The 55,263-nt window shown below is 46.6% G+C and overlaps 1 protein-coding gene across 1 annotated transcript; it reads right to left on the bottom strand.

Moving 5' to 3' along the window:
* Positions 1-14,626: 14,626 nt before the first annotated feature.
* On the bottom strand, positions 14,627-32,334 carry LOC143940569 (phosphatidylethanolamine-binding protein 1-like). The gene is made up of 4 exons (XM_077462064.1): positions 32,121-32,334; positions 20,424-20,533; positions 20,187-20,287; positions 14,627-15,341 (listed from the first exon to the last, which is right to left on the bottom strand). Exons 1-4 carry the CDS (start codon positions 32,253-32,255, stop codon positions 15,127-15,129), a joined length of 561 nt encoding a protein of 186 aa, XP_077318190.1. The 5' UTR covers positions 32,256-32,334; the 3' UTR covers positions 14,627-15,126.
* Between the last annotated feature and the right edge of the window lie 22,929 nt (positions 32,335-55,263).

Raw genomic sequence — 55,263 nt, 5'->3', positions numbered from 1 at the left:
AAAAACAAACACGACCCATCAAAGTAACCAATGCCATATGGCAGTGATGGCGAACCTTGGCACTCCAGATGTTTTGGAACTACATTTCCCATGATGCTCAACTACACTACAGAGTGCATAAGCATCATGGGTAATGTAGTTCCAAAACATCTGTAGTGCCAAGGTTCGCCATCACTGCCATATGGGATCCTATGTGGTGTGGAACCCAGTCAGCCACTATTCTGGACTTCTTACATCATCATTCACCCCCGTAGGAGCCTGTCATTCTCATGCATAGTTGAAATGTTCTTTACATATGCAGTCTTTGTTATTCCATTTTGTAATAAAAAATAAAAGCAAGTTTAGTTTATTTACTGAATAAGCTGTACTTTTATTTCAAGCATAATACTTTTATATATACACTGCTTTTCACCATCCCAGTCTAATGAAATGTAGCTCAATTTGTAAAACTACTCCACAGCAAAAAAATTGTTAATTTTCCCAAAACATTTTCGTTTTTTTTTTCTGTGGGAAAAAAAAAACATTTTTTTTTTCTCATGGCTTTAAAATTTCTGGAAATTTAAAATCTCTAGTGCAAACACATCTCCGGCAGAGGGTAGTGAAGCAGAATGGGTCCTCTGTATGCTATCACCCCATTCAAGTCATCAGAAGAGTATTAGTGGTGTATGTGCTCTCTGCCCTTGTAATATGTCTTGTGGTGCTTAGTGTGCCCAAAAGGGGATAATCATAACTTTCACAAGTGCTGAGAGGAATGGGAAAACTTTCTGAGCTAGGCACTGTAGAATGCTGGTACCTCAGGGGCCATCCAAAGATCACTCTGTACTGTTCGTGTGATACCATGAAAAAAAAAAAACAAGCCCAGAGGAAGCTCAAAATGGTGCATGAATGTGCAGTATGCCTGGGAATCTGAAACCTTGCAGGTGCGCTATTGGCGTGCGCTATTGTCTTGTGCGTGTCCAAAAATGGTGCCAACTGGCTCCCCCGCTCCATGGCTGCAACTGCATCCTGGTTTTGTGCTCCTGGATGGGCATACACCTGAAGAGATTTTCAGAGATGGACCACAGCTTTAGACCTGTAAAGCCGCAGCTAACACAATGTGATGCACATTGTGCAAAGGTGAGTGCTCTTGCAGGATCCATTGCCTAAAGTGACATTATAGGTCAGCCCTGCATCTTCTGCTAGGTGGGCTGAGTATGCCCCCCTCAAGGCTCAGCCAAGGAGTCAATTGATCAGAAAGCTGCAGTGGCTTGATAGAAGAAGGTTGCAGAACAAAACCCCAAGTTCACTCAGGGCAGAGAGCATTCATCACCTAAGGACAATAGCAAAATATCAAGGCTTGCTTGGAGTGAGAGGGGTTATAAAGGGGATGTGACTGCAGTTTTTTATTTTTTTTTACAACATCCATTTACCTGTGACCTTTAGTTATAGACTCTAATTAGGACTACAAATTCCTTGTCCTGTGCATCTAAGATTATTTAAATTAAGAGCAAAATGAAATGAATACAAATGGCTAGAAATGAAATGCTGACAGTGAAAATTGTAGTGTTCCCTTCAATTGGCAGTGAGTCTAGGGTCACATCTATGCGGCTGCGCCGGATGTGTTTTTCAGGCACATGTTGCAGTGTATTTTACCTTTTTGAACCTTTTTTTTTTTTTTTTTTTTGCATGCAGTTTTCAAACATTTTACATTTTTTTTTTCTTTAACCAATGCAGGGCACCCCCCCCCCCCCCCCTTCTGCCCAGGAAAGTTTTCAGCTTTCACAATTTGAATGACAATTGAGCAGTCCTACAACACTGTACCCAAACTAAATTTTTATAATTTTCCTCCGACAAATAAAGCTTTCTTTTGGTGGTATTTGATTACCACTGGGGTTTTCATTTTTTGCTAAACAAACTAAAAAAGACCAGTTAGTTTCTGTTATAAAATTTTGTGTTCTTCTTCACTGACAGGCACTGATGAGGCTGCACTAAAGGGCACGGATAAGGTGGCACTGATGAGGAGGCACTAATATGTAGAATTAATGGGCACTGATAGGTGGCACTAATAGATGGCACTGTTGAAAAGGTACTGACAGGCATTCCTGATGGGCATCTGTGAAGGGCACTAATAGGTGTTACTGATGGGCACTGATTGGCACTTTGGGCACTGATTGGCAGTGATTGGCACCTCTGATGGGGGCTGCACTAATAATCAATGTTATGATTACACTCCCCTCTGACAGGAGAGCCACTGATTGGCTTTCCCTGTCAGCGCCACAGTACACAGTGAAGCATGGTGGCGCAAGCATCATGATATGGGGATATTTATCACATAGGTCAGTCATGTACCGATTCAATGACATACCCTAGGGAAATGATGACCTGAGAAGGAATTAGGTTTGATTTTTTTCCTTGTTCAGAACCCAGCCCAAATTTTCCAAATGGCTCTGCACCCTTTACAAATCCCTGCATAATAGGTCTTTTGAATTGGCAAATAAAAGGAGGTCATCCAGATATGGTACTATCGAGATCCCTTCCAATCTGAGCGGTGCCAATGCTTCTGCCATGATCTTTGTGAAAATTCTTGGGGAAGAGGCAAGACCGAATGGGAGAGCTTTGCAATGAAAGTGTGACACAACTCCCCCTGCTCTGATTGTCAGATGCAGATATCTCTGTGACATTGTTGTTATGGGAACATGCAAGTATGCGTCCCTGAGAGCTATGGAGGTTAAAAAGCACCCCGCGGTAAGAAGTTTCCTCATTAAATAAATTGTGTCCATACTCATTTTTTTTGTAATGAATGGACCTGTTTAAGATCTTTAAATTCAGCATCAACCTGAACTTTCCCAACGGCTTTTATTTTTTACTAGAAAATCATGTGAATAACACCCTAGTCCAGTGATGGGGAACCTCGGCACCTCAGATGTTTTGGAACTACATTTCCCATGATGCTCCACTACATTGCAGAGTTCATGAGCATCATGGTAAATGTAGTTCCAAAACATCTGGGGTGCCAAGGTTCACCATCACTGCCCTAGTTCTTACTCTTCCCGGGGAACTTGGATGATTACTTTCTGTTGAAGGAATTCCTGCAAGAGTGATGTCATCACCAAAGACTTTTCTTGATCTCTGGGGAGCCGCTTCACATAAACTTGAGACTGCAGGCTTTCCCAGAACTCCAGCACGTAGCCCTCTGAGATTACTTTGAGAACAAACACACTGGATGTCGCCACCCTCCCAATGCGGGAAGAAAGACTGGAGCCTTCCTCCCAGTCGGGAGACCGTTACTGGTTCTCTGCGGGTTGGCTGAAAAAAGAGAGGTGTGGTGTCACCAGTAACACACCTCCATCCCTAAAATATGCAACAAAAAGTAGAAATCTCGCCCTGGGACTATACATGAGGTGGGCACCGCTAAGCCAATAAAAGTGACAACAGTAAATACAGTATATATTTATTCAGTAAAAATAATACATGCATTAATATCATCAGAGAAAGACAATTCATTCAGAGTACATATAAATGGGTAGAATAAAAATAATAGTAATAATGGTACATTTGTGTATGAACAATCACATAGCATACAAACATCAGGTGTACCCGACATGTTTCACAAGTCCCAGCTCACTCTTCAGGGGTAGATGTGTATGAATTGTACCTAAGGTGAAAGGATACAGCTCAGGTATATGGCATGATATTGGTAAGGGTAAGAGGGGCCTAATGAGTAAAGGCCCCATACTACACATAGCCAAACCAACGGGTGTGCAGCCTCCAAACAGTGGCAGCAGGTATCTCACCAGGGAGCTGAGGCGGCGGAGCCAGAAGGAACCCCACACAGGGCAGATTGGCGGGAAAGCATCGTATGGATGGAAAATGTATATCCCTATTGGTTTCATTATGTCCAAGGTATGTATTGGCTGTAAACATAAAGGTGTATGTCAGATAATCTGGAGTAGTAGGTAAAATACAAGAGTAATGACATAGACAAATCTATATGTAAATATAAGACTAGAGCCAGGAATGGCATGGGCAAAAGGACTGTAGGGAGATGTGTTAAGGAGATACCAGATTCTAGCATGAGTGAAAATCAAAAGGTGAACAGGAAGAGGGTTCCTTCTGGCTCCGCCTCCTCAGCTCCCTAGCGAGACACCTGCTGCCGCTGTTTGGAGGCTGCCCACCCGTTGGTTTGGCTATGTGTAGTGGTAAGTACAGGGCCTTTACTCATTAGGCCCCTCTTACCCTTCTTAATATTTAGGGTCGTATATGTGGTCTTCAGAAAGTCGTCTACCTCTTCCAAAGACAGTCTATAATGGGAGGAAAATACCTTTTTTTCTTCGCCTTCCCCCTTGTCTGACCCTGAAGACATACTTTTCTCCTCGTCCTCCAACTCACAAACCACTCTCCTGGCTGCAGAGGGAAAGATCTGTCGACTGTGCCACGTTTCTCCAGATAGGAGCAGAAGGACTGAAACGTATTTTCCAATTCCTTCCAGAATGAAGTGAGCACCTCACTAAGTTGGGCAGAGGGTGCTTTAGTGGAAGTCTCCTCTGACCAAGTATGTAATGCAAGACCTGCACAAAGGTTTGGTCCTAGACTCCCTAAGGGAAGCTTTACATGAAGCACACCATTTTTTAGGGGGAGGGGAACATGCTTAGTTTAGTCTGAAATACACCAAGCCAACAACCACATTGTAAATATACTGTACATTGGGGATCTGCTGGTTAAGAGATACCACTGTTGCAAAAAAAACACTCCCCAGAGAAGTCACCTGCGTAGTGAGGCAGGCCCCCCCCCTACAGGGGAGGAAGGGAAGGCCAAAAAAACATACATAGCCCAAGTAATTAACAGAGACCATTGCCTCTCCTACCTGGGCCTGGCTTGTGCTCGTGGCTCCTGCTCCAGCCACCACTGCTGGTTCCTCTGACTCCATTCCCGCAGTGTGCAGCAGCCATCCGGCAGCTTTTATTTCAAATTTTCCCGGTCGATTTGCAAGCTGCTATGCACCGCACCGGAAGTCCCGTCCTGTCCGGCAGTGATGCCACCCACCACTCGGAATGGACAAGCGCAGATTCCAGAGATGCCGCACCATGCAGACTCCCTCAGCCCATGCCCTCAGCTTTATCAGCGCAGGACCTCCATCAGCCTCTGCCCTTGCCAGGCTCGAGGAGTGGAAAGGCACCAGAACACTACCCACCCATTGGGGGAGGGGGGAGGTGTTGGGATGGCCATAACACAGACAAGAAAAAAGGCATAAACAGGTATGCTCCTACCGTACTCCATCTGGAGATAGCGCAGCACACCCCTGGTCCCCTACAGCGCTTCCACCATGGCTGGAGGAAACACTACAACTGAGGCCATGGTAGAAGTGTCCAGCTTTAAAGGAATGACTGCAGTGTTTCCTGGGAAGTGGGTGGAGCTGCTCTCTCTCCAGGTGCTGTCCTGTAAGACGAGGTGATAAAAAAAGGTATTTTTTTTTCATCTATACACCAATGTTTTGCCTTTCATTTCTATTTTAAACTGCATGGGCTGTTTTACATGGTGAAGGTTTACAATCACTTTAACTGTACATCAACACAAGTAGATCTAGACCAGTGACGGAACTAGAGGGGTGGGAGAAGGAGCAAATTTCCATCTGTGCGAGGCAGGGGGAACTGTCAGTGCAGGCTCTGGGCTTTATGAGACACTCTCAGCTCAAAGTGCTGCTGAGGCTACACTGCTACTCAGTGCAAAAAATAGGATTTTTGTACTCACCGTAAAATCATTTTCTCTGAAGTTCACTGACTGACACAGCTCCATTTATCTTGACCATAGGGTTGTTACGCCACCTTCAGGAGAGCACTAGGCAGAACATGTTATACAGGTGAAAAAAACAGAACTTTACAGTTCCGCCCAGGGGGTGGTCCCTCCAGTAACATCCACTCAGCCTGCTTCCTGCAGCTCAGTACGTCAACAAGCAGTTTAACATAAACCAATAGGAGGGGAGGGTGCTGTGTCAGTCAGTGAACTTCAGAGAAAATGATTTAACGGTGAGTACAAAAATCCTATTTTCTCTTTCGTTCACTGACTGACACAGCTCCATTAATCTTGATCATAGGGACGTCCCCAAGCAGTGTCATAACGAGGGGTGGGAACAGCATAAAAAAACTTTACCCACAACCCTAACAAGGGAGTCACCACCTTATCTAGCCGCATCAGAACTTGCGGTCAACAATGCAACAGTGCATTATACTCAAAAGCAACTGTATAAAAAACAGAAAATAAAGGAGTGCAGAACTGCAACATTACACGGCCGTCTGCTAAACTTTGCGGTCAAAGCAGGCATCAGACGATTCGCTTACATCCGCCTTACACACTTGAGCGACTGACGCTTGATGTCAGAAAGCCCCAGAAGTTCCAATTGCCCTGGCGGAATGGGCCATGACAGGAAAGGGGGGCACCTGCCCCTTCAAGGCGTAGGCCTGTACCGCAATCTGTTTGATCCACCTCGAAATGGTGGCCGACGAGACCGCCATACCTTTTTTTGGACCAGCTACCAAAATGAACAGAGAGGCTGACTTCCAGAAGTGAGCCATGGCAGACAAATACACCCTTAGAGCCCTGACCACGTCCAGGGAATGAAGGGCCACCTCTTTAGGATGTGTCGGTTTAGGACACAGAGATGGTAACACAATGTCTTCATTGATGTGAAACGCCGAAACCACCTTCGGCAGAAAAGAAGGTTGTGAACGCAACACCACCTTATCCTTATGGATAACCAGACAGGGCAAGGCCGCCAGTTCCGAAACCCTCCTGGCCGAAGTAATGACCACTAGGAAGACCACTTTCTGAGAAAGAGTCAACAAGGGGATTTCCCTGTTGTTCTCAAACGGCGGTTTCTGAAGCGCCAATAGCACCAAGTTCAGATCCCACGGAGGTAAAGGTGAACGTACCGGAGGAACTACACGCCAGTCCCCTTGAATAAAAGTGCTCACTAGAGAGTGAAACGCCCGGGGTCATTGGGAAAAAAACAGCCAAGGCTGATATTTGTCCTTCAATGATGCTTAAGACCAATTTCTGGTCTACTCCTCGCTATAGGAATAGCAGGATCCTGGAAACGGAATAGGTGCGTGGATGCCATCCCATCTCCTCACACATGGAGATGTAGGCCTTCCAGGTACGATGGTATATCTTGCGAGAAGAAGATTTCCGTGCCCTCAACATCAAATCACCGAGGCCGATAGGCCCTGGTCCCTTAGCACCTGGCTCTCAACAGCCATGCTATTAAAACCAGCGATGGAAAAGCAGGATGGAGATTTGGACCTTGACTCAGAAGGTCCTCTCGCAACGGTAGTCACCAGGGAGCATCCGCAACCAGGCGCACCATGCCAGGGACGCCGAGGCCAATCTGGGACAATCGGTATTACTGGAATCCCCTCGGCCTCCACGATCCGGAGCAGACGTGGTAGTAGCTTTGGCGGAGGAAAGACGTAGATCAGTCGGTACTGATCCCATGGAGCCACCAGGCAGACAAGGATCTCTTGTCCTGGATGATCCACGTCTGGTGTGCCTCACCGCAGGCACAGTAGCCTGAACACCTCTGGATGCAATGCCCATTCTCCTGGGTCCAGCATCTGGCGACTTAGGTAGTCCGCCTGCCATTTTTCCACTCCCGGAATGTAAATGGCTGACAAGGCTGGTACATGCTGCTCTGTTCACTGTAGGATGTGAGCGACCTCCCGTGCTGCAGCCGAGGTTCTTGTTCCTCCTTGATGGTTGACATATGCCACCACCATGGCATTGTCTGACTGGATCCTGATCGGACGCCCTTGCAGTCTCATTGACCATGTGGAGAGGTATAGCCTGATCGCTCAGAGTTCGAGCACATAGATCAGCAAATTGGATTCCTCCCCCGACCCGAGGCCCTGGATCGACTGTACTCCCAGTACTCCACACCAGCCAGACAGGCTGGAGTCTGTTGTGATCACAGTCCAATGTAGAGGTAGAAACGACTTCCCGGACCGAAGTACCGGCGACCTTAGCCACCAGAGCAGGGAGTCCCTGACTGACTGGCTCACCCGAATCTGCCGATCCAGGGATAATGGAGATTTGTCTCATTTTGTCAATAACTCCTTCTGCAAAACTCCGGTGTGAAACTGAGCGTACGGTACTGCGACAACCACATGCGGTTCATTAATAGTTTTACTGCGGCTCTGAGAGTCTGCAGCTTGTCTGAAGGGAGAAAAACTCTCGCTTCCATGGAGTCCAGCAGTAAGCCTAGATACTCCAAGTGCTGAGTCGGTATGAGCGCCGACTTTTTTAGGTTCAGCAGCCACCCAAATTCCTGCAGCGCTTGCATGGTGATCGCAACATCCTCCTTTAATGCTATGGCAGAAGCTGCTCTCAGAAGGAGATCGTCCAGGTAACCTACGACTGTGATCCTGCATTGTCGCAACAACGCCAAAATTGGAGCCAATACCTTGGTAAAGACTCGGGGTGCTGAAGCCAAGCCAAAAAGGAGAGCCACAAACTGGTAGTGGGCTTCCCCAACTGCAAATCGCAGAACCCTCTGATGCCTGAGGAATATGAGTCTGTGCAGGTACACATCCTGGATGTCCAAATACATCAGGGAGTCCCCTTGATGGAGTGCAGCGACTAATGAGCAAACCGATTCCATTCTGAACCTCTGTACTTTAACAAAGTAATTGAGGTTTTTAGGTCCAAGATTGGACGTTCCCCTTCCTTTTTGAGGACTACAAACAGATTGGAGTAGAACCCCTGGAACTTTTCTGAGCCCGGAACAGGCACTATCACCCTGCGGCTTAGCAGGTCCCATACTGCCCCCAATATGGCCTCCCAGCGAGCTGGGAGTAAGGGTATGCTGGAGGGGAAGAATCTGTTTTGTGGCCAAGAGAGGAACTCTATCTTGTAGCCAGAGGAAATCAGTTCTCAGGCCCATTGGTCGGATAGCCGAGAGGCCCACCGGGCTGCAAACTTCCGAAGGCGACCCCCCATCCATATGCTGAGGGGGCAAACTTCCATGCGGTAGCATGTTTGCTCGCAGGCTTGCGGTTCCAGGGACGCTTTTATCCCTCAGAGGTCGTCCTGTCGGACTGGGAGCGTTTTAGCCGAAGTCCTGGACGGACGATAAAAAACCTCTTTTGAGCGGAAAATGAGGACCCTTGCCTGCGGAGTGGCTCCTTAGTCTTCCTGGCCTGTGGGGGCAATGTACTCTTTCCACCTGTGGCATTCTTAAAAATGTCATCAAACGAGGCTCCAAAGAGCCGCTCACCAAGGAAGGGTAGATCCATCAAGGCTTTTTTAGATGCTTGGTCCGCAGAGCAGCATTTTAGCCAAATCAGGCACCTCAGCACCACTGCTGACATTGAAGCCCTGGATAGCAGAGGAAGCGTATCCAGAGCCACGTCACAAACGTACTTAAGGCCATGCACTAACTAGTTCTACGCAGATGGGAGTAGCCTGCTGCTTCTCCAATTCGTGGTGCAAAAGTTTTGCCCATTCAGTAAGTGTCTGCGACACAAGTGCTGTGGTCAGTACTGGTCGTATTGCTGACCCCACAACCGTAAACAAGGAATGGCCACTGCCTTGGCCATCCTGCCCGTGGGGTCCTTAAACACAGGAGTCCCCTCTACTGGGACCGTGGTTACTTTATTTAACCTGGATACTGGGGGGTCCACGTTTAAGAAGGCTCTCCTCAAAGGGGTAAAGCACCGCCATGCTTTTTGGGACCTAAATGGCCCATTGCGGTCGTCTCCATTCCTTGTATATGAACTTATCGAAATAAGTCAGATACGGAAACACCTTAGGTGAATGGGCTGGCTTACTTCAGCAGAAGGACCTGCTGTATCCTGAATCTTCCGGGTATCAAGCACAGCTGTGATAAGTGCTCCAACTAGCGCTTTTTGCACAGACCCAGACGGGGACTCATTCTCACTGCCCGATCGGTCCTGGTCAGCGTCATCTGAAGCGACAGAGCAGGGGCCGCCAGTCTCAGCGGGATCCGAGTCTGCGTTAGAGCTCTCCCCGGAGGACTGGGGGGGGGCAGGAGCCGCTTTTTACCACCTTTGCACCCGCTTCCACCCTGGCAACAAACATTTTAAGGATCACCGACAAAGCGTCCAAAGACACTGCACTGTTTGCAGACGAGCCGGTTGCCAATGCAGGGAGTTCGGGGGAAGAAACATCAGTTTCTAAAGCCATGCTGACCCATCCTGTCTGCTACCCTTGGCGACTTAGGACAGATGCACAGTCCCACCCTCCTAGCTGCTGCAGACTGAGGGGCCCCCACCGCAGGACTCACCACCCCGACCGAGTTCTGCGCCGTTTAGCTACAAGTGCCTGCGTCCTGTGTCAGCTCCCAGGTGGCCTGAGTGAGAAACTGCGCTGCTCTGAGCAGCAGGGACCAGCGATGAGCATAAAAACTGTGCTGGGCTACAACAAGATGGGCGCCCAGTATAAGGGACATAATCACAGGGAAAATGGCAGCCGAAGTATAGCTAAATGGCCCCTGACCATGCTTTCCACTGAGGCACACAAAAAATGGCTGACAAACAACTGTACAAGAGAAAGGACAGTGAAAATGACGGCAGAACAGCACTATGGCGATCAGCACATACAGACCTCCAGACAGCCAGTGGGGAGATCACAGACACCCAGGGACACAGCCATCCAGCGCAGCCCCCATCCAAGGTGAGAGCCTCCCAGAGGACCCCTGGCTACAGGCACACACACCGCTCAGCAGCCCATAATGCAGCATCCCCCACAGGGGGGGGAGATAGGGACAGGGAGGGAGGAGAGGGACCCCCAAATCGACCTCCCAGAGAATGCCCAGCTGCTCAACCCCGCCGAGGCAGGGAGAGCAGTACTTACCATCCAGACAAGCTGGGGACAGCCCATCACAGACCCACTGTCCGATCAGTACGGGGTGGTTGCTGGCCATGGCACACTGTGACACAGACATCAGTAGCCCGGTCATATGCGTGCCCTGGAGCATTGCGCTCACCGGATGCCCCTGGAGCCTGAGGGGCATGTCGTGGCCGACCCAGCGTGGGTCTGCACACGCTCAATGGCCAGGCTGGGGAGACTACAAGGATAAGGGTATCCAGACTGTCACCCAGCCGGCTGTTGATAGTAGATCGCAGGATCCAAAAATCTTGCGCAAAAGGCAAACTTCTGCAAAAATAAAAAAACAGGACCGACAGTCCCACAGGGTTCCTAGGTCCATCTCCTTCACTAGGCAGAAAAAAACTGAGCTGCAGGAAGCAGGCTGAGGGGATGTTACTGGAGGGACCGCCCCCTGAGCGGAACTGTAAAGTTCTGTTTTTTCACATAGATAACATGTTCTGCCTAGTCCTCTTCTGAAGGTGGCGTAACAACCCTATGGTCAAGATTAATGGAGCCATGTCAGTCAGTGAACGAAAGAGAACATTTACTGACATTCTCGCTGGTTCTTGCAAGTCTGTTTACATGAGATCAGCTGATCACATGGTAAAGGGTTGCTGCGATTGGCCCTTCACCATGATCACCTGTGTCCGAAGAACACAGCAGTCCCAGAGAGCGCTGGATGCACACTACAGGGGGGCAAGCAGGAGGCAAGCCTCTATGGATGCCCTCCCAGAACTGGAAGTCTGGGGGCTTGGATGGAGGACCCCTTCATGGTTTCTTGCACTGGGGCCCTGAATGTTCTAGTTATACCTTTGATATAGACATATAATCCCCTAATCTGATATGTGAATCTTGTATTTGCATTAAATGTCTAACTTTCTCTTCCCTGCCATCTAAGCCTCGCTATCGATCAGTGAGGCTCTTCATTACATTAAAGGATCATTAATGAAAGTAAGCAGGACAGGGACAATCTCCTATTTTAGAGCAAATAGTAAAATGTGAATAACATTTCAGTGGCCTGTATCTCATGACGTGGTCATGCATGTTTTCACCATATTCTCACTTTTAGATTATCCAGATGTGTGATGTTTTACTTCAAGCAGCACTCTACATCAATAATGGCACAGTTGCAGCTTGCACACATATGCTTTAGGCTGGAATCTGTAGTTCCTTACAACAGGCCTCATTTATGAAATGGAAAGACAGTCTCAGGCAATCTGTGCTATGCCACAGCAAGCAGTTTGGTGAACCCTTCGTATTATGAAATAATAAAGGGGAGACATGAAATAAATACTGGGACAGCAGAGTATCTATAGAAATCACCCTAATTTCCAGGCACATTTGCCCTCAAAACCCAGCAGGACGAGAACTGCTCAGTCAGGAGGTAATTGTGGATCGTCCTAAAAATGTGATCAACCATGTGGGGGGGGGGGGTGTGTGAAGTGACGTTTCCACAGTCAGTGATGATTTGGGGAGCCATGTCTTCTGCTGGTGTTGGTCCACTGTGTTTTATCAAGTCCAAAGTCAGCGCAGCCCTCCAACAGGAAATTCTAGAGCACGTCATGCTTCCCTCTGCTGACCAGCTTCATGGCGATGGTGATTTCATTTTCCAGCAGGACTTGGCACCTGCCCAAAAGCACCAATACCTGGTTTAATGATCATGGTATCACTGTACTTTATTGGCCAGCAAACTCACCTGACCTAAATCTTATAGTGAATCTGTGGGGTATTGTCAAGAGGAAGATGAGACACCAGACCCAACAATGCAGACGAGCTGAAGGCCACTATCAGAGCAACCTGGGATTCCATAAGACCTCAGCAGGCTGATTGCCTCCATGTAACACCACATCATGTAATGCTGCAAAAGTAATGAGTGCATACTCTACTGTACATTGACATACTTTTCAGTAAGCCAACAATTCTGTATTAAATTTTTTTTTTTATTGGTTTCATGTACTAATTTTCTGAGATACTGGATGTTGGGCTTTTACTAGCTGTAAGCCATAATCATTAACCACTTGCCGACTGCTGCATGCCAATATACGTCAGCAGAATGACAGCGGTGGGCAAATGGGAGAGATTATAGAAAAAAAAAAGTTTGTTTTGGGGGAGACTTCAATTGTTTTGTTGTAACATCACACGACCAGGGAATTGTCAGTTAAAGTGACGCAGTGCCGAATAGCAAAAAGTGGGGGGTAAAAACTTCCGGGGCTGAAATGGTTAAAAGAAAAGCTTGATCTATATCACTGTGTGTAACATTAGATAGAGATTCACTTTTTGAATTGAATCACATGATATTCTAATTTTATGAGATTCATATTAGGATGGGAGGGGGGGGGGGGGGGGGGAGAAATAAAAGCTGTAGGCGATCCTAAAGCTCAGCAACTTTTTTTAGCACATTTGCTATTTACCAATAAATTCTAATGTGGTTTCAATTTGTACTGTACCAATAAATTAACTCTAATGCTGCAGTTTCAACAAGTGGTTGATAGTGGGTCATAACACTCCACCCTGTCCATTTACAAAACTTATTGTATTCCTTTCACAGAATGCCTTGCATTCTGTGAATGGAGGAGGTAGATTGAGGTTTATCTGGACATCCCCATGTCCATTCTAAAGCTGGATACAGACTATACTATTTTCTGTAAAAAAAATTCCTTCAGATTTACCAAAACTAAATAATATGAGGCCAAACCTTAAGAATTTCAATTTTTATGCAAATCAGGCAGGCCCTTGCACTATGGTTGTGTTAAATCTTTCGTTAGAAGCCTGTAAAGTAGAGGTCTACAAATTATGGCCCTCCAGTTTTCAGGAACTACAATACAATTCCCATCATGTCTGTAAATATCAGTTTTAAAGTGCCTCATGGGACACGTAGTTCTGCATCAGCTGGAGGGTTGTAGTTTGGAGATCCCCGCCAGTGTAAAGCATTGCACCCACAATCAGCAAATTTTTGGTGTAATGCCTCAGCCTTGCAGACTATGTAGTTTTCAGTACCGCTGATATGAGCAGGCAGCTACACTCTGACAAAGACTCAAACTACCAGAGCACTCAACAGCACCCTGCTAATTCAATGAGAACTACAAGCCAACAGTTGTAAAGGCTGTTGGTACTTGTAGCTTTCACATTCAAAGAACACTGAATGAATGATGCAGCCAGGTGGCGCACCGCACAGCCACATGTTCTGTAGATTGTGACAGTTGTCAAAGAACAGGGACCAGTGCATCCATAACATTAATATGTTAACCCAACTATGGGTGTAACATGTTAGAAAATGTGGACCTATCCATGAATGCACTCTATAAAAGCCAGTAGTTGTGCATTTACGTTAATACTTCTAATGCAACCGCCATCCACACATTAAAAACACAGCATTAGAGTAAAACTATAAGTATACAGCAAAATGTGACACACAACCCCCCCCCAAAACTCAGATTTAAAAAAAAAAAATGCTGCATTTTTGTCCCAGATCATTGACAAGGTTTTTCTTTATTCATGCTATGTATTAAGATTTAAAAATATCTCTCTCTCTCAGCTGCTTGCTGTGGGGGCACTCAGTAGGAGGGAGGGGGCCAGAAGTGCCAAAGAGGGAGACGAAAAGAAGAGGATCTGGGCTGCTCTGTGCAAAACCACTGCACAAAGCAGGTAAGTATAAGTTTTTTTTTTTTTTTGTTAAAAATATCACTTTAATGCAAAAGATCTTACTACATTGTAAATAATTTTCACATTGCTGCATATATTAATATATGAATAAAGACGACACAAAGCCTCTCTTGAAATGAAGTTTTATTTTAATATCACGCAAAATAAAATAAAGTACAACTAAAATGCATCTGCTTCTATGTGCCTCTTCATTCTGGAAATCCTACTTAGTTTTACTAACAAATTATTTTAGATTTTTTTTTCGATAGGAGACTGGACAGCTGCTATGGTACCTTCAACACTGAAAACTGGTTTTGTACAAGTGTTCTGAGATTCTACATTTTCACTCTGCTGAATACTTTGAGAACTACTTCACATATGTGTAGTGTGTTGGCATCCTATTTAAAATGAGCTGCTTTAATGCAACACACGAATGCATTCCATAATGCACCACCATAGAATGCCCAAGTACGAATGAACCCCAAAACGGGCCCACATTTGCAAAAACGTTACCTTCAACGCGTGAAACCCTGATCAGGATGTGAAAAATTATTGGTTTAAACATTTGAAGCATGTGGTTTGAACAATTAAGTGCTAAACAGGAAAGATCTGGTAGATTGTTTTGTTTTAGGAGCTAAGCTGCTCATACAGCTTGGGGACATAATCATCCCACTCAGCCTGGTAGCAAGTGCCAGCAACAGGGGCTCCCAGCCCATACTTCTTGCGAAAAGTAGACAATTTAAAGCATCCTCTGTGTTCACCACAGCGGTTAGTCAGAATTCGCTCATCACATTTCTGTGGCTCCTTCTGCTCATACACCATCCAGACATAACGATGGAGACCTACAAAAATAAAAAAAATAAAACAATTTTAACAAAATAAAAAAAAGTGAAAAAAAACAAAGATGTGCAAATATTTAAATCTATATAAAAAGCTGGATATGTTTCCTAAAATGTATCAAATTAGGTTTCATATGAATCTTATTTCTCTGTGCAACCAATATGTTCACAGCAAGAAAGCACAGTATGAGAGTACAATCTTCTAGATTTCCTAATGCAGCACTGGAGCAGAGGCACTTGTATTCATATTTCAAGTCCAATTCTACTCAACTTTCTTTCATTCAGTTTTGTGTGAGAAAGGCCCATCAGGATAAAAAAAAACCAAAAAAAAAAAAACAAACAAACAACATTCCCTACATCTGACACCCATCAGAGCAGGAAGTCAGAAGAAGTATCCTTTATAGGCAAACAGACAGCAAACAATCCTGGCAGAGGTTCCACCCCTCAATCTACTAGAAAAACAGGATTTTGTTACCATAAAATCCCTTTCCCAGAGTTCATTGATGGACACAGCTCTTCCCAATTCTAAACTGTAGGGTTATAGTGTCACCTTCAGGAGTTAGACACTAGGCAAAGAAAAAAAAAAAAAAAATTCAATGAAAAAAAAAAAGGGGGACAAGTTACTTCCCGATAACTGCTTTTCTGGGATACCGTCAAGGAGAGATGACTGGTCCACCTGACAGGAAACACAATCAGCGCATGAGGTTAAAAGGCCCCATCCCTTCCCCCTGCACCTCAGTTCTCCAGGTGCCAGAGAGAAAAACTCTTCCCGTAGTGTACGTACATCAAACCAGGGGTGGGAAGTAGGCCTGCCATCCTGGAAGATATCCCAGAAAAGCAGTTACCGGTAACTGTCAATTTTCTCTAGTCATCTTCCAGGACGGTACACCTGAGAGGATGGACAAGTAGTTAAAAGCCTACCTTAGGGTGGGATCACTGCTTGTAAGACCTTCTTTCCAAACGGCAGATCCTGAGGTGATAGCAGTTCCACTCTATAGTGCTTCAAGAAGATGTCCTGCTTCGCCCATGTGGCTGTTCGACAGATCTGTTCTATTGAGGCCCCAGCTCTTTCTGCTCAAGAGGCTGCCAAAGATCTAGTTAAATGGGCTTTAAGGTTAACTGGTACTGGGGAACCTGTCTGCTTATAAGCCATTCCTATAGTTTGTCTGATCCACCTAGCCACTGTAGATCTAGATGCCTGCCCTCCCTTTCTAGGTCCGCTAAACAGAACCAAAAAAAAAAAAAAAAAAAAAAAAAAGGTGACTCGACTGCCTGCAATCTTTCAATCTAAATATGTCAGCAAGCACCTGACATCTAATAACTTACATTTTTCCTCTTTTTTTGGGGGGGGGGGGGGGGGGGGAGTTTTCACAAAAAGAGGACAAAATAATCTCTTGAGATCTATGAAGCAGGCATGCGACCTTGGGAAGATATAGTGGGTCTTGTCTCCGCACCACTCCATCTTCCGGTACCAAAAAAGGCTCCCTAATTGACAGGGCCTGCAGATCGCTTACCCTTCTGGTTGTAGTGATGGCCAGTAAAAAGGCTAACTTAAGAGTCAAAAATTTTACTGAGATCTCCTGAGCTGGTTTGGAAGGCGCTTTTGTCAATGCCTCCAGGACCAACATTAGATTCCATGGTGGGAATCTTAAATTTTTAAACGGGGGGTTAACCTCTCCCTTGCTAGTAGAAATCTCTTAAATCGGGCTCTGGTCCAGAAATAAAGACAGGGCTGCCATCTGTACCTTCAGGGTATTCGGGGCAATCCCCTGATCCACCACAGCCTGTAAGAATTCAAGTACCAATGGTACCAAAGGATTACAAACCTCTCTATCCAGGCACCAGTGTGAGAAGCAATTCAAGATTCTTGAGTAGATACTCCTAGTGACCAGTTTCTGACTACCTAGGAGGGTCAGAATTATTATCAGAGCATCCCTTGTCTGAGAATCTTCATCTCAAGAGCCATGCCGTCAACTTGAAGAAACCCGGGTTGGGGTGAAGGACTAGTCCTTGAAGGAGGGGATCCTGCGGGAGACAGAGTGGAGGAGAAACCAACCATTTTCTCAGGAGTAGCAAACCATGTCCTCTTTGGCCTCCTTGGAGCCATCAGGATCAGCTTGCACTCTGAGTGGGCCAACCTCTGTAGAACCCGAGGTATTAAGGCTTGTGGAGAGAAGGCATATGCTAGGTGGCAAACCCAGTCCTGAGAGAGCATCCACTCCCTGCGACACTCTCGCCAACCCCTGGGTTGTAGGCACCACTGTGTCCTGCTCTCTTTCCATTCCAAGGAGTCCTACTGTGAGGATGCAGAAGGTAAGAGGGGCCTGTGGGACCTCCACCGGATTCTTATGGCCAGGATGCTGCCGATCGGCACCATTTTACCGGAATCCCATCTGGAGCGTTTTGGCCTCTAGGGTCTCCAGATCCGCCATTTTCCATTTTGGCGTAGACCGGAAAAGGAAGTGGCACCATCTTACTCCACCGGTCAGAACGCTTACACCGATAAGCCAGACAGCACTGGAGGGGTGACTTTGAGCCAGTTAACCACTTGCTTACTGGGCACTTAAACCCCCCTCCTGTCCAGACCAATTTTCAGCGCTGATGCATTTTGAATGACAATTGCGCGGTCATACAACACTGTACCCAAATGAAATTTTTATGATTTTTTCCCCCCACAAAACAGAGCTTTCTTTTGGCGGTATTTAATCACAGTTGGGGTTTTTATTTTTATTTTTATTTTTTTTTGCAAAAAACACAATCATGTTTATTAGTTTGTTATAACATTTTTCAAAACACGTAATTTTTCTGCTTCATTGATATGCGCTGATGAGGCGGCACCGATATGCTGCACTGGTGGGCACAGTTAAGGCAGCACGGATGATGTGCAGCACTGTCATTTGGCGCTGGTGGGCACTGACAGGCGGCACATCGCAGACTGATGTCCCGCTCACTGCAGCCAGTGATCAGCTTTATTTTTTCTCCTCGCGCTGTCAGTCCGGAGGAGAAAAATAGGCGATTACCAGTTGTGTTGACATCACGTGTTCAGCTGTCATTGGCTGACAGCTGATCACGTGGCAAAGGGGTCGGGATCGACCCCTTACTCCGATCTGTGATCCAGAGAGTCTCAGACTCGCTGATCACAGAGCGCGCATCCTTCAAGGGGCGCGCAGGCCAATCGTGCACGGGACGTCGTCAATAGACGTAGTCCTGGCAATGCAGATCCACACTGTAGCCAATAATTCGGCTATAGCGCGGATCCCTAGTGGTTAGCCACTTGCCGACCAGCGCACGACGATGTACGTCGACAGAGTGGCACAGGCAGGCAAATGGGCGTACATGTACGTCCTTTTAAATTTGCCGCCCTGCCATCGGGACCGCGCCACTGGCGGCGCGCTCCCGCGCTGGTCGGGACCCCTTGAGTTCGGTCGCGGGATCCGCGGACTCGATCGCCGCGGGCATCCCCGCGATCGTCTAACGGAGCGGCCAAATGAAGAAATGCCGTTGTAAACAGCATTTCTTCATTCTGCCTAGCAACTAGTGACGCTGATCTCTGCTCCATGTGATTGGAGCAGAGATCAGTGTTCACTAAATGAAAGCCCAACCCCCCCACAGTTAGTAACACACCCCTAGGAACACTTAACCCCTACACTGCCACCCACTGGTTAACCCCTTCACTGCCAGTGTCATTTACACAGGAATCACTGCATTTGTATAGCAGTGATTACTGTATAAAATGACAATGGTCCCAAAAATGTGTCAAAAATGTCCGATGGGTCCCCCACAATGTCGCAGTCACAATAAATAATAAAAAAAAAAAAAATAAAAAAAAAAATAAAAAAAAATAATATAAAAATGCTATAAAACTATCCCTATTTTGGAAACGCTATAACTTTTGCGCAAACCAATCAATAATAGCTTATTGCGATTTTTTTTTTACCAAAAATATGTAGAAGAATATGTATCGGCCTAAACTGAGGGAAAAAAAATGTTTTTTTATATATTTTTGGGGGATATTTATTATAATAAAAAGAAATAATGCGTTTTTTCAAAATTGTCGCTCTATTTTTGTTTATAGCGCAAAAAATAAAAAACCGCAGGGGTGATCAAATACCACCAAAAGAAAGCTCTATTTGTGGGAAAAAAAGGACGTCAATTTTGTTTGGGAGCCACGTCGCACGAACGCGCAATTGTCAGTTAAAGCGACGCAGTGCCGAATCGCAAAAAGTGGTCTGGTCTGTAAGTGGTTAAACGTTTAGGGACAGAGGGAGTGTAGAGCAGTAGTGGGCCACTTTTTACTTTAATGCAGAGTCATTTATTGTATTGCAGCTTACCAATTCTTAGATGTGATGGTTGCATTATTTTCTTTTTACGTTTTCATCTGGTGATCCAACCAGCAAATCTGTTTTTCAAAAGCCCAAGCTCTGCAGCAGAATGTCTTACATGGATTAAACAAATGCAAATCTTTTATACCCCAAAAGAAAAAAAAAAACCACCAACATTTTGCTGTAACCGATTATAAAAGTGTAAGCTGGAAGTTTGGCTTCAATTTGCTTAATGTATTCCTAAATTCATCCAGACTTGTGTCTCCCTAATACTAGGTGTGTTACTGGCCAGATCACCAGGTGAAAAACAGGAGGGAATAAAGCCACAGGAAAAAAAAAAAAAAAAAATCAAAAAAAGTTTCAATTTAATATATTTTTGGTTTATTATCAAGACAAAAATACTTAGACTTTTGTACCACTTTAAGCCTGTGTATTTTCACTGTAAGCCTGCATAAACATCGTTTTTTTTTGTTTTTTTAAACGTCAATGCCATCTCACACCATTATTTTCCATGAATGCCACTCACCACTTCCTTTTGGTGGACCTGAGCCAACATAATCAGACAGGACACAACCACTGCTGATGTCATTCCCTTTCATGTTTACAACAAGAAAGTGGTGCCATTCCCTAAAACAAAAAAAAATAAAAAACAAACAAACACACTTGAAAACATCTAGATACAATTCATTATTATGGATAGAGTATCAGAGTGTTCGGTGCCTTAACAGAACAAGTGCTTTTACTTGCACAATAATAATCTAACCTGAATTTTGGATTTTTCCTGCTGGGTGCATCAGGGTCTGTCATCGCAAGAGTGTACAGTTTGTTACTGTCCATGCCTTCCCATGAAATGCTTGTAGGGCGGTTCTGAACCTACATTGTGAAAACAAAGAATGCTATGAAAAGCATGTCTATTTAGAATCTTCATCTTTACATCGCTTTCATGAGGAACCATGTAGACCCTACTACAGATTCCAACTACCTTGCTCTCAAAAAGGAACCCCTAAGACCTGGCTACACATTACATCTCCTTTACCTCCTTTTCACATGGAACCACGTAGACCCTGCTACAAGATCCACCTCCTTCCTTACCCCTCTTTTACAAACAATCTGCATAGTTCCTTGTGAAACTAAAGTACGGAAGGAGATGGATCCTGAAGCAGGGTCTACATTAGTTGGCCGATTAATCAAATAATAACCTTAAAAAATGTGTAGGCAATTGATCCTTTAATAGCTATATGCAATGGTAAAAAATAGGATTTTTTGTACTCACTGTAAAATCCTTTTCTCTGTAATTCACCAACCGACACAGCTCCTCTCTAACAAAATGGGTTGTCAGCCCCATCACTGGAGATTACTAGGCAAAGTTGTAACAACACTTCAGAACTTTTAGTTCCGCCCAGGGCGGTCCCTAGGCTACAACCCCACAGCCTGCCCTAGCAGACTGAGTACATCAACAAGCAGTATAAACGTAAAGAGAAAAAAATAAAAAAATAAAAATGAAAAAGGAAAAAGGAGCGGCGGGTGCTGTGTCGGTTGGTGAATTACAGAGAAAAGGATTTTATGGCGAGTACAAAAAAAAAAAAATCCTATTTTCTTTTATATTCACCGACCGATACAGCTCTCTAACAAAACGGGATGACCCCAAGCAGTGCCAAACGAGGGGTGGGAAAAAAAAAAAAAAAAACAAAACACACACACACACGGCAAGTGGGAACTAGTGAACCTAAACCCACAAAAACACAGCAGTGTGTGGGGGGGAAAAAAAAAAAAAAAAAAAAAAAAAAAAAAAAAAAAAATAAACACACACACACACACACACACACACACACACCATATAACCAGGTATCCTCAACAGGAGTGCTCCCCAAGACCGCAACATTGCGGAAGTAATGCAACAGTGCATAAAAACAGTACTGCGTTTTTATCGAAAAACCAGGAAAAAAAACGAAGCTTACATATCCAATTGCAACTACACGGCCGCCTGCAAAACTTTGCAGCCAAAACAGGCATCAGCCGATGCACTGACGTCTACCTTGTAGAACTTGGTAAACGTATGGACAGACGATCAGGTCGCCTCCTTAGACACCTGAGCGACTGAAGCTTGGTGTCGGAAGGCCCAAGACGTTCCGATTGCCCTTGTGGAGTGGGCCGCGACCGGAAAGGGGGGCACCCGCCCCTTCAAGGCGTAGGCTTGTACTACAATCTGTCTGATCCACCTGGAAATGGTGGCCGACGAGACCACCATAACCTTCTTTGGACCAGCCACCGAAACAAACAGTGAGTGACTTCCGAAAGGGAGCCGTGGCAGACAAATACACCTTCAGAGCCCTAACTACGTCGAGAGCGTGAAGGGCCACCTCTTTGGGGTGCTTCGGCTTAGAACACAACAATGGTAATACAATGTCCTCATTGATATGAAAAGCCGAGACCACCTTTGGTAGAAAAGATGTTTGTGGACGCAACACCACCTTATCCCTGTGGATGACCAGATATTGGCGGCCTTGTCTTGCAAGTTGCCCTTCCGAAACCCTCCTGGCTGAGGTAATGGCCACTAGAAAGACCACTTTCTGGGAAAGTCAACAGCGGAATCTCCCTATTTTCAAATGGCGGTTTTTGAAGCGCCAACACCACCAGGTTAAAATCCCATGGGGGTACCGGTGAGCGCACCGGAGGGACTACATGTTGTACCCCCTGAACGAAAGGTACCCACTAAGGAATGCAATGCCAGGGGTCGTTGAAAAAAGACCCTTGATGGTGCTCAATGCCAATCTCTGGTCTACTCCTCGCTGGAGAAACAGCAGGATCCTTGCTATGGAAAAGGAACGCTGATGCCAACCATTCTCCTCACACGTGGAAATGTAAGCATTCCAAGTACGATGGTATATCTTCCTAGAAAAAATAAAATAAAATTGGACCTCGAGACAGAAGGTCCTCTCGCAAAGGCAGTCGCCAAGGAGCGTCTGCCACCAGACGCACTAGATCTGCGTACCAGGGACGCAGAGGCCAATCTGGGGCAACCAGCATCACTGGGATCCCCTCAGCTTCCATTCTGCGAAGCAGACGTGGCAACAACTTCAGTGGAGGAAAGGCATAGATCAGCTGATACTGATCCCACGGGGCCACCAGCACGTCTGACGCGTCTGCCCACTGATCTCTTGTCCTGGACACGAATCTCGCCACCTTCCGATTGAGACGGGAGGCCAATAGATCCACATCTGGTGTTCACTTCAGGCACAGCAGCCTGAATGTCTCCGGATGCAATGCCCATTCTCCTGGGTCCAGCATCTCCCGACTCAGATAGTCCGCCTGCCAGTTTTCCACACCCGGGATGTAAATGGCCGTCAGGGCTGGAATGTGTCGCTCTGCCCACCGAAGTATGTTAGCGACCTCCCGAGCAGCGGCTGTGCTTCTTGTTCCCCCTTGGCGATTTATATATGCCACCGATGTGGCGTTGTCCGACTGAATCCTGATCGGACGCCCTTGAAGACTCACCGACCACGTGTGGAGACACAGCCTGATTGCTCTCAATTCGAGCACATTGATCGGCAACTCGGATTCTACCGTCAACTGAACCCCCATCAACTCCACCCCAGCCGGATTGACTGGCATCCGTAGTGATCACCGTCCACTTTAGAGGAAGGAACGATTTTCCGGACTGAATCACCAGATCAGAGTCCCTGACTGGTTGGCTCACCTGGATCTGTCGATCCAGGGACAACTGAGACTTGTCCCATTTTAACAAGATCTCCTTCTGCAGTACTCTGGTGTGGAACTGGGCGCAAGGTACTGCCTCGAAGGAAGCTACCATGAGCCCCAGTACTCGCATGCAAAACCGGAGCGACAAACACTTGTGGTTCATCAGCAGTTTCACCGCAGGCCTGAGAGTCTGCAATTTGTCTGAAGGGAGCAAACCTAGGTACTCTGGGTCAGCACAATCACCGACTTCTTTAGGTTCAACAGCCACCCAAATTCTTGCAGGGTCTGCATGGTGATCACCACATCCTCCTCTAATGCTGAGGCGGAAGATGCTCTCAGGAGGAGAACGTCCAGGTAGCCCACAATCGCGATCCCACGTTGTCTCAGCAACGCCAATACTGGAGCAAATACCTTGGTAAAGACTCGGGGGGCTGATGCCAGACCAAAAGGAAGAGCCACAAATTGGTAATGGGCTTCCCCGACTGCGAAACACAGAAACTTTTGATGCCGAAGGCATATGGGTATGTGTAGGTACGCATCCTGGATGTCCAAGGACGCCAGGGAGTCCCATTGATGGAGTACAGCGACTACTGAGTGAACCGATTCCATCCTGAACCTCTGCACTTTTACAAAGTGATCGAGGGCTTTCAAGTCCAGGATTGGACGTACCCCCTTCCTTCTTGGGAACCACAAACAGATTTGAGTAGAATCCCTGGAAGCGTTCTGGCTCCAGAACAGGTACAATCACCCCTCTATTCAGCAAGTCCCTTACAGCCCCCAACAGGGGCTCCCGGAGAACCGGGACACGGGTATGCTGGAGGGGAGCAATCTGTTTGGCGGCCAAGAGAGGAACTCTATCTTGTAGCCTGTGGAAATCAGATCGCAGACCCATTGATCGGATAACCAGGAGGACCACCGCGCTGCAAACTCCCGAAGGCGACCCCCCACCCGAGACATGGGTGGGGGGTAAACCTTCCAGCGGTAGCACTTTTATTCGCAGGCTTGCGGTTCCAGTGACGTTTTTGACCATCCGTGGGCGTCCTGGAGATGGTTTGTCGAAGCACCGGGTGGACGAAAAAAAAAAAAAAAAAAAAAAAAGGAGGGCCCTTGCTTGCGGTGTGGCTCCTTAGCCTTCCTGGCCTGTGGGAGTAGAGTACTCTTACCACCAGTGGCATTCTTAATAATGTCATCTAACGAGGCTCTAAAGAGCCGGTCGACAAGGAAAGGAAGATCCGTCAGGGCTTTCTTGGATGCCTGGTCAGCAGACCAGCCTTTTAGCCAAATCAGGCGCCTCAGCACCACAGCTGACACTGAAGCCCTAGCTAACAGAGGGAGAGTATCCAGGGCCGCATCACAAAACGTATTTAAGGCCTTGCACTAGTTGGTCTGCTAGTTCCACGCAGACAGGGGAGGCCTGTTGCTCTCCCAATTCGCGGTGCAGAAGTTTTGCCCACTCAGTGTCTACGACACCAGTGCGGATGCCAGTACAGGTCGCACGGCTGACCCCACAACCGTAAACACGGAACGAGCCACCACCTCTGCCTTCCTGTCCGTGGGATCCTTGAATGCAGGAGTCCCCTCAACCAGGATCGTGGTTACTTTATTTAACCTGGATACTGGGGGATCCAGGACCAGAGGAGCCGACCACTTTTTGAGAAGGCTTTTCCTCAAAGCGGTAACGCACCGCCATGTATTTGGGGACCATGAAGGTCCGTTGCGGGCAACCCCATTCCTTGTACATGAACTTATCAAAATAAGTCAGATACGGGAAAACCGTAGGTAAACATGCTGGCTTGAGAGACCCAAAAGGGACCGGTACATCAGCAGAGGGATCCGCTGGTTTCTGAATCTTCAGGGTATCACGCATAGCTGTGATTGACAGGATAAACCTCCCAGCGCTCTGTGATGACCAAACAGGAAGCTGAGGGCACAAGGGGCGCTGCTAGAGCACAAAAAAACGTGGTCCGGCTACAAGAAAATGGCCGCCAGTGTTCTAATAGAGAATCACTAGGAAAATGGAAGCCAGAAGCATGTCTGACCCTTGCCCATACTTAAAATGGCCACCGATCAGCGCTATAAGAGGCTAGAGAAAACATGTGGCAGACACAGCGCTGCACCAACACAGGACTAAGCTGCAAGACCCAGGCACCCCAGTATAGCTAAACCCCCAGGGGCACACACATGCACCGCTCAGCATCATGGAGGGGAGTTAGGGACCGGGGAGAGAAGAGGGGGGGTGAGGGGGGCCCCCCCGAATCAACCTCCCAGGGAATGCCCAGCTGCTCCACCCTCCCGAGACAGGGAGAGCTGGGGGACATCCCATGGTAGTCAACTCCTGACCCAGCATACTGCGATGCAGACATCAGTAGCCCGGTCATATGTATGCCCCAGAGCATAAAGCTCACCGACCACCTCTGGAGCTGAGGTATGTCATGGCCTGCCGAGCCGTAGCCTGCACACACTCAATGGCCGGACTGGGGAGACTACAAGGATAAGTGAACCAGCCTGTCACCTAGCCGGCTGTAGATAGAAGATCACAGGATCATTCATCTTGCACAAAAAGCCAAGCTTCTGCATCTCAAAAAATAAAAAAAATAAAAAAAATAAAGCACGGCCTGCAGGGTTCCTAGGTGCATCTCTTTCACTAGGCAAAATAAAACTGAGTCTGCTAGGGCAGGCTGTGGGGGTTGTAGCCTAGGGACCGCCCCCCTGGGCGGAACTAAAAGTTCTGAAGTGTTGTGTTACAACTTTGCCTAGTAATCTCCAGTGATAGGGCTAACAACCCATTTTGTTACAGAGAGGAGCTGTGTCGGTCGGTGAATATAAGAGAAAATATAAATAAACTATGGTTGGGAGCAAAATCTCTAATCCACTCTGAGAATAACAGACAGAAGAGATATATACTATTAGAGGTCAAATTGGGTAAATAGACTGATTCATTTTTTCCTTTTTAATAAAAAATGTTTTTTCAGACAGAACGATAATTTTATGCTGGCCATACAAAATCAAGGTCTTAAAAAAAATTGTAATTTTAAGAATGGTCATTTCATTTTTAATCACAGCAATGGGAAAATTCGAAGGCGCAGAATAGAAAACTTCTTGGTCAAAGGAATTTTCAGACAGTGTGGTTGTCGCTCAGAAATTACATTCATTTTAAAACTGAATGTTAAAAGCAAGTGAAATTTTCAAATGACATTCAGCAAATGTACAAAGAATTTTTGCATGAATATTCTCGTTCGAAAATTGATAAATGCATGGCCAGCACAAGGCTTGGTTCAAAGATATGCAGTTTGCTTTTGATCCCCTTCTACATTGCTTTTTGCTGTGCGTTTAGCATTTTTGCACACAACTGCTCATTCACAAAAGGAAGGGGTCAGTATAGTTTCACAGTAAGGTTGAATAAAGACACCAGTCCATCCAGTTCAACCTGAGTGTCTACTATTGTCCCTATCCCTGTACATTGCACACTCACATTGGTCCCTACCCTCAAGGAGCCACAATCCAAGGTCCCCATTCATATACTAGGGCCAATTTTGGACAGAAGCCAATTAACTTACCTGCATGTCTTTGGAGTGTGGGAGGAAACCGGAGTACCCGGCGGAAACCCACGCAGGTACGGGGAGAACATGCAAACTCCAGGCAGGTAGAGTCGTGGTTGGGATTTGAACCAGTAACCCTTACTGCTAGGTGAGAGTGCTAACCACTACGCCGCCCCAGTAAATCACACATTTACCATGGAGAGGAGGGGCGGCCTTCAGTGGAGCCGATGGCTATATTTTCCTCCCTGAAGCAACTGAGTGCCAGAGGGAGGGTATGAAGGAGAAGCCGGCATTCAGCTGCTACAGAAAGGAAAAATAAAACCATCTGTTCCACTATGTGCTGGCCCTCCTCTCCAGGCTCAGCAACCAAAGGACGTGATCTTACCATCACCTGCCCACAATCAATGTCCCCCCATGGTACAGAATCCATCTCCTTCCTTGCCTCTATTCCACAAGGAACCATGCAGACCCCACCACAGATTCAATCTCCTTAAGTCTCTTCCACCAGGAACCATTTCCTTCCTTTAATTTCCTTCACATGAAACCAAAGAATCCTCATATATAAAAATTTACTTGGTGGACCCAAACTAGACTAATCCATTAGAAGTAAAATGATCAAAATAGACATGGAACACCACAACTCAACAAATAAATCACACACAATGCTGAAGAATAGCATGGGGTCCACTATGATTACCGGCCGTGGTTTCCATCTGTTGTCATGCCAAATAATCTGGACCTCTTCTAAAGCTAGCTGCTTCATTTTCTAAAAGAAAATCTCAGGCAAACCTTTTTTGTCCTAGTCCTGGATGGTGTGGGAGGAGTAAAATTTCTGCCATTGTCCCCACTGGGGAAACTAATCCACTATTAATCATGGTGGCAACTGTCACTAATACAAAGTAATAGGGGCATCCAAAATTCTTCTGATGGGGATACCTATTTTGGTGACAACTAATAGGAGATTCCTCCTCACTTTCTGTTGCGTCTCCAGGACAGGAAGTAAAGGAGGGATATCAACAGTATAGCCCAAAATAATAATGCGATCTTCCTACATCACTGACTGACTATTTCACCTGTATTCAGACTTTTTTTTTTTTTTTTTTTTTTAAACACTCCACTAGAAATGCATTTTAAATAGAATTGACATTGGGGGTTCAGCAAGATGATAGAGAGAGAGATTACAATCTAAAAAGGAGACGGTACAGTTGTATTAGCGCTGCGTAAACTGTTTGCGCTAGATAAATCCTGGATAATAATGACAGGGCAGATACTCACTATTATACACATCTTATATAGAAGGGTGATCTGCTATAGTGGTCATACACAATTTCATAAATGATCAATTTCCTTTTTCAATTGATCTCTCCCGATAGGAATAATCCCTCCGCAGCAGGGTTGCCACCTCACCCGTTTAACACCTTTAAGATCGCCCCATGCAGATATACCTTAGCAGGGCAACATCACACATCTGTATGCAATTCCTAGCCCTGGTTCTGGGGCATGCACGCACGCCACTGGTGACCCACTCTCACTGATTGGACACAGCGGAAGCCATTCAGTGAGTCTGGTGGACCTGATGTTTGCCAGCACCCCAGGATCGTTCCTGAGAGAGGCAGAATGGTGGTCTGCCTACGTAAACAAGGCAGTTTGCCGTTCTCTGAGAGGGGAAGATGGAGATCATGTTTCTGCTAAGCAACAATACCACCCCCCCTCAGACACACACACACACACAGTTAGAAAGCACTCCCTATGAACACATTTAAAGAGGAAGTAAACCCTGATGGGTTTACTTCCTCTTTGTTTCCCTGCAAAGGCAGAGCATAATGGGCTACTATGCATTGCATAGTAGCCCATTATGTGTTACTTACTTGACACAGGAGCCAGCGATGTCCCCCCGATTTCCTCGCCAGCTCTGTGACTGGCCAGTCACGTGTGCACGGAAGCCGCCAGTCACTGTATGTCGTTTAATGAAAATGACACGCAGTGACCATTCTAAAGTGTGCATGCGCCGATGTACTCTGCGCATGCGCAGAAGAAATCCTTGTACAGGGAATTGTAAATATCTCCTAAACCGTGTAGGCTTAGGAGGAGATATTTGCAGCACCTACAGGTAAGCCTTATGCCGCGTACACACGAGCGGACTTTTCAACATCCAAAGTCCGAAGGACTGAGTCCGTCAGACTATCCGATCGTGTGTGGGCTGCAACTGACTTTTGACTCGCCAAAGTCCGAAGGACTTTAGAATATGGAACATGCTTCAAATTTTTCCGAAGGAACTCCGCCGGACACGGTCCCCTTAGAAAAATCCGCTCGTGTGTATGCTACTCCGACGGACTAAAACCGACGCTAGGGCAGCTATTTGCTACTGGCTATGAACTTCCTTATTCGAGCCGAGTCGTACATCATCACGTTCGAATCCGTCGGAGTTTAGTGTGATCGTGTGTGGCCAAGTCCGCTCAGCCGAAAAGTCTGTCAGAACTCTGTCGGAATTCCAGCAGAACTCCGACGGAACTCCTTCGGAAGTCTGTCGGACATAAGTCCTCTCGTGTGTACGGGGCTTTAATCTAGGCTTACCTGTAGTTTAAAGTGTGTTGTCACCCTAGCTGTTAACCCATTTCCTGTTAGTGTCATTACAGTGCATATATTTTAGCACTGATCACTGTAACAACGTTACCGGTTCCCAAAAAGTGTCAGGTGTCCAATTTGCCCACCTCAATATCACAGTCCCACTATAAAAAAAAAAAAAAAAAAAAAAAAAAAAAAAAAAAAAAAAATCGCTGCCATTACTAGTAAAAAATAAAAAGAAAAGAAAAAAAATCCCATAGTCTGTAGGCGCTATAATTTTTGCGCAAACCAATCAATATGTTTAATCGGGATTTTTTCTACCAAAAATATGCAGCAGAATACAGATCGTCCTAAATTGGTGAAGAAATTCGATTTTTTTTGGATAAGTATTCTAGCAAGATATAAAATTTAAAAAAAAGGGGAGGAAAAAAAATATAATTCTTCAAAATTTTCACTCTTTTGGTTTATAGCGCAAAAAAAATAAAAACACAGGTGATCAAATACCACCAACAGAAAGCGCTATTTGTGGGGAAAAAAAAAAAATATATAAGACATAAATTGTTTGTGTATGTCGCACGACCGTACAATTGTGAGTTATAGCAACACAGTGCTGAATCGCAAAAAATGGCCTAGTCTGGAAGGGGGTAAATCCTAAGGGGTTAAGCCTGAACACATGAATTACACTGATGAGAATTGAAAGCAGATAAGGCAATTAGTGATTTTAAAGGGGTTGTAAACCCTTGTGTTTTTTTTTCACCTTAAAGCGGGATTCCACTGTCCATCTTTTTTTTTTTTTTGGCATACTGACAGACAATCATTAGTATTAAATATAAGACTTACTTTTTCTTTTTTTCAATACAGCAGCATGCCGTTTTCTCATCCAAAAAGATTTTATAAAACTGTCTCCTGACGGTTGTCATTTTGCCTGTGGGCATGTGAAGCCCACAGGCATCCTCTTCCGGGAGAGTGTGCTGCTAAAAGAGCAGCATGCACCGCCCATTCGATTAAAGATCTCGTGCATGCGCAGTAAGCGCAATATCGAGCGACATCAACAGCTCCGGTTGCCATGACAACGGGAAATAACGCAATTGTAGCCCTCGGTGATGCTCAAGGCATCCTGGGAAATGGTGACACACTTCTCCCAGTAGCCTTAGCGAGCCGGGCTGCCGAGGGAAGTGACGTTTTTAGCCCGGGCAATGGAAGAGGCAGATTTCGTGGGACCACCTAGCAACAGCAAGAAATAGGTAAGTAAAAAAAAAAAAATTTTTTTTATCCAATTAATGTTATTAAGACCCTTTGCTGCACATACTAAAGTTATATTTTTGGAGGCAACACCACTTTAACATATCATATGCATTAGTGTGAAAAACTCCTGACACTGACTGCCACCTCCCCCCCCCTCACCTGAGCCCGTTTGTTTCCTTCGCGGAGACGAGCTGTCCTTCTGCCCGGGGTTCTCGGCTCTTCATTGGATAGATTGAGAGAAGCGCAGCCGTTGGCTCCCGCTGTTGTCAATCAAATCCAATGACACGAGCGCCGGGGCAGAGTCCGGTGTCTTATCATATAAGGTCCCCCATCAGATAGCGTCCGCTACACAGCAACGCAGATTCCGAAAATAGCCAAGGATGAACGGGGCCTGCACCATGAGTCCAGGTTCTAGCCCCACCATCCAAGTGGACATAGAGTAGGAATAAAAAAGAGCTGAGCGCAGCGAGGCCGAGCCCGAAGCGTGGCGAGCTAAGCTTGCCCACGAGGGGCCATCTAATTTTCACAACCCTATGTCCGCTTGGATGGTGGGGCTACCACCTCCACTCACGGCGCCGTTCAGCTTTGGAAATTTTACAAAGCTTCTTCTGCCCCGTACTGCACATGCGCAGTACGGGGCGGACGCTATATGATGGCCGGACTGAATGCCAGAACACCAGCATTCCGTGTCTATGGACGCAAATGCTGGACCCAGGAGTGCGCCCGCAAGGTGACCCCCCGGGGGAGCACTTCTCCTAGGGGGTTATCTGATGCAGGGAGGAGAGAGTGCCGTTGGGGGACCCCAGAAGACAAGATCGGGGCCACTCTGCAAAATGAACCGCACAGTAGAGGCAAATAGGATGTTTGTTATAAAAAATAAATAAAACACACAAAAGGGTTTACAACCCCTTAATTGACCACCTTATTCAGCCGCAGAACCTGTGTAATTCAGATGTGTTGGGTATAAAGGGATGAGGTTGCAACCCTAATCTATAGCCAGCTTCCCAATCGTCCGCTGTGCCACACACAGGGAAATGCAGTTGGATGAGTCGATCGAAGTTGTCAGTGACACCCATGATTTCTCTGTGCAATCTTCTAATCAATTGATGGGAATACTATTGGATTCACAAACAAAGCAATTCAGCAATGCTGATCAAATCATTTTACCAATCAACTCTATTTGATGGAACTGATCAGAAGTTCAGGCTAATTGGATGCCCGATGGATCGGATGACATGCGGACTATATTGCACAGTGTGTGGGCTGGCTCCCTCCCTATATTGGAAGGTATATGGTCGAGCAGAAGGCGGGCACACACTCACAGATCTGTACATAGTAGGAGGAATGTGCTATAGCGGTGGGAGTGGCAGGGACCGTCCACGCCGCAGCGGCTCACAGGCCTGCAGCACTACCTGTGTGGGGGTGAGCACTTGGCCCAGCTCCTCTATGCCCAGCGACCCGTAGTTCACACTAAGCGGGCATAACGGCTTTTCGTCCACCTCGTCCAGGGCCAGAGGCCCGCTCCACTGGGAAATGTCCACCGGCATCCTGCTCTGCGATCAACTCTGCACCACTGTCACCGAGCCCAGCAACACGAGAACGGGGCGGCTCCACGCACTCACACCCCCCGGCCGATGTCTTGTCAAATAGGGTCCTCCATCAGACGCTGTCCCCTGCGTACTGCGCATGCGCAGTACACAGGAGCACAGATTCCGAAAATTGCCGAGGACGAACGGCGCCTGCGCCGTGAGTCCAGGTTCTAACCCCACTATCCAAGTGGACATAGAGTTAGAATAAAAAAGAGCCGAGCGCAGCGAGGCCGAGCCCGAAGCGTGGCGAGCGAAGCTCGCCCGCGAGGGGCCCTCTAAAATTCTAAACCCTATGTCCGCTTGGATAGTGCGGCTACCTCCTCCACTCACGGCGCAGGCGCCGTTCAGCTTCGGAGATTTTCCGAAGCTTCGTCTGCTCCGTACTGCGCATGCGCAGTACGGAGCGGACACATATGGATGGCCGGACTCCATTAGGCAGAACACCGACACGCCACCAATAAAGGAAGGAGGGCGTATACCGGCGCAGGCGTCCTATTGGTGGACGGAGATCACCCGTGTGATGGTCCAGTCCCCCCGCAGCCTGCGGAGAGTGACGGCTGGAGAAGGCGTGTCACATGTTCATCCAGACACCATTAGTGTTGTTATTGCCGAGTGGGCGTGGTCTGTGCGGGCTCTGGAGATGCATGGCAAATCAATGGCTGTGCTCTGCAGAGGGGCTGCGCCGAGTCCTCAGCACAAAGCATACACAGCTCTGCTATTCCCCATCATTCCGTCCTCCTCTCCTTCTAGAAAGTCCAATGACTTCCCCCATCATTCCATCCACCTCTCCTTCTAGAAAGTCCAATGTCTTCCCCCATCATTCCGTCCACCTCTCCTAGAAAGTCTAATGACTTTCCCCATCATTCCGTCCATCTCTCCTTCTAGAAAGTCCAATGTCTTCCCCCATCATTCCGTCCACCTCTCCATCTAGAAAGTCTAATGACTTTCCCCATCATTCCGTCTACCTCTCCATCTAGAAAGTCCAATGTCTTCCCCCATCATTCCGTCCACCTCTCCTAGAAAGTCTAATGACTTTCCCCATCATTCCATCCACCTCTCCTTCTAGAAAGTCCAATGTCTTCCCCCATCATTCCGTCCACCTCTCCATCTAGAAAGTCCAATGACTTTCCCCATCATTCCGTCCATCTCTCCTTCTAGAAAGTCCAATGTCTTCCCCCATCATTCCGTCCACCTCTCCATCTAGAAAGTCCAATGACTTTCCCCATCATTCCGTCCACCTCTCCTTCTAGAAAGTCCAATGTCTTCCCCCATCATTCCGTCCACCTCTCCATCTAGAAAGTCCAATGACTTTCCCCATCATTCCGTCCACCTCTCCTTCTAGAAAGTCCAATGTCTTCCCCCATCATTCCGTCCACCTCTCCATCTAGAAAGTCCAATGACTTTCCCCATCATTCCGTCCACCTCTCCTTCTAGAAAGTCCAATGTCTTCCCCCATCATTCCGTCCACCTCTCCATCTAGAAAGTCCAATGACTTTCCCCATCATTCCATCCACCTCTCCTTCTAGAAAGTCCAATGACTTTCCCCATCATTCCATCCACCTCTCCATCTAGAAAGTCCAATGTCTTCCCCCATCATTCCATCCACCTCTCCATCTAGAAAGTCCAATGACTTTCCCCATCATTCCATCCACCTCTCCTTCTAGAAAGTCCAATGTCTTCCCCCATCATTCCGTCCACCTCTCCATCTAGAAAGTCCAATGACTTTCCCCATCATTCCGTCCATCTCTCCTTCTAGAAAGTCCAATGTCTTCCCCCATCATTCCGTCCACCTCTCCATCTAGAAAGTCCAATGACTTTTCCCATCATTCCGTCCACCTCTCCATCTAGAAAGTCCAATGACTTTCCCCATCATTCCATCCACCTCTCCTTCTAGAAAGTCCAATGTCTTCCTCCATCATTCCGTCCACCTCTCCATCTAGAAAGTCCAATGTCTTCCCCCATCATTCCGTCCACCTCTCCATCTAGAAAGTCCAATGACTTCCCCCATCATTCCGTCCACCTCTCCTTCTAGAAAGTCCAATGTCTTCCCCCATCATTCCGTCCATCTCTCCTAGAAAGTCCAATGACTTCCCCCATCATTCCGTCCACCTCTCCATCTAGAAAGTCCAATGACTTTCCCCATCATTCCATCCACCTCTCCTTCTAGAAAGTCCAATGTCTTCCCCCATCATTCCGTCCACCTCTCCATCTAGAAAGTCCAATGACTTTCCCCACCATTCCGTCCATCTCTCCTTCTAGAAAGTCCAATGTCTTCCCCCATCATTCCGTCCACCTCTCCTTCTAGAAAGTCCAATGACTTCCCCCATCATTCTGTCCACCTCTCCATCGAGAAAGTCCAATGTCTTCCCCCATCATTCCGTCCACCTCTCCATCTAGAAAGTCCAATGACTTTCCCCACCATTCCGTCCATCTCTCCTTCTAGAAAGTCCAATGTCTTCCCCCATCATTCCGTCCACCTTTCCTTCTAGAAAGTCCAATGTCTTCCCCCATCATTCCGTCCACCTCTCCTTCTAGAAAGTCCAATGACTTCCCCCATCATTCCGTCCACCTCTCCATCGAGAAAGTCCAATGTCTTCCCCCATCATTCCATCCACCTCTCCTTCTAGAAAGTCCAATGACTTCCCCCTTCATTCTGTCAACCTCTCCTTCTAGAAAGTCCAATGTCTTCCCCCATCATTCCGTCCATCTCTCCTAGAAAGTCCAATGACTTCCCCCATCATTCCGTCCACCTCTCCATCTAGAAAGTCCAATGTCTTCCCCCATCATTCCATCCACCTCTCCTTCTAGAAAGTCCAATGTCTTCCCCCATCATTCCATCCACCTCTCCTTCTAGAAAGTTCAATGTCTTCCCCCATCATTCCATCCACCTCTCCATCTAGAAAGTCCAATGACTTCCCCCATCATTCCGTCCACCTCTCCATCTAGAAAGTCCAATGACTTTCCCCACCATTCCGTCCATCTCTCCTTCTAGAAAGTCCAATGTCTTCCTCCATCATTCCATCCACCTCTCCTTCTAGAAAGTCCAATGTCTTCCCCCATCATTCCGTCCACCTCTCCTTCTAGAAAGTCCAATGACTTCCCCCATCATTCCGTCCACCTCTCCTTCTAGAAAGTCCAATGTCTTCCCCCATCATTCCGTCCTCCTCTCCTTCTAGAAAGTCCAATGTCTTCCCCCATCATTCCGTCCACCTCTCCATCTAGAAAGTCTAATGACTTTCCCCATCATTCCGTCTACCTCTCCATCTAGAAAGTCCAATGTCTTCCCCCATCATTCCGTCCACCTCTCCATCTAGAAAGTCCAATGACTTTCCCCATCATTCCATCCACCTCTCCTTCTAGAAAGTCCAATGTCTCCCCCCATCATTCCGTCCACCTCTCCATCTAGAAAGTCCAATGACTTTCCCCATCATTCCGTCCACCTCTCCTTCTAGAAAGTCCAATGTCTTCCCCCATCATTCCGTCCACCTCTCCATCTAGAAAGTCCAATGACTTTCCCCATCATTCCATCCACCTCTCCTTCTAGAAAGTCCAATGACTTTCCCCATCATTCCATCCACCTCTCCATCTAGAAAGTCCAATGTCTTCCCCCATCATTCCGTCCACCTCTCCATCTAGAAAGTCCAATGACTTTCCCCATCATTCCATCCACCTCTCCTTCTAGAAAGTCCAATGTCTTCCCCCATCATTCCGTCCACCTCTCCATCTAGAAAGTCCAATGACTTTCCCCATCATTCCGTCCACCTCTCCATCTAGAAAGTCCAATGACTTTCCCCATCATTCCATCCACCTCTCCTTCTAGAAAGTCCAATGTCTTCCCCCATCATTCCGTCCACCTCTCCATCTAGAAAGTCCAATGACTTTCCCCATCATTCCGTCCATCTCTCCTTCTAGAAAGTCCAATGTCTTCCCCCATCATTCCGTCCACCTCTCCATCTAGAAAGTCCAATGACTTTCCCCATCATTCCGTCCACCTCTCCATCTAGAAAGTCCAATGACTTTCCCCATCATTCCATCCACCTCTCCTTCTAGAAAGTCCAATGTCTTCCCCCATCATTCCGTCCACCTCTCCATCTAGAAAGTCCAATGTCTTCCCCCATCATTCCGTCCACCTCTCCATCTAGAAAGTCCAATGACTTCCCCCATCATTCCGTCCACCTCTCCTTCTAGAAAGTCCAATGTCTTCCCCCATTATTCCGTCCATCTCTCCTAGAAAGTCCAATGACTTCCCCCATCATTCCGTCCACCTCTCCATCTAGAAAGTCCAATGACTTTCCCCATCATTCCATCCACCTCTCCTTCTAGAAAGTCCAATGTCTTCCCCCATCATACCGTCCACCTCTCCATCTAGAAAGTCCAATGACTTTCCCCACCATTCCGTCCATCTCTCCTTCTAGAAAGTCCAATGTCTTCCCCCATCATTCCGTCCACCTCTCCATCTAGAAAGTCTAATGACTTTCCCCATCATTCCGTCTACCTCTCCATCTAGAAAGTCCAATGTCTTCCCCCATCATTCCGTCCACCTCTCCTAGAAAGTCTAATGACTTTCCCCATCATTCCATCCACCTCTCCTTCTAGAAAGTCCAATGTCTTCCCCCATCATTCCGTCCACCTCTCCATCTAGAAAGTCCAATGACTTTCCCCATCATTCCGTCCACCTCTCCTTCTAGAAAGTCCAATGTCTTCCCCCATCATTCCGTCCACCTCTCCATCTAGAAAGTCCAATGACTTTCCCCATCATTCCGTCCACCTCTCCTTCTAGAAAGTCCAATGTCTTCCCCCATCATTCCGTCCACCTCTCCATCTAGAAAGTCCAATGACTTTCCCCATCATTCCATCCACCTCTCCTTCTAGAAAGTCCAATGACTTTCCCCATCATTCCATCCACCTCTCCATCTAGAAAGTCCAATGTCTTCCCCCATCATTCCGTCCACCTCTCCATCTAGAAAGTCCAATGACTTTCCCCATCATTCCATCCACCTCTCCTTCTAGAAAGTCCAATGTCTTCCCCCATCATTCCGTCCACCTCTCCATCTAGAAAGTCCAATGACTTTCCCCATCATTCCGTCCATCTCTCCTTCTAGAAAGTCCAATGTCTTCCCCCATCATTCCGTCCACCTCTCCATCTAGAAAGTCCAATGACTTTCCCCATCATTCCGTCCACCTCTCCATCTAGAAAGTCCAATGACTTTCCCCATCATTCCATCCACCTCTCCTTCTAGAAAGTCCAATGTCTTCCTCCATCATTCCGTCCACCTCTCCATCTAGAAAGTCCAATGTCTTCCCCCATCATTCCGTCCACCTCTCCATCTAGAAAGTCCAATGACTTCCCCCATCATTCCGTCCACCTCTCCTTCTAGAAAGTCCAATGTCTTCCCCCATCATTCCGTCCATCTCTCCTAGAAAGTCCAATGACTTCCCCCATCATTCCGTCCACCTCTCCATCTAGAAAGTCCAATGACTTTCCCCATCATTCCATCCACCTCTCCTTCTAGAAAGTCCAATGTCTTCCCCCATCATTCCGTCCACCTCTCCATCTAGAAAGTCCAATGACTTTCCCCACCATTCCGTCCATCTCTCCTTCTAGAAAGTCCAATGTCTTCCCCCATCATTCCGTCCACCTCTCCTTCTAGAAAGTCCAATGACTTCCCCCATCATTCCGTCCACCTCTCCATCGAGAAAGTCCAATGTCTTCCCCCATCATTCCGTCCACCTCTCCATCTAGAAAGTCCAATGACTTTCCCCACCATTCCGTCCATCTCTCCTTCTAGAAAGTCCAATGTCTTCCCCCATCATTCCGTCCACCTCTCCTTCTAGAAAGTCCAATGTCTTCCCCCATCATTCCGTCCACCTCTCCTTCTAGAAAGTCCAATGACTTCCCCCATCATTCCGTCCACCTCTCCATCGAGAAAGTCCAATGTCTTCCCCCATCATTCCATCCACCTCTCCTTCTAGAAAGTCCAATGACTTCCCCCTTCATTCTGTCAACCTCTCCTTCTAGAAAGTCCAATGTCTTCCCCCATCATTCCGTCCATCTCTCCTAGAAAGTCCAATGACTTCCCCCATCATTCCGTCCACCTCTCCATCTAGAAAGTCCAATGTCTTCCCCCATCATTCCATCCACCTCTCCTTCTAGAAAGTCCAATGTCTTCCCCCATCATTCCATCCACCTCTCCTTCTAGAAAGTTCAATGTCTTCCCCCATCATTCCATCCACCTCTCCATCTAGAAAGTCCAATGACTTCCCCCATCATTCCGTCCACCTCTCCATCTAGAAAGTCCAATGACTTTCCCCACCATTCCGTCCATCTCTCCTTCTAGAAAGTCCAATGTCTTCCTCCATCATTCCATCCACCTCTCCTTCTAGAAAGTCCAATGTCTTCCCCCATCATTCCGTCCACCTCTCCTTCTAGAAAGTCCAATGACTTCCCCCATCATTCCGTCCACCTCTCCTTCTAGAAAGTCCAATGTCTTCCCCCATCATTCCGTCCTCCTCTCCTTCTAGAAAGTCCAATGTCTTCCCCCATCATTCCGTCCACCTCTCCATCTAGAAAGTCTAATGACTTTCCCCATCATTCCGTCTACCTCTCCATCTAGAAAGTCCAATGTCTTCCCCCATCATTCCGTCCACCTCTCCATCTAGAAAGTCCAATGACTTTCCCCATCATTCCATCCACCTCTCCTTCTAGAAAGTCCAATGTCTCCCCCCATCATTCCGTCCACCTCTCCATCTAGAAAGTCCAATGACTTTCCCCATCATTCCGTCCACCTCTCCTTCTAGAAAGTCCAATGTCTTCCCCCATCATTCCGTCCACCTCTCCATCTAGAAAGTCGAATGACTTTCCCCATCATTCCATCCACCTCTCCTTCTAGAAAGTCCAATGACTTTCCCCATCATTCCATCCACCTCTCCATCTAGAAAGTCCAATGTCTTCCCCCATCATTCCGTCCACCTCTCCATCTAGAAAGTCCAATGACTTTCCCCATCATTCCATCCACCTCTCCTTCTAGAAAGTCCAATGTCTTCCCCCATCATTCCGTCCACCTCTCCATCTAGAAAGTCCAATGACTTTCCCCATCATTCCGTCCACCTCTCCATCTAGAAAGTCCAATGACTTTCCCCATCATTCCATCCACCTCTCCTTCTAGAAAGTCCAATGTCTTCCCCCATCATTCCGTCCACCTCTCCATCTAGAAAGTCCAATGACTTTCCCCATCATTCCGTCCATCTCTCCTTCTAGAAAGTCCAATGTCTTCCCCCATCATTCCGTCCACCTCTCCATCTAGAAAGTCCAATGACTTTCCCCATCATTCCGTCCACCTCTCCATCTAGAAAGTCCAATGACTTTCCCCATCATTCCATCCACCTCTCCTTCTAGAAAGTCCAATGTCTTCCCCCATCATTCCGTCCACCTCTCCATCTAGAAAGTCCAATGTCTTCCCCCATCATTCCGTCCACCTCTCCATCTAGAAAGTCCAATGACTTCCCCCATCATTCCGTCCACCTCTCCTTCTAGAAAGTCCAATGTCTTCCCCCATTATTCCGTCCATCTCTCCTAGAAAGTCCAATGACTTCCCCCATCATTCCGTCCACCTCTCCATCTAGAAAGTCCAATGACTTTCCCCATCATTCCATCCACCTCTCCTTCTAGAAAGTCCAATGTCTTCCCCCATCATACCGTCCACCTCTCCATCTAGAAAGTCCAATGACTTTCCCCACCATTCCGTCCATCTCTCCTTCTAGAAAGTCCAATGTCTTCCCCCATCATTCCGTCCACCTCTCCTTCTAGAAAGTCCAATGTCTTCCCCCATCATTCCGTCCACCTCTCCTTCTAGAAAGTCCAATGACTTCCCCCATCATTCCGTCCACCTCTCCATCGAGAAAGTCCAATGTCTTCCCCATCATTCCGTCCACCTCTCCATCTAGAAAGTCCAATGACTTTCCCCACCATTCCGTCCATCTCTCCTTCTAGAAAGTCCAATGTCTTCCCCCATCATTCCGTCCACCTCTCCTTCTAGAAAGTCCAATGTCTTCCCCCATCATTCCGTCCACCTCTCCTTCTAGAAAGTCCAATGACTTCCCCCATCATTCCGTCCACCTCTCCATCGAGAAAGTCCAATGTCTTCCCCCATCATTCCATCCACCTCTCCTTCTAGAAAGTCCAATGACTTCCCCCTTCATTCTGTCAACCTCTCCTTCTAGAAAGTCCAATGTCTTCCCCCATCATTCCGTCCATCTCTCCTAGAAAGTCCAATGACTTCCCCCATCATTCCGTCCACCTCTCCATCTAGAAAGTCCAATGTCTTCCCCCATCATTCCATCCACCTCTCCTTCTAGAAAGTCCAATGTCTTCCCCCATCATTCCATCCACCTCTCCTTCTAGAAAGTCCAATGTCTTCCCCCATCATTCCATCCACCTCTCCATCTAGAAAGTCCAATGACTTCCCCCATCATTCCGTCCACCTCTCCATCTAGAAAGTCCAATGACTTTCCCCACCATTCCGTCCATCTCTCCTTCTAGAAAGTCCAATGTCTTCCTCCATCATTCCATCCACCTCTCCTTCTAGAAAGTCCAATGTCTTCCCCCATCATTCCGTCCACCTCTCCTTCTAGAAAGTCCAATGACTTCCCCCATCATTCCGTCCACCTCTCCTTCTAGAAAGTCCAATGTCTTCCCCCATCATTCCGTCCACTTCTCCATCTAGAAAGTCCAATGACTTCCCCCATCATTCCGTCCACCTCTCCTTCTAGAAAGTCCAATGACTTCCCTCACCATTCCGTCCACCTCTCCTTCTAGAAAGTCCAATGTCTTCCCCCATCATTCTGTCCACCTCTCCATCTAGAAAGTCCAATGTCTTTCCCCATCATTACGTCCGCCTGTCCTTCTAGAAAGTCCAAAGTCTTCCCCCACCATTCCATCCGCCTCTCCTTCCAGAAAGTCCAATGTCTTTCCCCATCATTCCGTCCGCCTCTCCTAGAAAGTCCAATGTCTTCCCCCATCATTCCATCCGCCTCTCCTTCTAGAAAGTCCAATGTCTTCCCCCACCATTCCATCTGCCTCTCCTTCTAGAAAGTCCAATGTCTTTCCCCATCATTCCGTCTGCCTCTCCTTCTAGAAAGTCCAATGTCTTCCCCCATCATTCCGTCCGTTTCTCCTGGAAAGTCCAATGACTTCCCCCATCATTCCATCCATCTCTCCTTCTAGAAAGTCCAATGTCTTCCCCCATCATTCCGTCCACCTCTCCTTCTAGAAAGTCCAATGTCTTCCCCCATCATTCCGTCCACCTCTCCTTCTAGAAAGTCCAATGTCTTCCCCCATCATTCCGTCCATCTCTCCTAGAAAGTCCAATGTCTTGCCCCATCATTCTGTCCACCTCTCCTTCTAGAAAGTCCAATGACTTCCCCCATCATTCCGTCCACCTCTCCTTCTAGAAAGTCCAATGTTTTCCCCCATCATTCCGTCCACCTCACCTTCTAGAAAGTCCAATGTCTTCCCCCACCATTCCGTCCATCTCTCCTAGAAAGTCTAATGTCTTCCCCATCATTCCGTCCACCTCTCCTTCTAGAAAGTCCAATGACTTCCCCCATCATTCCGTCCACCTCTCCTTCTAGAAAGTCCAGTGACTTCCCACACCATTCCATCCACCTCTCCTTCTAGAAAGTTCAATGACTTCCCACACCATTCCATCCACCTCTCCTTCTAGAAAGTCCAATGACTTCCCACACCATTCCATCCACCTCTCCTTCTAGAAAGTCCAATGACTTCCCACACTATTCCATCCACCTCTCCTTCTAGAAAGTCCAATGACTTCCTACAACATTCCATCCGCCTCTCCTTCTAGAAAGTCCAATGTCTTCCCCCATCATTCCGTCCACCTCTCCTTCTAGAAAGTCCAATGACTTCCCACACCATTCCATCCACCTCTTTTCCTAGAAAGTCCAATGACTTCCCCCACCTCTCCTTCTAGAAAGTCCAATGACATCCCCCATCATTCCGTCCACCTCTCCTTCTAGAAAGGCCAATGGCTTCCCACACCATTCCATCCACCTCTCCTTCTAGAAAGTCCAAAGACATCCCCCATCATTCCATCTACCTCTCCTTCTAGAAAGTCCAATAACTTCCCCCATCATTCAGTCCACCTCTCCTTCTAGAAAGTCCAATGTCTTCCCCCATCATTCCGTCCACCTCTCCTTCTAGAAAGTCCAAAGTCTTCCCCCATCATTCCGTCCACCTCTCCTTCTAGAAAGTCCAATGTCTTGCCCCATCATTCCGTCCACCTCTCCATCTAGAAAGTCCAAAGTCTTCCCCCATCATTCCGTCCACTTCTCCATCTAGAAAGTCCAATGACTTCCCCCATCATTCCGTCCACCTCTCCTTCTAGAAAGTCCAATGACTTCCCTCACCATTCCGTCCACCTCTCCTTCTAGAAAGTCCAATGTCTTCCCCCATCATTCTGTCCACCTCTCCATCTAGAAAGTCCAATGTCTTCCCCCATCATTCCGTCCGCCTCTCCTTCTAGAAAGTCCAATGTCTTCCCCCACCATTCCATCCGCCTCTCCTTCTAGAAAGTCCAATGTCTTTCCCCATCATTCCATCTGCCTCTCCTTCTAGAAAGTCCAATGTCTTCCCCCATCCTTCCGTCCACCTCTCCTTCTAGAAAGTCCAATGTCTTCCCCCACCATTCCGTCTATCTCTCCTAGAAAGTCCAATGTTTTCCCCCATCATTCCGTCCACCTCTCCTTCTAGAAAGTCCAATGTCTTCCCCCACCATTCCATCCGCCTCTCCTTCTAGAAAGTCCAATGTCTTCCCCCACCATTCCATCTATCTCTCCTAGAAAGTCCAATGTTTTCCCCCATCATTCCGTCCACCTCTCCTTCTAGAAAGTCCAATGTCTTCCCCCACCATTCCATCCGCCTCTCCTTCTAGAAAGTCCAATGTCTTTCCCCATCATTCCGTCTGCCTCTCCTTCTAGAAAGTCCAATGTCTTCCCCCATCATTCCGTCCACCTCTCCATCTAGAAAGTCCAATGACTTTCCCCACCATTCCGTCCATCTCTCCTTCTAGAAAGTCCAATGTCTTCCCCCATCATTCCGTCCACCTCTCCTTCTAGAAAGTCCAATGTCTTCCCCCATCATTCCGTCCACCTCTCCTTCTAGAAAGTCCAATGTCTTCCCCCATAATTCCGTCCAGCTCTCCTTCTAGAAAGTCCAATGACTTCCCACACCATTCCATCCACCTCTTTTTCTAGAAAGTCCAATGACTTCCCCCACCTCTCCTTCTAGAAAGTTCAATGACATCCCCCATCATTCCATCCACCTCTCCTTCTAGAAAGTCCAAAGACATCCCCCATCATTCCATCCACCTCTCCTTCTAGAAAGTCCAATAACTTCCCCCATCATTCAGTCCACCTCTCGTTCTAGAAAGTCCAATGTCTTTCCCCATCATTCCGTCCACCTCTCCTTCTAGAAAGTCCAATATCTTCCCACACCATTCTGTCCATCTCTGTGACGCCAATTTTGCAGCACGGCACCAATTCCCAGAAGCAGTTCTTGCACTACTTTTGGCAACTTCGGGGGCGATTTCAATAGACATCTGTGTATAAACCCGCAAATGTCTGTCAAATAGCCCCCTGAAGTCAGACTGAAATGCGCAGTTTGAAATTGTGCGAATTCACTCTGCCTCGTACACACAATCAAATAATCAAACGACTTATCCTTTGCATTTTGTTGCATAATACTAATATCAAATACAACAGTGCAAAATGAGCTCTACAAAATGTACGATTTTTAACGTAGGATTCTGGAAAACCTTTCTGTGTGCTTAGCTGCATATCGGAAATGATGTCAAATACGTGTGACCCCTGTGCCTGCCACGCCTTTTGGCTATCCGTTCGTATTGTAGAGGCATATCAGTGTATTGCTCTCCGCACGTTTCATTTGTGCGCATTATTTTCGCTCTTTCTCTTAATTAATATAGTTATATCAAGAACATGCTGACAAATAATTAACTACAATAATATTGTCTGTTCATTGATTGCTGAGAAATATTGCGATATATAATTTTCTGTTTATATGTTGGAGCATTTTCGCTGTACGAATATTGTTTACGTTCTCCCATCTCCTTCCAGGTTATTTTCGTGTTTCTGATCATGCGTGGTGTTTGTCTATTGATTTTTAGCGAATGCATACTGTACTGATTAAACAGTTTGTCGTTCGCTGGGATATCGTCTAAGCAAAGTTTTCATGTTTGTCACTTCGGATTATGTCAGATGGACTGTCATGATCAGCTGTCGAAACTTGTGTACTAACGACCAGACTATCATACAAAAGCAATTTTTATCATCCGATTATCTGATCGTGTGCATGAGGTATTACTCTCACCAACCACTTTATTAGGTATACCTGTTTAATTGCTTGGTAACATAAATTACTAATCAGCTAATCACATGGCAACAACATGGCTTGCCAAGCTTTAGAATGGGGAACAAAGGCGATATAAGTGACTTTGAATGTGGCACGGTTGGTGCCAGACAGGCTGGTCTGAGTATCTCAAAAACTGCTGATCTACTGAGATTTTCACGCACAACCATTTCTAGAGTTTACAGAGAATGGTCAGAAAAAAGAGAAAATATCCCGTAAGCGGCAGCTGTGTGGATGAAAATGCCTTGTTGGTGTCAGAGGTCAGATTAGAATGGGCAGATTGGTTTGAGATGATAGAAAGGCAACAGTAACTCAAATAACCACTTGTTACAACCAAGGTATGCAGCATACCATCTCTGAACGCACAACACATTGAACCTTGAAGCAGATGGGTTACAGCAGCAGGAGGCTAACCCGGGGCCACTCTTGTCAGCTAAGAACAGGAAACTGAATCTACAATTCACACAAGCTCACCAATATTGGACAACAGAATATTGGAAAAATGCCTCGATTTCAGTGGTGACATTCAGATGGTAGGGTCAGAATTTGGTGTAAACATGAAAGCATGGATCCATCCTGTCTTGTATCAATAGTTTAGGCTGGTGGTGGTGTAATGGTGTAGGGGATATTTTCTTGGCACACTTTGGGCCCCTTAATACCAATTGAGCATCATTTACATGCCTGAGTATTGTTGCTGACCATGTCCATCTCTTTATGACTACAGTGTACCCATCTTCTGATGGCTACTTCCAGCAGAATAATGTTCAGCATAATGCTCCATGTCGCAAAGCTCAAATAGGTAGAGTGAGAAGTAGATACAGAAACTTGGGTAAAATAGATATTTTGATAATGTTGCTGCAATCACATCAAGAGAACAGAGTAGAATTTCCATTTCTGGAGCATAGACTGAACCTTTGGAGAAGAGGTGGGAGTTTCAGAGCCAAAGTAGATTTTTCTAAACCACATCCATCATCCCCTTATATGTAATTTCAGGCACTTAGTTATGGAAAACAGAGCACATACATAGAGGGATTCCTGATTTACTCAGAGTAATCTATCCATGTGTTGTAGCTAAATTCAGGTAGGGGCTTGTGATCTGCAGCAATTGTAGGATGCATTGCAGTACATCAATTACAATTTAAAGCTCAGAGCAATAAATACATTGAATCAAACATGTATGTGGAACAGATGCTTTCCTTATGCTCATTCCTTGGCTGTATGTAGCGCTACCCCTCAAGGGCCGCTGGTAATAGCTGGTTCTTCCCCAATAGCACAGAGGCTGCCCAGCACCAGTCCACGCTCTCCAGCTAGGAAAAACTCAGTCTAGGGGATGTCTTTTTTAAATGTATTGTTCAAGGAACTTTAAACAGAAGAGGGGTTAGTGCAGAGAATACTCCAAAAATGAATAACAGTTATAAGACAATATTCTCTTAAGTCTCTCCTTGGAGGTGATTGGGGAAATAGAACAGTCTAGAGCTGTAGACCATAAGTGAACAAGTGCAGAACTCCGTGCCAAATAAAAATATTAAAGTGAAAAAATATTAATAATAAGCTGCTCCCCTGATTGCACAAAGTGGTCAATAGGAATTGGTAATAGGGGGCGCTAGTGGTTCAATACTAGTAATTAGAGACTAGTCACACACCATTATCTAAATCACCAAAAAAGAAAAAAACCTAAGATGCTGCATATGTAAGTAGATGTAGAAATTTAAACTGTGTAGAACATACGTGGTAACCCACATTATATGAAACAACAGTGATGATAAAAAATTCCCAAAAATAAATTGAGCCAAAGCCACAATTGAATGGCAGAGAAAGATGATCTTATCAATATAAGTGGAATCTTCTATATACAAGGTGGATATTCCTTCACCAAGTGATCAATACACCATAGAGTGGCAGGTGAATAAATCTGCTTACCAAATATCCATGACTCCTTTAATTAAAAAGAAAGTCATACAAGCTGATGCAGGAATGTGCCTGCTCACATGTAGAAGCTGGATGGCAATAAGCAAAAAAAGGTTCTTCCCCGGGTGGTTAAACATAGGACATGTAGAGAACAATGGAGACTTCCATAGTGTAATACAGTTTAATAAAAGTTTAAAACAATAAAAAAGAGAAATGGCCGCTTACATTGGTCTGTGCCTACCCGGCACTAGGGCTGCTCGCTCGTCTAGTGTGGATCTCAGTGAGTGAGCCGCCCGCCACCTCCGTGGTCGGAGTGCGTTCCACCGTGCGAAAAACGTCAACCAAAGGACCGTAAATGGGAGGAGATCCCGTGACCAGGTATCGCTACCGATGTACGTTTTGTATTGAACGTCTACACGCTTCCCTGAAAACATTCAATACGTCGGTAGCTGTACCTGTTTATGGTTATATATAGATAATGTGTCAGGTCACCTTGAGGCGAGGTGACAGATGCACACCGTAGGGATCAGGAGTGCACCACAAGGTTGTGGACCCTAAGGCTGACTGCTGCGGAAGGGAGACAGGTCCCACCAGGGTTAGAGTGTAGGATTCCCTGGGGCGTGGAATCTAAGAGCCAGCAGGTGTTCACCAGAGCCTTGAGTGGTGAGGATGGACTTGGCTGCAACTGGCTCCAGGTCGCGACCCCCAGGGATGGTGAGGGACAAAGCCAAGGTCGGGGCCACAAGCAGACAGGAAAGGTCAGGGATACGCCAAAAGGTCAGGATCACAGGCAAACAGGGATAGTCAAAGACACGCCAAAGTCAGTAACGGAACAACAGCAGAGCACACGGCAGGTAACAGGAACCTAAACACACAAAGGAAAACACAATGGTTGATCAGCACTGATGGCCTGCAGTGCATAGGTTAATATAGGGCTCCCTGATAGGGCCTGGGGTGGAACCATGCTTAGAGGAGAGGTTATAAAAACCACCAGGTGGAAGTGGCTGGCCTCTTAGTCTGAACACACGAGGGGAGGTAAGCAAACACAGGAAGATCACTGCATAACCATGACATAATGGTATATCACTAGTCTATAATTACTAGTATTAAACCACTAGAGGCCCCTATTTCTCTAAACCAATTCCTCTTAACCATAAGGCATCTGGTTACTTTATAACTATCTAACTATTGGTACCCCATACAACACTGCACAGTAACAGGGGACACTTTTCTCTAGACTTCCTGTCACATACCTGATCGGAGACAGAAATGATGAGGTTGGCCTCTCTTGTATCTCCAGCCCAGGTCCCACTGGAGGTGGAACAAAGGGGACAGAGGGACTGGAGGCACATGAGTGCTGGCAGGTATGATAGGAGTGTTTGCAGCAGGAGATGCAGACCATGGCAGGACATCAGGTTAGGAACAGTAGCTGATTCGGCTGAAGTTAAAGGGGCACTCCACACAGGCTGTGGGTACAGATGCAAGGCTTGTCAGAGCTACTAGCAGGCTTGAAACAGGAACTAGCTGTGATGAGTAGAGCTGTTACAGATGACAGCCAGATAGGCACTTGAACCAGATGTGAGAGAAGAGCCGGGGACAGCAGCATGGTAGCAGCATTCAGGGAGATACTGAGACATAAGACAGAGATATGGTCAAGAACAGAGCCAGGGTCAGGAACTGGCGACAGAGCAGAAGCAGGATCCAAGTTCAGGCAAGCCAAGTCAGCAACAGGGGAACGAGCAGAGTAATAGCAGGGCACATGGAATAGCTGAAAGGCCAATCGGTACTGGAGCATGAGCAGAAGCCCCTTTAAATAGTCAGTCTGGTGCCAACATGCATTAAGTGCATGCCCGCCTAGTCTCCATTGTGCCGAAAATTCTACATGCATGTGCATTTCTATTAACCATTCTTAGTGTATGCCCATTTCTATTAGCTAAATGTCTGGCAGTCATTCTCTGACACTCTTGCTCCAGAATTCTCTTGAGGACAGGGGGATGGCCAGTACTCTGATACCCTATGAAAGCTGTTTGATGCCAAGTTACCTCTGGCACTGATATCCCAAAAGCACACAGTCACTGGGAATCAACTCAGGGTCTCTACTCACAAGTCCCCAGGACAGTTTCCAGCTTCCTTCAGACATGGTTTAGCAAGGAAGACAATTCTCCAGACCAGATCTCTCCTCAGAAGATTAATCCACTCCTGACACAGCTGGGGCCTCGAAAACAGCTACACAGCCCATAGGCTGCCTCGGGGTGGCAGCCCCTGAGGCTTTGGAACTCTCCAGGTGAGAAGGAACAATCTATCCCTGGTTTCAGACTACTTATCATCTCCAAAGCCACCTGCTGAGCACTCCTCTCCAGGGATTGGCCAGGCCATGATAAATATTCAGGCTGGGCATTTGAATCTCCCTCCCTATTTTCTGAAAGCTTCATCCAATTTTTGTAATCTTAATGTATTCTATGTATTAAAATAAAATAAAAACCCGTGTGCAGTAGCCTCCTCAGCCCCCCTAATACTTTCCTGAGCCCCATCTCTATTCAGCGTTGTCCACAAGTTCCTCGGCCGTCTGACACTCTCCCTGCTGATTGGCTGAGACACAGCAACCGCGCCATTGGCTCTCCTGGCTGTCAATCAAAGTCAGTTAGCCAATCAGGAGAGGGGGGTACGGGGCCGCATGGCAGCTCCATGTCTGAATGGACACACTGAGCTGCAGCTTGGCTTGGGTGACCCCATAGCAAGCTGCTTGCTGTGGGGGCACACGACAGGAGGGAGGGGCCAGGAACACAGAAGAGGGACCCAAGAAGAGGAGGATCCAGGCTGCCCTGTGCAAATCCACTGCAACTGAGGAGGTAAGTATAACATGTTTTTTTTTTTTAAACAAGACTTTACAATCACTTTAAATCACTGAGAAAGAAAATAAACATGTAATGGGTTATATTTACAGAGTTGCTTGGTATCCCCGGGTATACTAACGCCACATTCATACCTGTGCCTCAGACTGTTCAGCATTTAACACTTCTGAGAATGTCAAATACCTGTGCCTCCCTCTGTATTTTCTGCTTCCTTTCTCTGACCCGTACATCACTACTAGACTCAGCAGTTATTAGCTGATTAGTAATTTATGTTACCAAGCAATTAAACAGGTATACCTAATAAAGTGGTTGGTGAGAGTAATGCCTCATACACACGATCAGATAATCGGATGATAAAAATTGCTTTTGTATGATAGTCTGGTCGTTAGTACACAAGTTTCGACAGCTGATCATAGATTTATACTAAAGCATCTGCAATTTTATTAGGATGTAGTACCCCTCATTATCCTGTAGGTAGTGCTAGGGGCTTTGTTATTTAGACTGCACTCTTTCTGAAGTAAATTTAATTCAGCAAATAGGATTGTAAGAAACAAAACGTATCAATACAGAGTAACGAGAGACACGTACCAAACAGGAAACCAGCTCTTTACATAGCTCGCCACACTTGCCAGCTAGTTGGCCCACATCATATCTTTCACATAGATATCTTTTAAATTTATTTTTTTCGTTAGTCCTCAAATAAGCATTGCAGCCTGCGGGGTGTAAGAAGTGAGTTTAAGGGCAGAAAGCTTATGAAGATATTATTTTACTTTCTCAAAAATGTAAATACAAGCAAAAAAAGCTAATTATGTTACAATTTTCTGGAAAAGCCCGGGCTTCTATATACTTCCATTTTACCTGTGACATTATCTGACACTCATAATCAGACATCGGTGGCATAGTTGGCACCTAGGGGCCGATTACCTTTTTACCACCACCCTTCTCCGTCACATGCTCTTCTATACAGCAAAATTATTTTCAGTAGTAATCATAAAATTAAATACTAATGCACTAATGTGCATTAAAGAATGACAGTGAATGTATCTGAATATTGTATATGTAGTCATGTTGACTAAAAAAAAAAAGTTTATATTTTAATAGTAGCGCTGCAGCAAACAGATGGGGATATCGGCAGTAGGCTTGTGCAATTCGTTTTGTAACTAATCGAAATTCGGCCGAATTTTGCATCTTTCGGACATTTGGATGCATCCGAATGTCCGAATAAAAAATAACGAATAACAACGAATATGAAAGAAATATAATGAATGAATTCAAATGAATTCGTCATGATTCGGTAATTCTTTAAAGATCTAATGAAACAAAAGGTCAGCTCAAAGTAAATCTTATAGTCCAATCAGCTAATTAATTTTGTGCCGGAGGATGGATTACTGACAAAGTGCATTCCTGAGAACTGAGTTAGAAGGATGTTGTATTGTATTTGAGCCGAGGAGAATAGACGTTGTGATTGTGTGTGTTAAAAGATTCAATAAACAAATGACGAATCATTATCACGAATGTCTATACATACATAAATAGCGAATTTCAACGAATACGAACAAATGAATTCGACACTCTACGAATAATAACGAATTATCCGAAAACTTATTAACGTAACATACCGAATATAACAGAACGAAATTATGTATTTTACGAATGAGAACGAACCGAAACTAAACAAAATTTTCCATTGTGCACAAGTCTAATCGGCAGCCTGCTAAATAAAATAAAATTTAAGGGTGTAAATGGTGCACATGGTGCACTGTGGCGAGAAGTCAGGAAAATAGTGGCACACTTTGATAATGACAAGCCTAAATGAAATAAAGTATACTAATATGATCCTGTATACAGCAGTGACTCAATACTGTCGCAAAAAATTGTTATGCTCCCCTGGGCCCCAAATGGGCAATCCATAGTTGCCAACATTATCAAAAAATTTATATGGACACTTTTCTGTCTGTAGGCAGGGTCTTATTGTAATTAGGGGGGACGGGGCATTTGTTTGTAGGCATGGTGTAGCGGGGCGAAAAATGTGACGCGCCGCTGTGAAAAATGGGCGTGGTTTAAAGTAAATATTGGGTGTGGCTTAAAGAGGTGTGGTTAGAGTCTGAGATGAACGAGGAATGAAGTGAGAAACAAAAGGGAGAAAGAGAGCGGGAGAAAGAAAGAAAGAGATAGGGAGGGAAGGAGAGAGAAGGAAGGAAAGAAAGAGGGATGGAGGGACAGCAGGCCCAGATCCTACACCACAATAGCAATATGTGTATTCCAGAAAGTTTAACAATCAGCAGATAAAGATACACCAAACACCTGGTGTTAACGCTTCAATCATCACGGCACCATGGCTGATATGGTGTCAGGATGATTGAATCGCATTATTTCTATTATTACATTGTAATGTTCAACTAACCATAATGCAGGATCAGTGGGAGCTCTGAGCATGTCACTTGCCACCGTCGCCTGCCACTAGATGGAGCTTGTCACTTGCCACTTCGCCTGCCACCAGATGCAGCTTGTCACTTGCCATGTCCCCTGCCACCAGATGCAGCTTGTCACTTGCCACGTCACCTGCCATCAGATGCAACTTGTCACTTGCCACGTCATCTGCCACCAGATGCAACTTGTCACTTGCCATGTCGCCTGCCAGTAGATGCAATTTGTCACTTGCCATGTCGCCTGCCACCAGATGCAACTTGTCACTTGCCATGTCACCTGCCACCAGATGCAACCTGTCACTTGCCACGTCGCCTGTCATCAGATGCAACTTGTCACTTGCCACGTCATCTGCCACCAGATGCAGCTTGTCACCAGATCTGCAGCATGTCACCAGATAAAGCTTGTCACCAGATCTTCACTGGTGATTTGATCTCAGCTGCCATTTTACAGAGAAGACCATCTCTCCTGGAGGCCGAGGGGAAGAAACAAGAGACGGAGCCTAGGTGGCAATCAAAGCGGCTGCCAATAGAAATGGAGCTTCCACCAACCCCCCGTCCAGCAGCCTTTCCCACAACAGTTCACGGAACGGCAGCAGGCCACCGGGCTGGGGTTTCTATTGGCAGCTGCTTTCATTGCCACCTCTTGTTTCTTCCCCTCGGCCTCCACGAGAGTTGGTCTTCTGCAAATCACCAGTGCCTGCCCCGGACCTCTAGCGACGACTCTGGCGATACATTGTCTAAACCTCCACCAGGGGCATCCCTCACACTGCATTGCCTACACCTCCTCCAGAGACATTCCTCATTCTGCATTGTCTACACCCCCACCAGAAAAGTTCTTCACTCTGCATTGTCTACACCCTTACCAGAGACATTCTTCACTCTGCGTTGTCTATACCTCCTCCAGAGACTTTCCTCAGACTGCATTGCCTACACCTCCACCAGAGACGTTCCACAATCTGTCCAAACAAGAGTCTAGTAGCCATCCCAGGTATGATAAAGTTTGAAACAGTCAGCAGTCAGGACTGGGAAACTGGTCAGAGTTGAGAGAAAGATGGATGGTGCTAAATACAGGGATATTCTTGAGCAAAACCTGTAGTACCACTCTGTGTGTGATTTGAGGCTAGGACGGAGATTCACCTTCCAGCAGGACAATGACCCCAAACACACTGCTAAAGCAACACTTGAGAGGTTTAAGGGGAAATATGTAAATGTGTTGGAATGGCCTAGTCAAAGCCCAGACCTCAATTCAATAGAAAATCTGTGGTCACACTTATGTCGCGTACACAAGATCGGACAATTCGACCGCGCGTGGGCTCCGACTGACTTTTTCTTCCCAAAAGAAGACTTGACTCAAAATTGTTCGCTGGGCTCGGCTTTCCAACGGACAATCGGCTCGTCTGTGTGCTAGTCCGCTGAACTTTCCAAATGAATGGACTTGCCCACACAGGGACTAAAATTTGTTCATTTTTAACGTGACTTCAGGTACGACGGGACTAGAGAAGGAAGTCAATGTCGTCTCTTTCATCGACAAGATTGACACCTTGAAATCCCCATCGCCTGGTATGGGTTTTAAGGGTAACCCCTATGCCGAAAAACGGCGTGGGGATCCCCCCAAAGTCCATACCAGACCCTTATCCGAGTAAGCAGCCCAGCTGTCAGTGAAAGGGGGTGGGGACGAGCGAGCGCCCTTCCCCTCCTTAACCGTACTAGGCCGCGTGCCCTCAGCATGGGGGGGGGGGGGGCGGGTGATTTGGGTAAGGGGGGGAAAAAGTGTCAATAAAAAAACACACAACACAGGTTTTTAAAGTAGTTTATTAGGCAGCTCCGGGGGTCTTCCAACTTTGGGGGTTTCTCCTTCGTTGTTGTTGCCATCCCGGCATTACAGCGGGAGAGAACATCGTGTCAACAACGGAAGAAGAGAAGAAAGAAGAAGAAGAAGAAGATGGTGGCCAACGTTAGTAAAAGTGCTGGAAGAAGATAGCGGAGGACCCCGGCAGAAGAATCGGAGAGCGGGAGAAGAGGCCGGAAAGTGTGGAGAAGTCGGAAGACGACCCCCGAAGTTATAAGAAGACCCCTGGACGGCGACGACGACGAAGGAGAAAGACGGGCTCCTCCTCTAGCAAAAGAGCGACAAAAGAGCAGAAGATAGTGGAGGAGCCCAGCGAGAAGACCTCCGAAGTCGGAAGAAGACCCCCGGAGCTGCCTAATAAACTACTTTAAAAACCTGTGTTGTGTGTTTTTTTATTGACACTTTTCCCCCCAGGTGAATGGGTAGGGGGACGATGTACCCCATACTCATTCACATAGGGTGGGGGCCAGGATCTGGGGGCCCCCTTATTAAAGGGGGCTCCCAGATTCTGATAAGCCCCCCACCCACAGACCCCGACAACCAACGGCCAGGGTTGTCGGGAAGAGGCCCTTGTCCTCATCAACATGGGGACAAGGTGCTTTGGGGTGGGGGGCCCACAGGGCGCACCCCTTTCCCAAAGCACCCACCCCCCATGTTGAGGGCACGCGGCCTGGTAAGGTTCAGGTTCGCTCCTCCCAAACCCCTTTGGGTCTGGTATGGACTTTGCGGGTACCCCCACGACGTTTGTTAGAGTAAGGGTTACCCTTAAAACCCATACCAGGTGACGGGGCACGCAAGGTGTCAATCTCACCGATGGAGGCGGCGACATTGACTTCCTTATCTAGTCCCATCATACTTTAATTTACGGTATGTGGGCAAGTCCGTTCATTTGGAAAGTCCGGCGGATTCTCCCCCGGACCTAGTCTGCCGGAAAAGTCAGTTCGTGTGTGGTCATGTGTGTGCAAGTCCGCTCATTTGGAAAGTCCGGCGGACCTTCGCTGAAAAGTCCAGAGGATTGTCCGCCGGATAGTCCGATCGTATGTACGGGGCATTAAAGATTGCTGCTCACTAGCGCAAACCATCCAACTTGAAGGAGCTGGAGCAGTTTTGCAAGGAGGAATGGGCAGAAATCCCAGTGGTAAGATGTGGCAAGCTCATAGACACTTATCCAAAGCTACTTGGAGCTGCGATAGCCGCAAAAGGTGGCTCTACAAATTATTGACTTTAGGGGGTGAATAGTTATGCACATTGACTTTTTCTTCAAACTTCAAAGTTGTGGGCATGTTCTGTAAATTAAATTATTAAAATCCTCAAACAATCCATGTTAATTCCAGGTTGTGAGGCAACAAAACACCAAAAATGCCAAGGGGGGTGAATACTTTTGCAAGGCATTGTATATAATATAAAACTGTATGCAGGGGACTGGACAAAGCACTAGGGACAAAAGGGAGGTGAAATGATTTGATGCAGTAATGTTATCTGTAAGATT

Source organism: Lithobates pipiens, unplaced genomic scaffold, assembly GCF_037356315.1.
Source record: "Lithobates pipiens isolate NorthernLeopardFrog02 unplaced genomic scaffold, aLitPip1_a1.2 Scaffold_3, whole genome shotgun sequence".
Lineage (NCBI taxonomy): Eukaryota > Metazoa > Chordata > Amphibia > Anura > Ranidae > Lithobates > Lithobates pipiens.
The sequence above is the reverse complement of the archived record's forward strand: the minus strand, read 5'-3'. Positions and strand labels throughout refer to the sequence as shown.

Excerpts from the sequence above, each read along its gene's own strand:
- LOC143940569 (XM_077462064.1), bottom strand. The coding sequence starts at position 32,255 with ATGCCGGTGGACATTTCCCAGTGGAGCGGGCCTCTGGCCCTGGACGAG. Across the intron at positions 20,534-32,120 it reads AAGTGCTCACCCCCACACAG|GTTCAGAACCGCCCTACAAG; the intron begins GTAGTGCTGCAG and ends TTCACAATGTAG. Across the intron at positions 15,342-20,186 it reads AGGTCCACCAAAAGGAAGTG|GTCTCCATCGTTATGTCTGG; the intron begins GTGAGTGGCATT and ends TTATTTTTGTAG.